The sequence below is a fragment of the Somniosus microcephalus genome, chromosome 16 (genome assembly GCF_052327205.1).
Source record: "Somniosus microcephalus isolate GS21.2 chromosome 16, FLI_Smic_1.0, whole genome shotgun sequence".
Classification (NCBI taxonomy): Eukaryota; Metazoa; Chordata; class Chondrichthyes; order Squaliformes; family Somniosidae; genus Somniosus; species Somniosus microcephalus.
Window position 1 is genome coordinate 80658698 of NC_141002.1, and position 72089 is coordinate 80730786.

The 72089-nt window shown below is 46.6% G+C and overlaps 1 long non-coding RNA gene across 1 annotated transcript; it reads right to left on the bottom strand.

The window, feature by feature from the left end:
• Positions 1–28253: 28253 nt before the first annotated feature.
• Positions 28254–39493, bottom strand: LOC147106320 (uncharacterized). The gene is made up of 3 exons (XR_015081481.1): positions 39292–39493; positions 33323–33424; positions 28254–28987 (listed from the first exon to the last, which is right to left on the bottom strand). It is a non-coding gene; the product is annotated as an uncharacterized LOC147106320 (long non-coding RNA).
• Between the last annotated feature and the right edge of the window lie 32596 nt (positions 39494–72089).

Here is a 72089-nt window from a genome sequence, read left to right on the forward strand (position 1 = left end):
CGTTCCATGCGTTCCAGCCTCCCGAAGGTTTCGCTCACCTGTCGGCGAGTTCACCGACCTCACCAGTCAAGTCCTCCTGGATCGCCCGTCGGCGTTCCTGCAGATTTTGTCGGAACAAGGACTTGTTTCAACATCAATGGAGACATCGCCCGCGTCCGCCCAACCTGCCCGTCACTCGGACAAGGCTTGCTGTTTCGCACGTCTCCACGGTCCTTCGCCTGATGGATACGTTTTATTCGCCACGACGTGCGTAAGGATCCGCTCACGAGCAGCATCTTCATACCTCGCCTACCAAGTCGAGACAGCACGACCGCCGTGACCACCAGCTCGTCAGACCATCTCATCCTTGGACTTTCGTTAAAGCGAATTCTGGGGGGGGCCTATGTGGCGGTACCACTGGTTGTCCCTTACATTGAGACACATAATTCCCTTTAACTTACCTTACTGTATGTTTAACTTACCTTTTGGGGCCGTTGCCCTTTTAACTTACCTGTTGGGGCCATTGCCCCTTTAAGACGCGCCCTAGCGCGCTGACGTCACGTCACGTACGACATGATGTGCGTGCGCCGGCACAGCCCAGCCTAGCGTCTTCGGCCTCAACGGCCAGCCGACGGGAGCGACGCGATCTTCCGCTCCTGCGGCAAGCACCGGCACAGCCCGGCCTAGCGTCTTCAGCCTCAACGGCCAGCCGACGGGAGCAACGCGATCTTCCGCTCCCGCGGCAAGCACCGGCACAGCCCGGCCTCCCGACTTCGGCCTCAACGGCCAGCGACGCAACAACGCGCATCACGTGATGCCCTAAGCGCGGGAAACGCGAACAACGTGATGACGTCACAACACAAACGCGATGACGTCATCACGCTCCCCACAGGACTGCAAACTCAGTCCTCGTGGAATCCCCGCTGGGACAAGACCTACACCACGGTGCTCCTACAGTCAGCCATCTTACCTGCTATCTTACCTGCTGTAATTAGCCTGTTCCTGTAAATAAACAACTTATTTATAGTTCGTCGAAGTCAAACTCTCTTATTTAGTGGCGATCTACACGAACCGCTACAAGGGCAATGTTCCCCTAATTCTTTTTGGATGTGCAGCCCCTTTAAGCAGCTGCGCGGCCCAAATATAGTTTCGCACATGCGCAAAATTTAACATTGAACAAGGCCGGTCCCGGATTGTGCGGGACCGGCAGAGAACTGCGTGGCCGCGCAGCTTAGAGGGAACGTTGGAGGAGGGACTTCAGTTATGTGGAGAAACTGGGGTTGTTTTCCTTAGAGCAGAAAAGGGTAAGAGGGGATTTGATAGAGGTGTTCAAAAATCATAAATGGTTTTGATAAGAGTAAATAATGGCCTGAATTTTGAGGTCGGCGGCGTAAGTACAGAGCATGCTGCCGACATCCAAAGGGAATGCGCACTTACCCGACAGGGCCCCTCCTTCGTGAACTTGCTGGCAGACGCTGCGTAGTAGATGGCAGCGTGGTGGCCCACGGATCCCAGGGGCGCACCGTGTGCGGAAACGTACCTGAGATCACGTGGGCCAGTGCTCCAATCAGCAAACAGTAGGTCTCTCGTTATTTAGAACATAGATGTTTATTATGCACATTAAATCCCGCAAGGCTCTAGTAATGAGGGTTACTTTTTTTTTCTTTCTGTACAGATTTTGTTTAAGCTTATGAACTCCACATTGATGCAAAAAAAACCCCGCAATGTAGCAACCGCTTTCCCTGAACTTTTCATGGACTATAGATACTTCTCATGGACCAAATCCTGAAATGCTTCCATTTCCGGCCTCAGATAGCGCAGGGGGTCTCCCCTTATGCTGTGCAAACAGGCCCTGCGCCTGCTTGCATCAGCCGTAACATTTTCAGGCCAATTAGCCCAACTCTGCGCCAGCGACTAGGATATTCTCGTCGGTGCGGATCATCTGCATACGGAAATCCCAAAGTTGCTGTCCATTTCAAGGAGTATGCCGTCATACCGACTGCAAATTCTGACCCAATGAGAAACTGTTTCCAGTGGCAGAAGGGTCGGTAACTAGAGGACACAGATTTAAGGTGATTGGCAAAAGAACCAGAGGCGGCATGAGAAAACACTTTATACACAGCGAGTTGTTGTGATCTGGAATGCGCTGCCTGAAAGGGTTGTGGAAGCAGATTCAATAGTAACTTTCAAAAGAGAATTAGATAAATACTTGAAGGGAAAACATTTACAGGGCTATGAGGAAAGAACAGGGGACTGGGATTAACTGGATAGCTCTACCAAAGAGCCGGCACAGGCACGATGGGCCGAATGGCCTCCTTCTGTGCTGTATCATTCTATGATTCTAAGAAACAATCAGTCCAGGTTCAACACCAACAGCTTGCATTTATCTACGAGAGGTGACCTAATAGAGGTCTTTAAAATTATGAAGGGGTTGGATATGGTAGACATAGAGAAAATGTTTTTGCTTGTGGAGGAGTCCAAAACTAGGGATCAAAAAAATAAGATAGTCACTAATATATTCAATAAGGAATTCAGGCTAAGCTTCTTTACCCAAAGAGTGGGTAGAATGTGGAACTTGCTACTAAGTGGAGTAGTTGAGATGAATAGCACAGATGCATTTAAGGAGAAGCTAGATAAGGGAGAAAGGAATAGAAGGTTATGCTGATAGGTTGGGAGGAGACTCGTGTGGAGCATAAACCCAGACATAGACGAGTTGGGCGGAAAGGCTTGTTTTGAGCAGTAAATTCGAAGTAATTCTATGTAATATAGTGCCTTAAATGTAGAAAAACATCGAGGGTGCTTCATAGAAGCACAATCAAAAAAACTGATGCCAAGACAAAGAAGGAGATTATTAGGAGGGGTGACGAAGTCTCCATGTCGGGCAGGTGCCTCAGCCTTGAATCCAGGAGATCGATTCTCCCCCCTGAAGTTTGCAGCACTGTTGTTCTCCTCAAGTGTGTGGCCTACCGTCTCCTCCTTGAGCTTGTGACAGTACCTTTCAAACTTGAGTTTTAGCACCACCTAGCTGGTATGCACGTTCGTTTGCTTTTACCTCTGTGGCCATATGGGTAATTCTAGTTCTCTGTCATTATAGGGGAGATTTTATGCTTCAGTGCATGCAGGAGCACTGAAACTGAAAGGCCCAAAATTTGCGATCGGAGGCTTCCCGCGGGCAGATGCCTGCGACCTATAAAAAATCTACGCAGTTACCTGGTGGCCCGGGAGGTATGAAGGCTTGCGACCCTGGGCCTCTCCGGGTACGTGCGGGCAGAGACCCACGTATCCCAGGGGCGCATGCAGTTCGCAAGTGCCCCTGGGATCACTTGGGCCTGCCCAACCAATAAAAGAATCCCCATTCATACTTAAGAAGATTCTTGACAGATCGCAAGTTCTGGGTTTTAGCACATGCGCAGTGCATGCCTAAACCCGGAACTTGCACGGCCCCTACGGGCACGTACACACCTCGTACGCACCAGTAGGGGTCGCAAAATACGGCCCATTATCTCCCCCTTGAGTTTTAACTCATGTGCTACTGATTTGTTTACTTTAAACTTAAACATTTTGAACGGAATGTTGGTTTGTTTGTGATTTTTTTTTAAATTCACTTTTGGGATGTGGGTGTCCCTGGTGAGGCCGCCATTTATTGCCCATCCCTACTTGACCTTGAGAAGGTGGTGGTGGTGGGCCTTCTTCTTGAACCACTGCAGTCCGTGTTGTGAAAGTATTCCCACACGGTGCTGTTAGGTATGGAATTCCAGGACTTTGACCCAGCAACAATGAAGGAATAATGATATATGTTTAAGTTAAGATGGTGTGTGACTTGGAGGTGAACTTGGACGTGATGGTGTCCCCATGCACCTGCTGCCCTTGTCCTTCTAGGTGATGAAGGTCTCAAGTTTGGGAGGTGCTGCCGAAGTAAACTTGGTGAGTTGCTGCAGTGCATCCTGTAGATAGTACACATTGCAGCCATGGTACGCCGGTGGTGGAGGGAGTAGATGGTTATGCCAGTAGATGTGGTGCCAGTCAAGTGGGCTGCTGTGTCCTCAAGAGTGTCAAGTATTGTTGGAACTATACCTATCTAGGCAAATGGAGAGTATTCCATCACACTCCTGACTTATATGCCACCTCTCATCACCGCCACTTGACTTTTGCCCCAGATATTTTTCTTGGATTTACCTTATTAGACTTCTCCCATAGAGGACCCGATGGTCTCTACAAACTGGAGTGTACCCAATATCTAGATAATTTGTAGTGTACCTGGGTGTCAAACAGAAAACCCTCGTCAATCTATCACGTGCTCTCATGTGACCTTCCTCAACTTTTGAAGGCAGTAGAACAGTCTATTAAAATGTTACTTAGCCTGCAAACTGCCAAACAGATTTACTAAACAATAAAGGGATAAGTGATTAGCAGCAATGACATACTGTAAATTTACAGTAGTTACAGTATTAACTGTGCTTCCTCAGATTTCATGGAAAAATAGCAGTGATATCTGTTGCATGAAACTACAATTTAAACTGTACTGGATACAAGAACCATTTTGGGATTTTTTAGCCATTTTTCCACAGAATGAAATTGGGGGAGAAAAGGGTTACTTTTAATGTTTGGATTTTTTAAAAGCATAGTGTATTCAGACAGGTTTTAAAAAGTCTTAATTGATAACTACATACATATTTAATGGCCCGGAATTTACGATCAACAGTGAAGTGACAGTGATCATCGCTGACCTCGAAGAAAGCTGTCCGCAAAGATCTCGCGATCTCTGTGGCAAAAACTTTAGTTTCTTAATGTTAATTTGACTAGCGCTGTCTATAGGGGATCTCCAGTGTACAGCAGCAGTGATGGCATCAAGCTGGCTAAGCAGCCAATCACATTGAAGAATTCTCACAGACAGCAAACCAAGAAATAAAAATCAGTTTTTATCATTCACTTTCTAAAAATTTTAGAGAGCAAAATAAAGATTGAGACATACACATGGGGTTAAGGTAGAAGCTGAATATCATAAATAAACTTTTTAAATATTTAAACTTTTTAAAATCTAGTCATTTTTATCATGAGAAATTTGAAATTCCGCAAATATAAAATTAGTTTTTCAGTGCCAGAACGGTTGTACAGCAGTATTTATTACTCAGAACGCTGTTAAAAAACAGTTACACCTTATTCACAAGGCTTAACTTTTAATGGGATTTTTAACAGCTATGTTAGAGCAGAAAAGGGGGAAGTTTTCATCAGTTCAAGTGATTTCAGTGATTGCTGGTCCTGGGGAGTTCCACTGTGGCGGAGCAGTGAATGACTGTCCACAACTTCAGGATTTCTGCACTTATCTACGCATGCGCCAAATCCTGAAGTTGCAGTCAGTTTCAGAGGGGTAATTTCGGCAAACGTTGACAGTTCACCATCATTACCCATCGCAAAATCTGGGCTAATGTTTAGGTTACATTTGTATTGCTTTGGCTGGATTTTTTAAATAATTTGTATCATAAGTCATGTTTTAAAGCAGATGCTTTCTTGCCTACATAACAACAGTGACTACATTTGAAAAGAAATTAATTGGCACTTTGGGGCATCCAGAGGATGTGAAGGGCAATATATAAACACAAATTCTTTCTTTCCAACAATGCAGACATTCTTACAGGCAACTTTAATTCAACGCTTGAAGCACTGATTGTAATAGATTGGCCACAAGGTGGCAGGCTAAAACAGTTTTTAGCAGTGCTTTACTTATAATGTACTAAAATCACACTGGACACAGAATAGACTGTGTTATGGTTTTTTTTTCTACCTTTCTTTACTCTAGATTCTTTGAGTCCTGTATCTTAGATCATTCTCCTCGGCAAGTCCCAACTCCCTATGCCTTCGAGAGTCTTTGCACACAATTATCTGAACCGACTCCTGAATTTTGCCGGTTAACTGACATTTCCAGTTATTTAGTGGCCGGTTAATCGAAAGTTTCCTGTATATATAAAAAGGGAGAGAGAGAGCTAGATATATATATTTTCCACTATCTCCTTGAGAGGAAAATTTACAAAAGCTCTCAAATCTCAATGCACAGCTCCCATCCTTATCTTATGTATTGTGAAAGTTAACTAAAATCTACCTGCCTTTTTATGAATATCTCCACCTGCTCGATTCAACTACCCTCAGAGAACTCTACGCAGTTTGTTCCTCTTGACAAATTGCCACGGCTCATTAGAAATTCATAATTGCCATCCTCGTTCAAAAAATAACAGGCCGTTATGTTCATAACTGGACTAATCACAAAGTCTGTATTAATTTGGAAACCGTGTGTTAGACTACCTCTTAAGCATGTTACCAGGGAGACCATAGCAACAATATTTGCAGCATTTACAACAAAATAGCTCAGAGGCTGCTTGAGGCATTTTAAAATCCCATACACTGTGCCTCATTTAAAGAATTAACTACCAGATCAAAACAAGACCGAACTGCTTCATATTTGTCACACGCAATCTGATCAAAATTTGTAAAGTCGAAAAGCCTGAATGCAAATATTATCATAAGTTAACCTGATTTCACATTGTTTTACGTGAGTTAAACAATATTGACTTGGTGCAATTATTCACTAGTTGTTGTAACAGGAAGCAAGGAGAGCAAATGATTCTAACATGTCATGTTCTTCCAAAGCAAGATGCTTACAATTATAACTTTACCAGAAACTGGACAGCAGACAATTCTTATAAATGAATAAAATCTGGCAAATAAGGTTTCTAATTTAATAGGAAAGGAACAGTATTCATTTTCTGGGTGTTAGTTGCAGAATCAATTTAGTATAAAAAAACATATTGGGCCAGTAATTCCTGTCCCAACGCATGAGTACGGTCGGGGTACTCACGCGTCTGGCCGGAGGAAATGCCGGTTTTCAGCATGCACAGCGCATGCGGGGAAAACCGGCATTTCCTGCCCTCTGAACGAAGGGGTTCAGAGGCGGAACGCGTGCGACTGCACAGGCAGCGCGTGCGCAGTAAAATTCCTTTTTTTTTTCAAAGTTGCGCGAGTGTAAAGGCCTCCGGTCTTTACGCGTGGAAAAACAAGACGTAAGTATTTAGTTTTTCAGGTAAGTGGGCTTTTAGTACAATGTAGAAATTTTTTTTCCACAGGTTTGTTATTTTTAAAGAATTTACAGGATGGTAAGTTTAGTTTTAGACCCTATTATTTAAAAATTTATTTTTTTCAAAAAATTGATTAATTGTTTAAAACATTTTTTAAAACTTATTTATAGTTATCATAATCAGTGGGATGTTTTTTAAAATTTTATTTAAAGTTAAAGTAGTGTTTTGGCAGCCCATACTTTTCATGAGTTTGACAGCTCTTACTGTCAAACTCATGAATGAGTTTCCCCTCCCCTGATTGGCTGCACAGTGCTCACCTGATCCCAGCCGGCACATCGCACTAACTACGCCGCTGGATCAGGTTAGCACAGCGCGCCGACAGCTGAACCGGGCCAGTGACAGGAAATGCAAGCAGGCCCGGGCTTCAGATGTCGGCGCGCAGGGTGAGTGCAGATCGGGGGCTTGCACGTGCGGCAAGCCCCCGATCTAATTTCAGGGCCATTAACACCTATTAAGCTACTGTCAAATTCTCGCATATTAGGAATATGTCACTTTCTGACAAGGACCCACAGCAATAATCACTATTATGGCAGATTAGCACTAGTACTACAAAATGAATACAATTTGCATACCCGATTGCTAATGGCTCAATAAAAACAAGAACAATTAGTGGGTTTAGATGTTAAAGAATTATTTGCTGATGACTTAATGATTCCATTGCAGGAGAATGTAATAGAAATTCATTACTAAAACTTGATTATATTAATAAAGAATCTTTGTGGAATATGCAAGACATTAACTTGACACGGTACAGGTAGACTATCCTTTATCCGAAAACCTTGGGACCAGCCGTGTTTCGGTTTTCGGAAAATTTCGGATTTCGGAAGGTATTTTATAAGACTAGGAAATTTGTCGGGGGTGGGTCGGCGGGGGTCCGCGGGGGGGTTGGGGGTGGGGGTCGGCGGGGGTTGGGGTCGGGGTCGGCGGGGGGGGTCGGCGGGGGTCCGCGGGGGGGTCAGCGGGAGTCGGGGTCGGCGGGGGTCGGCGGGGGGGTCGGCGGGAGTCGGGGTCGGCGGGGGTCCGTGGGGGGGTCCGCGGGGGGTCATCGGCGGGGGTCGGGGTCGTGTGCACGACTTACGCTGACCCTCTGCTCAGCGTAAGTCGTGCGCCACTCTGGTCATGTCGTGCGCACGACTTACGCTGAACGAAAAAACCTTCGGTTTTTAGAGGGTTTCGGTTTTCGGAAGTTCGGATAAAAGGTAGTCTACCTGTATTAATGAGCATTATATGGTCAACATGAGCGTCTGTGAGGCAATCCGTTTTAGTGGTTTGATTATAATATAATGAAATGCGATGTAATAGAATGACCAATAAAGTCTGCTAAAAAAAGTTTACTAGACAATAAAAGTTAACATCACTGGATAAATTCCAATGTATTTCTTGCATTTTATGAGCAGAATATAAGTACACGATGGAATTGGAATGTTGTCAACAATTCTGTGGTGAGTGACTCACCTCCTGACCCCTCAAACGCTTTCCACCAAGGCGTAAGTCAGGAGTGTGATGGAATACTCTCCACTTGCCTGGATGAGTGCAGCTCCAACAACACTCAAGAAGTTCAACACCATCTAGGAAAAAACAGTCTGCTTGATTGGCACCCCATCCATCACCTTAAACATTCACTCCCTCCACCATCAGCGTACCGTGGCTGCAGTGTGTACCATCTACAAGATGCACTGCAGCAACTCGCCAAGGCTTCTTCGACAGCACCTCCCAAACCCACGACCTCTTCCACCTAGAAGGACAAGGGCAGCAGGCGCATAGGAACACCACCACCTCCAAGTTCCCCTCCAAGTCACACACCATCCTGACTTGGAAGTATATCACCAATCCTTCATCGTCGCGGGGTTAAAATCCTGGAACTCCCTCCCTAACAGCACTGTGGGAGTACCTTCACCTCACGGACTGCAGAAGGCGGCTCACCACCCCCTTCTAAAGGGCAACTAGGGATGGGCAATAAATGCTGGCCTTGCCAGCGACGCCCACATCCCGTGAATGAATTTTTAAAACATGTTTAAAATAATAAATCAGTGATCGTGCATTTTAGGTTGGGTATCCCAATCATGGAAGGGGTTGTTTTCTGCCTTTTTAAACAGGGGTGTCAATCTCTCCCTCCTCCCTCCATTTTTATTCAAATGATAGGAATGCTAATTACTTCAATGCCCCACTGGGTGAATTTATTCCATAGGATTTTATTAGCCTTATTGGCAGAAAGTTGCCCAATCAGAATTGACCTGCAGTAATGTTTATTTTGCACCTCTCAAAGGGGGAGAAATTCGGTATAGCCCCGTTTGGGGCGCCGTTATCGGCCGTACGCAAAATTTAGCGCCTGGCGCTAATTATCGCCTCCGACGGCAAACTTGGCTTTTATCGCCCCGGAGGTGATTGGAACGCTAAATCAGGTGCAACACACCTCTCTTAAGGCGCTAAGGCCGAGGAGCGAGGCGCTACCTCAGAGCGCGGGCGCAGCGCAGGTGCTGTCAGTTACCGATTGAACACAGACACACTGGTGCCGGTCAGTTCTTAAAGGAGAGGGTCGATCTTGCTCTCCAGCCACACCCTGCTCATTGGAGCCTTGAATCTCGGCCTGGACAGATCTGTGGCTAAATCTTGCAGCCAAGGACTATGGAGAGGGCCAGGGAGCGAGCACATCGCTTCAGCGAGCAGGCCTTGGAGGCTCTGGTTGGCGCGGTGGAGCGCAGAAGATCTATACTGTACCCAGAGAGTGGCAGGAGGCCTTTGCCACGCAAGTACAGAAGAGTGTGGAGGGAGGTGGCTCAGAGCGTCTCCTCAAGGAGCATGGTGCCCAGGACCCATATCCAATGTCGAAAAATGTTCAACGACCTCACTCGGGTCGTCAGGGTGAGTGGCTTCTTTTCAATACCTCTCCATCCCTCTATCTCAACCTCACTCTATGACCAGAGGGTCTTAAAAGCCCCAATGCCCAACACTCATCCAATGGCCCTTTCATCAAACACACACACACATTCCACACTTTGCATACAGTAAGGGCTATTCAACTATGGGATGCACATCAGGCAAGACCATGGCTGCATACAGTAAGGGCTATTCAACTATGGGAGGCACATCAGGCAAGACCATGGCTGCAAACAGTAAGGGCTATTCAACTATGGGAGGCACATCAGGCAAGACCATGGCTGCATACAGTAAGGGCTATTCAATTATGGGAGGCACATCAGGCAAGACCATGGCCGTATATTTACTCAGATGCCGTCCTTTTTCTTGCAGGCCAAGCTGTCTCATAATAGGAGACAGCAGCAATGGACAGGTGGAGGGCGGCCTCAGCTGCAACCCCTCAGCGATCTTGAGGAGCGCGTCTAGAGGATTGTGGCAAGCCGGGTGATCGGTCCCGTCGCCACTGGAGATGCCGACCCCGTTCTGGACAGCAATGGTAAGGCCATCACCATTTTGGCCTCTCTCCTTCCACTTGTTCCTCACAACATCAGCCTTTGACACTTTCAATCTAACTTACTAAATCGCTGCACTCATTCCTCCCTTGCTGCCACCCTGTCCTCACGCTAAAGCCACTCTTGTATCTCCCTGCATTCAGATGGTGATTCACCAGTTGAGGAGACGGGCCCTCAAGCTGCCAGTGGGAGTGAAGCTGCAGGCGAGGAGGAAGAGGAAATCGGAGCATCAGCACCACCCTCTCCCGAGGAAGCCCATGCCCACACTGGGAGCACGCCTTTCCTGAAGGGGAGCAGGGGGGAAGGGTTTGATGAGGGTGAAGCTCCAGGACACAGCGGGCTGCAGCAACGCGATGGGGGTAGGGAAGCTCGGGGCCTTCTCCCCGGAGGGAGAGTATGCCAGCAAGTCCTACTGCACTGGACACAGAGGAGGAGCGGCTCCTCGCTGAAATGAACACCCAGGCGGTGCACAGGCACACTGAGCTCATGGGTGCAGTGAGAAGGGTGCCCGAATGCATTGAATCACTGGCAAGGAGTGTGGAGCACTTCACAGTAGCACAGGCGGATGCCACGCAAATGCTTAGTGCTGCAATTCAGTCACTGGCTGCCATGAGCCCATCTCTGACTGTTCTCATGCAGACTCAGATTGAGGCCACGCAAGCACTGACTGCTGCCATACTCGCTGGTTCGGACACATTTCCCCGGGGTGCTCACCACGCCGCAGCAGGCCAGCAATCTGTGCTCCAGCAGATTGCTCCGGATGCTGAAGTGATGCCCCGTGGGAGTGCCAGTGTGTCGGTCGAGCAGGGGGTTGCTGTCCTCTCTCAAGATGACAGCATTCCTGCTGCCACCACTGTCACTTCTCCACTGCACTTGCCACCGCTTGTAGCCCAGACTACTGCCGCCCATGCAGAGTTGGTGCAGTCTGCAGCCGGGCCCTCCAGGCCCAGAGCTGGTCGAGGCCGTCCCTCAAGGGCATCTGCAGTCTCAGTTGTGACAATCAGCAGCCTTCCACCAGCCTTGCTGCAGCCACTGGGGTCCCATTACGGAGGAGCTGTAGGGTGGGAAGGGGGGAAGTGCGCAAGGGAAGGAGATCACCCTTGAAGGGCAAGAAGTAGGAGGTGTGACAAAATGTTGTTCATTTTTTTATTAAAGGCTGAGGCTCGTGGTCAAATTTTTTGTAGTGTTTTGGACATTATCTCCAGGTTGTGAGAGCCAGTTATGTTAATGACTGTTTTTTTTGTGTTTCTTTCTATTAGTTTGTCATGTGGAAATGACACACATAGAGTTTTTAAAATAAAAAAGTTTTTGTATTCAAAATGTACATGTTTGGTCTTTGCAATCATTGTTGCCTTGGCCGGCTTAGGGGTTGCGGGTTGGTTTCATTCATGTTGTTCTCAATGGCAGAAGCCATTTCCTCAGCAGGGGCCTAGAAGCGGCTTGCTATCAGCCGTTGATGGACAGCCCTTCCAGTTTCGACATTGTGTGCCTCCCTCCCGCCTTGGTGCTGCTGATCATCATCCTCCTCATCTTCCTCCTCCTCTTCCTCCACCTCCTCTGGTGGTGCTCCAAGGCCTGGTGGCATTGGCTGGGTCCTGAGGATTGCCAGGTTACGCAGCATGCAGCACACAACAACGAAGTGGAAGACTCGCTCAGGCGAGTACTGCAGGGCTCCTCCAGAATGGTCCAGACAGCGGAACCGTTGCTTGAGCACACCGATTGTGTGCTCAACGATGTTCCTAGTAACTTGATGGCTCTCGTTGTACCACAGCTCAGCAGGGGTGTTGGGCATACTGGTTGGCAGACAGGAAGCAAAGAGTTGGAATAAACAGCTCTTTTTCTGAGTGGCAGGCAGTGACTAGTGGGGTACCGCAAGGATCGGTCCTAGGACCCCAGCGATTCACAATATATATAAATGAGCTAGACGAGGGAAATAGATGTAATATCTAGATGGTTTCCTGGACCAATATGTCGAGGAACCAACCAGAGATCAGGCCATCTTAGATTAGGTATTATGTAACGAGAAAGGATTAATTAGCAATCTTGTTGTACAAGGCCCCTTGGGTCGGAGCGATCATAATATGATCGAATTCTTCATTAAGATGGAGAATGAAGTAGTTGACACAGAGACTAGGGTCCTAAATTTAAATAAAAGAAACTACGATGGTCTGAGGCACGAGTTGGGTAGGATTGATTGGGGAATGTCACTCAAAGGGTTAACGGTGGATAGGCAATGGCAAACATTCAAAGATCGCATGGATGAACTACAAAACTTGTTCATCCCAGTTTGGCATAAAAATAAAACAAAAAGGTGACTCAACTGTGGCTAACAAGGGAAATTAGGGATAGCATAAGATCCAAGGAGACGACATATAAATTGGCCAGAAAAAGCAGTAATCCAGATGATTGGGATTAATTAAGAGATTAATTAAGAAAGGGAAAATAGAATATGAGAGTAAGCTTTCAGGGAACATAAAAACTGATTGTAAAAGCTTTTATAGATATGTGAAGAGAAAAAGATTGGTGAAGTCAAGCGTAGATCCCTTGCAGTCAGAATCAGGGGAATTTATACTGGGGAACAAAGAAATGGCGGACCAATTAAATACATATTTTGGTTCTGTCTTCACAAAGGAGGACACAAAAAACCTCCCAGAGATGTCGGGGAACATAGGGCCTGATGAAAGGGAGGAACTGAAAGAAATCAGTATTTGTAGGGAAATGGTGTTAGGGAAATTGATGGGATTGAAGGCCGATAAATCCCCAGGTCCAGATAATCTACATCCTAGGGTACTTAAGGAAGTGGCCCTCGAAATAGTACATGCATTGCTGATCATCTTCCAACATTCGATGGAATCTGGAACGGTACCCATGGATTGGAGGGTAGCTAATGTTGCCCCACTATTCAAAAAAGGTGGTAGAGAGAAAATGGGGAATTACAGACCGGTAAGCCTGACATCGGTAATGGGAAAAATGCTAGAGTCCGTTATAAAAGATGTAATAGCAGAGCACTTGGAAAACAATGACAGGATCAGACAAAGTCAACATGGATTTACAAAAGGTTGACGAATCTACTGGAATTTTTTGAGGATGTAACTGGTAAAATAGATAAGGGAGAACCAGTGGATGCGGTGTATTTGGACTTTCAGAAGGCTTTTGATAAGGTCCCACATAAGAGATTAGCATGTAAAGTTAAGGCACATGGGATTGGGGGCAAGGTTTTGACTTGGATAGAGAACTGGTTGGCAGATAGAAAGCAAAGAGTTGGAATAAACGGGTCTTTTTCCGAGTGGCAGGCAGTGACTAGTGGGGTACCGCAGGGATCGGTCCTTGGACCCCAGCTATTCACAATATATATTAATGATCTAGACAAGGGAACTAGATGTAATATCTCCAAATTTGCAGACGACACAAAGCTGGGTGGGCGTGTGTGCTGTGAGGAGGATGCTGAGAAACTCCAGTATGATTTGGACAGGTTGGGTGATTGGGCAGATGCATGGCAGATGCAGTTTAATGTGGATAAATGCGAGGTTATCCACTTTGGTGGCAAATACGGGAAGGCAGATTATTATCTGAATGGCAATAGATTGGGAGAAGGGGAAGTGCAACGAGACCTGGGTGTCCTTGTGCACCAGTCGCTGAAGGTAAGCATGCAGGTGCAGCAGGCGGTTAAGAAGGCAAATGGTATGTTGGCCTTCGTAGCGAGAGGGTGTGAGTACAAGAACAAGGATGTCTTGCTGCATTTATACAGGGCCTTGGTGAGACCACACCTTGAGTATTGTGTGCAGTTTTGGTCGCCTTATCTGAGGAAGGCTGTTCTTGCCATGGAGGGAGTGCAGTGAAGATTCACCAGACTGATACCTGGGATGGCAGGAATGACATATGAGGAGAGATTGGGTCGATTGGGTTTGTACTCGCTGGAGTTTAGAAGAATGAGAGGGGATCTCATTGAAACTTATAAAATTCTAACAGGACTGGACAGACTGGATGCAGGAAGGATGTTCCCGATGGCGGGGGAGTCCAGAACCAGGGTTCACAGTCTAAGGATAAGGGGTAAGCCATTTAGGACAGAGATGAGGAGGAATTTCTTCACCCAGAGAGTGGTGAACCTGTGGAATTCCCTACCACAGAAGGCAGTGGAGGCCAATTCATTAAATATATTCAAGAAGGAGTTGGGTATATTTCTTAAGGCTAAAGGGATCAAGGAATATGGGGAGAAGGCAGGGACAGGGTACTGAATTTGATCAGCCATGATCTCATTGAATGGCAGAGCAGGCTCGAGGGACCAAATGGCCTACTCCTGCTCCTATCTTCTATGTTTCTATGTACAGAGCGGTGTCATCAGCCAGGTGCACAGTGGATATCCCTTGTCCCCGAGAAGCTAACCACTTCTGGGTGATGCGGTGCCTGGAAAAGTTCTGCCACAGTAGTCTGGCGCAGGATGAATGCATTGTGGCTGCTGCCAGGATAGTGGGCATTGACAGCGAGTATCAGCTGTCTGTGGTCACAGACCATCTGAACATTTAAGGAATGGAAGCCCTTTCAGTTGCAGAAATCCTCGGCATTCTCATGCGGAGCACGCAAAGCCACATGCGTGCAGTCAATGGCGCCCTGCACCATGGGGAAGCCTGCTATCCTAGCAAAGCCCATTGCGCGTTCTTGCTGTTTGTCCGGGGTAATGGGGAAAGAGATGTACTCTCGTCTCCTTTTATAGAGGGCATTTGTGACCTGATGGATGCAGCAATGCACCGTGAACTGGGAGATATTGGCGATGTCCCCAGTAGCTGATTGAAATGAGCCGGTGGCATAAAAGTTCAGAGCCACTGTTATCTTCACTGCCACCGACAGAGACATCCTGCTCCTCAGTTGAGGCTGCAGATCTGGCTGCAGCAGGTGGCAGAGCTCAGTAACCACCTCCTTGCTGAAGTGCAGCCTTCACAAACACTGCTCCTCAGACATATTAATGTAGGAGAATTGCTGGCGAAACATCCTGGGAGGGTAAGGTCTCCTGTACAGAGGCCTGTTGGAAGAACAGCTCATTTCCACAGCCCCATTCCTCTACATGGCCATTTCCAGTCTTTGAAGGAGTAAGTTATAGACGCATGGATGTACAGCCAAACTATTTATATATGTAATCAGCCTCTGTGTTCTAAATTCAGAAATGAAGACTAAACTATAATTCAACTTTTAGAAATTGTGCGATCATCTCCGGTGTAGATTGTACTAAAATTATATTTACATTAAGTTCTTGGTTAGTTATATCTTTTTTTGTATTAGTAATGATTGATTTAAAAACAACAAAACTTTAAGGGGGCTAAATTCTGTTGATTTGCACCTCCCGTTAGCGTTCTGTCCGCCGGGGTCAGGGGAACCTACCTGCGGCCGGGGCAGCGCTAGTTAAAGAGGAGGTGGCGGGCGGCCATTTTTGTTGCTGGCCACCTGCCAGCACCTGCCCCCATTGCTATCCCCGGCCCCCGTGAAGCCCCCCGCGCAGGGTGCCAGCTGCTCTCCGTGAGCCCGGCACTCCTCTAGAGGGCCGGGCTTGTTTGCCGGCACTCCCAATCCCCTGGTGGCCCAGCTGGGTGCCGAGACACACTGCGCCAGACCCCTCCCCTTTAATAAGGGGAGGAAGGCCTGCAGTACCGCGGTGCTTCCAGTAGCGCCCCTTCTCCCTCTCGGGGCGCTACCTGGGAAAATCGGCCGCGGGGCGCTACCCAATTTTTACCCCTAAGATTTTCACATTTCTCATGAAGCAGTGTACGGAAATGGTTAAATCCTTTATTGCTCACCTGTTTCGAATGCCAATGGATGGAGCATTGCTCGGTTGATTGAAGGACCAACATGCAGGAGCACAGAAGCCCAATGATCGTTGGTGAGTCTCCAGTGGAGCCTGCATCCTTTTCTCCGTCAATGATAATAATGAACCAGTTAACATAACAATTGCAGCAAAATCCATATTGAACAAAAGTTAATTCAACAATGGGGTAGCTAATTTACCAACCCTGTTGCTAAATTAACTTTAGCAGATGAGGCAATTTATACAGGGTAGTTTTAATTTCCCCCAACTAGAAAGCTGCCACGTCTTTCTCTGAAAGCTCATTTAAAAGTTTCAACAAGCAACTGTTTGTTAAATGATCTTGAATAGCACTTCGGTTCTTTTTGTATGCTGCCTTTTCCCACACTAACCCACCATGGTCATCCACTGGCTCTGACCTAATTCACCTTTCCTGTGCTCTATGCTCCCCATGGCACCAGTTGGCTTCAACCGCAATCAGTCTTCATTCAGTCCCACTGCAATAGCTACCCAAATGGGATGGAAATATACGCATTCATGTGTAATGCGTATTTGGGGTGAGACGGAATAAGCCATATTCCAAGAGATACACCATAATATGAACAGATTTGACATTATTAATACATAGATTCATAGATTCATAGAAGATAGGAGCAGGAGTCGGCCATTCGGCCCTTCGAGCCTGCTCCGCCATTCAATGAGATCATGGCTAATCATCCAATTTCAGTACCCTGTCCCTGCCTTCTCCCCATATCCCTTGATCCCTTTAGCCTCAAGAAATATTTCCAACTCTTTCTTGAATATATTTAATGAACTGGCCTCCACCGCCCTCTGTGGCAGAGAATTCCACAGGTTCACCACTCTCTGGGTGAAGAAATTCCTCCTCATTTCAGTCCTAAATGGCTTACCCCTTATCCTTAGACTATGACCCCTGGTTCTGGACTCCCCGGCCATCAGAAACATCTTTCCTGCATCTAGTCTGTCCAGACCTGCCAGAATTTTATAGGTTTCGATGAGATCCCCTCTCAATCTTCTAAACTCCAGTGAGTATAAGCCCAATCGACACAATCTCTCCTCATACGTCATTCCTGCCATCCCAGGTATCAGCCTGGTGAATCTTCGCTGCACTCCCTCCATGGCAAGAACGTCCTTCTGTAGGATTCGCAAAATTGAACTTTATATTATAAAGGGTCAAATGGCAGAAGAGGCCATGATTTTTAAAGACTGTTTTAAAAGAAGCCCAGAAAAAGGGGCATGCAAAATGGCCACCATACCACGTGACCGGCTTATTGGGACATTTTAAAATGGTTCCTGCGAAACCTCAGACAGCTTTGTGGATTCAACCCACAGTAAGTTCTGGAAGCCATTTCTGAGAGAACGAAACCAGACGCCTACATATACATATGGATTAGATACAGATCCAGTCAAGATCGGCCTGGAGACAGAGGCCATCTAAATGTTGACCCAGACAAAAGGGGACAATTTCATATTCATGAGAACAGCACCAAGGACTAGATAACGAGATCAGCAGGACATTAAAAACAATGAAGGTCATTCCAGACCAGAGATGGGCCTTTACCGGCCATCTAAAATATTTTAAAATATAATAACTACCCCGCTGTGCTCCCAGCCCGCCAAAAGTTAAACAAAGACTAACCTGATTTTGGGCAGGAAGTGGAGGCTTCTGAAGGAAAAGTATAATTGGAGGAGTTGGAGTGGAACAGTTACGGAGTCACAGTTGCAGTTGTCGGACAGGCGAGTCGTTGGAGAGTTGAATTCGAGCAGTGGAATCCGGCGGTTGTTGAGCTGGGTAAAGAGGAGCTGGTTTGGGAGAAGATCAGCGAACTCCTCTCCACCATCGGAGGAAGAAGGAGAAGACTAAGCCGCCATCAAGAAGACTGTTCAAGCCGGCGTCCCGCCCCGGGGTCAAACATCGGGAGATCATCGATCAACCCCGGGCCGTTGACGAAAACGAGAGGCCCTCTCCCAACTCGGGAGAAGAGACAAAAACAAACTGAAGAAACGATGGGGGCCAGCCCAAGGCTCCTCTGACCGGGGTCGAGCCGACGATCCCCGACCCCGCCGACATCCAGAACCAGCCGGTGTCCAGCCGCCCCCGACCCCCACTTCAGGAGAGGTGTGGCGCAGCTCGCTGGGGCTCCAGGATCCACGTGGAGATGGAACGCCTGAAAGGGTCAAATGCAGGCTGGTTCAAAACCTTGCACTTCCTAGTTGGATTGGTGAGCATGTTTCTGGCCCTTCACAATCAGATCTAGATAGGTTTAAGGGGGTGGATTTAAGGGTACAATTAACATGAGTTGTTGTCCCTCGATGTTCCGTGTGTTTCCTTATTTCATGATGATTTTTGTAGAGTATAAGATGCCTGTATTTGCCTTAGTTAGTATTGTGTCATTATGATTTGTTTGTGTTTTTCCCTCCCATGTACTCTCTTATTTGCTTGCATTTGATTTATTTTTCCATATGCAATAAAATTTCATTTCGTTTCATCAAACTTGGTCTACAAGAGTTTTCTCTACATTGTAGTTCCTGCCCCAAGATCCAGAGTATAGAATCTAAGGGGCGAGTGGGTCGAACCACTCAAGGTTTTACTGTGCAAGAGAGAGAGGCCTCTAGAGAGAGAAACCTCTGTGGTCTAAAAACCCCTTACAGAAAATGGCGACTGCGGCAGGACTCTGGCAGCAGGATTGCAATGTAGTAGATCCGAGTTTGAATGGTCAAAATGCAATGGATGAGAGGATAGCGGATTATGTCTTTGGCAAGGTAAATCTCACTAAACAGTGGATTTCCGATCTCTTACTGGATGGGCGTCCGGTGGACGCAGCCATCAGGTGGACAGAGAGCAAAGAGCATAAGAAGTCAGTGGAGAAGGCAGTTTGGCTGATATGTTACAAGAAGCAGGTCCAGATCTTGGACCGAATCGTTGCAGCACAGGCAGCCAGGATCACAACCCAGGCAGCAGAGATAGAGGAAAAGGCCATGGGTGGGGAAAAACTCATCACAGTGCTTCAAGTGCTGAATCAGGAACGCCAAGTGGTAGCTAGTCAACATCAGGCTAGGATAGAGTACCTGGAGTGCCAGGTTACTGAGGTAAAGATCAATGAAACGAGGGTCCGGGAGAAAAACGCCCACCTCGCACAACAGCTAAGAGCGCAGGAGGAGAGAGTAGTGGAGGTTAAGGCAGCTTACAAGCTAGCCCTCGAGCACGGGTTTGAGAGCACAGACCACAGCCCCTGCCAAAAGACCATAGAGGACCTAAGAATGGCCCTGGTTAAGGCAAAAGGCATGGTGTGTCTCATCAGCCCAAAAGCCAGTCACATGGACTTTTTAAAGGAATCAAAACAGCCGATTCCAGCTGAGGTAGTTGTGGTACCAGCCACTGAGCCCTCAGCACTGCCGAGCTATAGTGAGACTTGGCCAGAAAAACAGGGGGTGGTAAAAGAGGAGGTAGCCGAGGTGGAATGTGAGAAAGAACAACCACTGGTAGCAAAGCCGGGACCGGCACCAATGTGTCCCACTCGGCACCAGAGGTTCGGTCCCAACGCCGCCAATGGCGATGTCGGACCCCACCAGAACCAACTCGTGGTGCCCTACGCTGCCCCGCAATTAAGGTCCATGGTGAGCCACCTCACACGACTCACAGTAAAGGGAGATCCCTCGATTCATTTCAGAGAGATAGAGGAAACAGCAGTCATTAATGACTGTGATGAACAGGAACAGGTGAAACTGTTGCTTTTCTCCCTGGATTGCACAATCCTTCAGTGCCTCTCAGATGAGAGTAAGAGGGGACGGAAAGGGTATGTGGATCTCAGGGAGGAAGTTTTAGAAGTGATGGGAATGGACGACGGTAATCCGTTCGACCGTGTAGAAGGGACCATGCAGCTATCTGGAGAACCCCCACGGGTTTTTGCAGAAAGGCTGTGGCCAGTGTATCGATGCAGCTGTCCGGGTATGCCTGAACGGGCTGCAATGAGCGACGAACAGCAGGTTCATTGGCTCCGTTGCTTGGTTACCAACAGCTTGCCAGAGATACGGGCCCTAGCCAGATCTTGCTTTGATCCCCAAGGTCCCGGTGTCACGGAGGAGACGGTACTCCGTCAGCTAAATGTTGCGTACAAGAATTGTAGAGGTCAGGAAACACCTCCCCAGAAGGGAAAGGTGCATGAGGCAAAACCCGCAGCCCCAAGCAAGAAGGAGTGGCGTCAGGAGGGGAATCGCCCTGTCCAAGCCAAGCTCAATTGCTACGGGTGTGGGAAGGATGGACATTGGTGCAAGGACTGTAGAAATCCGTGGAAGGATAATAAAGGGAAATTTCCCGCAGCCCAAGCCCAAGCCCAGACCACCGCCCCAGCACCAGCCCAAACCCAAGCCGTAACTCCTGCCCCAGCACAAGGAGCTGGTGCAGTTATGGATCCCACTGCGATTGAATCAATCATAGAGACAATGCGGTCTCTGATGATTTCACAGGGGAAAATAGCTGTCACCACCGGTCTTGTCGTGCCCAAAACCCTGACCATTGTGCCCAAATGACTAGAGCCAGCGCAGCCCGTCTACCTGTGTGCGCTGCGATATGATGTATGGAGATGACCCCTCGTGGAGATGGAAGTGGAGGAGGTAAAAGGGACCTATCTGTTGGATACGGGCGCATCGTGCACCGTAATCCACGCAGATAACCCCACCGCCTCTGTCCACCGGGGTCCCATACCTCCTGTCGGGCTTCACGGGTGAAGAACAGGCTGGCGCACATTCCCTTCCCCTCTCCATTCGTTTAGGGCCACTCCGCACCACGTGGAAGTGTACACTAATGAAGTGAGAGGTGGGAGGTGGAACGGGAGTCCTGGGGTCTGATTTCTTGGTGGCCCACGGGATCCACGTGGACCTGAGAAATCATTGTCTCTGGGGAGCGGGTACGAATGTGGAAGAGATAGAAAGTGTTAAGGAAAACCCAACGAAGGCGCGGGTTGGCCGGCGAGAAGTAAAATTCTCGGGTCTAACCCTATGCGCTGGTGAGAGAGCCGTAGACCAGGAGGATAGACCGGAATCAGTGAAAAATCCAACGGTCCACGCCAGTCGCGCAGTGGAGGTGTCCCGACGCAACAAGTGGTTTCACATAAGACGGTCCAAACTGTTTAAACCGGGTGCAAGAGCATCAGCAACCGAAGCCAGGTCTGAGGGTAAAGATCCTCAGCCTGAGGCATGCGATGAGTCACAGACCACACAAGCTGGCGTTGTAGCCTGCTTGGAAGGAGAAGCTGTCCCGCCCACCTGGGGGGAGGCTTCCCCTATGGCCTGGGACTCGGACGAGGAGGGGCCCGAACAACAAGGTCCCGCCCTCGACACGATTCTGTAGGAGGAGGTGGAGTCGGAGGACGGAGGTCCCGCCCTCGACTCGAGCGTGGGGGAGGTGGAAATTGGGGGCGGAGATCCTCCACCTGTAGGGACAGGTGAGGAGGAGTCATCTGCCACAGACCCAAATCCCAAAGGGGCGGAGCCTGAGGGGAGGGAGCCGAAGCCCACAGTCGTGGAAGAGCCATGGGCTGTGAGAGCTAAAGTCGCACCCGAAGGTCCAGTCGCCAAGGGAGCCTGCCCGAATCCCAAAGGGGCGGAGCCTGAGGGGAGGGAGCCGGAGCCCACAGTCGTGGAAGAGCCACGGGCCGTGAGAGCTAAGGTCACACCCGAAGGTCCACTCGCTAAGGGAGCCACGCCCAAAGTACCTTTTCGCAGGTCGACTCGAACGCCTCAGCCAGTAAAACCTTGGCCCGAGTCCCCCGCTCCCAGAAACGCCAACTTGAGAAATCCTTGACAAAATGCAATCCCTGATTAACAGCAAAAGGCTGCGGGGAACCCAAGCCATGGGTCACTGCAGCCCCGCCACAGGGAGCGGCGAGCTGCAGTCCAATCAGGGATTAGGCAAGCCGCCCGGGGACGGGCGGCGCTGTACATAAGTTAAGTTTAAGTTTAAGTTTAAGGTGTGTAATTATTAAGGGGATTAGAGTTTAAGTAGTTTTGAAATCTGCCCAGTATGTGTGTAGTTTTGGATTGAGGTTGAAAGACCCAATCATGCCGTCACCTAAGCCAGAATCTCTCGGGAGCCTGGCTATATTGTGTGATCTGTTACAGGAGCCAGAAAAGATGAGAGGGATCCTCGTCGCGTTCATGATGATCGGATGGAGCTGGGCCTATCGGGGCCACACCAAGGACTCCACAATTTACGGGTGCTCTGGCAATAGAGGCCCCGTCGCGACTGATGGAACTGGCCCACGGGGCGCTGAAGAGACTGCTGCCTACTTCCAAGAAGGAAGATGGCCAGGCTGGCTGGGGTCGAACTCTACTGAATACTCCAGCCAGACGGGGTTCGCATACAGAGAAACATCTCTGATGTGCCCCAGGGTGCGGATCATTGCACCCAGGATCAGCGTCACCGTGGGAAAGAAGATTTGTTTGAACTGTCTGGGACATGTACCTTTGGATCGTTGGTGGTGGCTGCGCAAGTTGAGCAGCACCATGAAGAACTCCACTGTGGAATGGGAGAGACTGGGTAACAACACCCATTGGACTATTACGGGAACTCATGGGGGGTTGAGTGTCTGTTGGGACAAATGGTGGGAACCAGATGAGGGGATCGACATCTGTATGTGGGGTTCATAACACGCTTGCCCCACAGGCGTCTCCATCTTTTTCCAAAGACAGTGGCAGGATGCTGGACAAGGAATGAGGTGGGACGTCAACACACAGGCGTGCGGAGTCCCATACTCTCAGATCCCAGTAAACGCCACTGAGCTCATCACCCGACCCCGCAAGCCCCTGCCCACAATTCCGGTAGCAAAAGCCCTCAAGGAAGGGTGCCCCACCACAACAAAGGGACCCGGGAACGGATTGGTACTGGTACCCACAGGTCAGGTACTGTACCAAGGGGTCCACTACGTGGTGGCTTCGGTGATTTTAAACCTCACCGAGGTACGATTGCCAGAGTGGTGCCCCAGGGAAATGGAGCAATTATACCAGGTCCTGTTAACAAACATGTTTAAACAGTTTTACGAATTCGACTTTGCCGATGTCGACAGAGCCGAATTGTACACCACACCACATGAGGTCTTGGACAGGATAGGGAGGCAAAGAAGGGGTGCAGTGAATGATATTTTCACAGCTTTTAATACAGGAACTTCCGTCATCAACACACTGGATGATGTGGAGCTGCAAACCCAGATCAATGGTTTGAAAACACAGTTAAGAAAGATACTGACTGACGAGAATAAGATAGTGGGTTCTGAGTTACACGAGGAGCCGGCCATGACACTACACTTAAAAGAGATAATAGCTGAGCTGGAGAAACACGCCAGAACGGTAAATGCTCTCATCAGGGAGGATCGGAATGCGTCCGAACAGGCTGCGCAGAACGAAGCTTGTGTGCTATATGGGGCGTGGTTACTGGGCGAGGGCCGCAGTAACCTGGAGGATTTGAAACAAGGTTTAGTCCCCGCCTGGATCAGCAACAAGCACCTCGCAGCCCTCCACCCTTTTGAGAATGCATTGAGTCCGTGCCAGCTCAGACTAGCTACAGAGGCCTACCCAGTCCCGGTGGACTGTGGACGGTCTAATCACACCATTATGGGTATAGTGGTAAGAATGCTGGTGATGGGAAAGACAGCCAAACCCGCCCCGGTATACAGGGTGGAGAACATTGGAGTCATTCAGGGGGGTGCGCACATTCGCTACACAGGGGTCCCACCTTACGTCATTCGATGGGAGCATGCAATGACGGGTACCGACCTCTCAGGGTGCCGGAGCTGGGGAGCACACATCATCCTGTGTCCCCAGCACTTGAATGCCCATTCAAAACCACAGTGCGGGTTCAGAACTGCTGGCGCGAAGCCTATAAATTGCACCATGGAAGCAATGGCACAAGGCCATGTACCCCCGCAGGTGGCATATATAGGAGGTGGGACATACTGTGTCACCACTGCAGCGCCCCACTACCAGCATGGACAGCACGGTTGGTGTCCGGTCAGTGACAGCAGCTTCTGTTTCAAGCCCAGGGCAGAAGTTCAAGTGGCCCAAGAGCGAATTGTCCCCACCCCTGAACCGTCCACTGTTCACATCACTGTTAAAGAGAACTTCACCGATCTGCAGCGATTCGTTGCACATTTTGGGTATATCATTCCCCCTCTCCCTGAACACCTCACCAAGATATTAAAAGCCGTTGTTGTTTCACAGAAACACTTCTACACACTGGAGCAGAAGACTATAGAGATAGGGGCAGACATATTGGACATAGTGACCCCACCATGGTGGGACCTGTTCACTAATATAGAAGTCTCTTCTTGGATTAGGATAGCCTCCCACATTCTTGTAGTGTGCCAGGTTATCATTGTAGTTTATTTACTGTTTGTATACTGTAAAAGGGTCAAACATTCACAAAAGTATGAGAATAGAGGGGAATGGAGGGAGCATTATGTGCGGGTAGAAGAGGAGACACCCGTTTAGATTTTTGCTGCTGTGTATAAAGTTAAAACTTTCCCTCCCTTCTCTGTATTATTTTTGACATGTATTCATGTGCATTTTGATTTTTCGTGCGTGTACTTTATTTTTCTTATTGCATTTGAATTAGATGTGTTGTTATTATTAAAAGATAGTGTGTATGCACTAGGTGATGTAGGGATATAAGGCCCCCCTCTACACCTAGAAGTAAGTTGTCAGATTTTAACTCCAAGGTATTGCCATCTATAGATGCATAATGTACACTAGGTTTTTCTGAAATGGGAAATGCATGTGTCGTGGGGTCATAGATAGGTAAATACTGGGGATGATTTGATTGTGGAAAGTCAGAAAATGTTGCTCATCCAGAATTATGATACTTCAAGCAAGTTACACTATCATCAGGGGGGAGTGTAGGATTCACAAAATTGAACTTTATATTATACAGGGTCAAATGGCAGAAGAGGCCATGATTTTTAAAGACTGTTTTAAAAGAAGCCCAGAAAAAGGGGCATACAAAAAGGCCGCCATACCACGAGACCAGCTTATTGGGACATTTTAAAATGGTTCCTGTGAAACCTCAGACAGCTTTGTGGATTCAACCCACAGTAAGTTCTGGAAGCCATTTCTGAGAGAACGAAACCAGACGCCTACATATACATATGGATTAGATGCAGATCCAGTCAAGATCGGCCTGGAGACAGAGGCCATCTAAATGTTGACCCAGACAAAAGGGGACAATTTCATATTCATGAGAACAGCACCAAGGACTAGATAACGAGATCAGCAGGACATTAAAAACAATGAAGGTCATTCCAGACCAGAGATGGGCCTTTACCGGCCATCTAAAATATTTTAAAATATAATAACTACCCCGCTGTGCTCCCAGCCCGCCAAAAGTTAAACAAAGACTAACCTGATTTTGGGCAGGAAGTGGAGGCTTCTGAAGGAAAAGTATAATTGGAGGAGTTGGAGTGGAACAGTTACGGAGTCACAGTTGCAGTTGTCGGACAGGCGAGTCGTTGGAGAGTTGAATTCGCGCAGTGGAATCCGGCGGCTGTTGAGCTGGGTAAAGAGGAGCTGGTTTGGGAGAAGATCAGCGAACTCCTCTCCACCATCGGAGGAAGAAGGAGAAGACTAAGCCGCCATCAAGAAGACCGCTCAAGTCGGCGTCCTGCCCCGGGGTCAAACATCGGGAGATCATCGATCAACCCCGGGCCGTTGACGAAAACGAGAGGCCCTCTCCCAACTCGGGAGAAGAGACAAAAACAAACTGAAGAAACGATGGGGGCCAGCCCAAGGCTCCTCTGACCGGGGTCGAGCCGACGATCCCCGACCCCGCCGACATCCAGAACCAGCCGGTGTCCAGCCGCCCCCGACCCCCACTTCAGGAGAGGTGTGGCGCAGCTCGCTGGGGCTCCAGGATCCACGTGGAGACGGAACGCCTGAAAGGATCAAACGCAGACTGGTTCAAAACCTTGCACTTCCTAGTTGGATTGGTGAGCATGTTTCTGGCCCTTCACAATCAGATCTAGATAGGTTTAAGGGGGTAGATTTAAGGGTACAATTAACATGAGTTGTTGTCCCCCGATGTTCCGTGTGTTTCCTTATTTCATGATGATTTTTGTAGAGTATAAGATGCCTGTATGTGCCTTAGTTAGTATTGTGTCATTATGATTTGTTTGTGTTTTTCCCTCCCATGTACTCTCTTATCTGCTTGCATTTGATTTATTTTTCCATATGCAATAAAATTTCATTTCGTTTCATCAAACTTGGTCTACAAGAGTTTTCTCTACATTGTAGTTCCTGCCCCAAAGACCAGAGGAATAGAATCTAAGGGGCGAGTGGGTTGAACCACTCAAGGTTTTACTGTGCAAGAGAGAGAGGCCTCTAGAGAGAGAAACCTCTGCGATCTAAAACCCCTTACACTTCCTCAGGTAAGGTGACCAAAACTGCACACAATACTCAAGGTGCGGTCTCACCAAGGCCCTGTACAACTGTAGCAAGACATCCTTGTTCCTGTACTCGAACCCTCTTGCTACGAAGGCCAACATACCATTTGCCTTCTTAACCGCCTGCTGCACCTGCATGCTTACCTTCAGCGACAGGTGCACAATAGCATCCAGGTCTCTTTGCACTTCCCCTTCTCTCAATCTATTGCCATTCAAATAATAATCTGCCTTCCTGTTTTTGCCACCAAAGTGGATAACCTCACATTTATCCACATTATAGTGCATTTGCCATGCTTCTGCCTAATCACCCAACCTGTCCAAATCATATTGGAGTTTCACGACATCCTCCTCACAGCTTACCCTCCCACCCAGCTTTGTGCCGTCTGCAAATTTGGAGATATTACATCCAATTCCCTCGTCAAGATCATTAATATATATTGTGAACAGCTAGGGTCCTAGGACCGATCCTTGCGGTACCCCACTAGTCACTGCCTGCCACTCGGAAAACGACCTGTTTATTCCAACTCTTTGCTTTCTGTCCGCCAACCAGTTCTCTATCCAAGTTAGTACCTTGCCCCCTATCCCATGTGCCTTAATTTTACACGCTAATCTCTTATGTGGGACCTTATCGAAAGCCTTCTGAAAGTCCAAATACACCACATCCACTGGTTCTCCCTTATCTATTTTACCAGTTACAGCCTCAAAAAATTCCAGTAGATTAGTCAAGCATGATTTACCTTTTGTAAATCCATGTTGACTTTGTCCGATCCTGTCACTGCTTTCCAAGTGCTCTGCTATTACATCTTTTATAATGGACTCTAGCATTTTCCCCACTAATGATGTCAGGCTTACCGGTCTATAATTCCCCGCTTTTTCTCTACCACCTTTTTTGAATAGTGGGGTAACATTAGCTACCCTCCAATCCATGGGTACCGTTCCAGAGTCTATCGAGTTCTGGAAGATGACCAGCAATGCATCTACTATTTCTAGGGCCACTTCCTTAAGTACCCTGGGATGTAGACCATCAGGCCCTGGGGATTTATCGGCCTTCAGTCCCATCAATTTTCCGAACACCATTTCCCTACAAATACTGATTTCTTTCAGTTCCTCCCTTTCCTCAGACCCTATGTTCCCCAGCATCTCTGGGAGGTTATTTGTGTCCTCCTTTGTGAAGACAGAACCAAAGTATGAATTTAGTTGGTATACTGGGTTTAAAAATCTAAAGCCTCGGAGACACAGGCTGCAAACAGAAATACAGGCTTCTGAGATAAAGATCAGTTGTTAACAAAGTTGTAAACACCACAAGCTTTGAAATGGGAATTGGTTAAATATACTAATACAATGGCCCTATTGAAATAGCAGTTTCGTGCTTCCAAAAGGTCTGGAGTTTGGAGGGAACACAATGGAATAACCCAAGTAAAGTGTTAAGAACTAACACGTGAACCAGAAACACAGAATATTAAAAAAACCATGTGCCTTTGAAAAGATGACATCAAGTAAAAGAAACACCTGCTGGTCAAATAGTTTTTATGTTAAACTTGGAAGACAGGAAACATAAGATTAAATATGCAACCAATTGAGATAGCTAGAAATGCATGAAACACTCAGTTAAAGTGGTTTTAATTTAACTACAGAACACTTTGAAGATATGACTTCAATAGATACACCAAGCAATTACATTGTTTTTGTATTGAATTGGAACACCACGGAGTCACAATGTCTGCTAAAACCAGTTAAGCCAATATTAAGAATTGAATGAAAGTTCTTCGATAAGAATGGCATCAAATAAAGACTACTGTCATAGTGTTTTATGATAAGTTTTTGGAACACCTAAAGGTACAGACATAATTATGCATGCAGCAGCTAAATTAACAGTAAAAATAGAAAGTCAACAGAAAGAATGACTTAGAGATAATTAGCTTACATCAGCAGAAAACTTCAAAGGATTTGCTACTGCAAAAAGGATATAAAAATAGACCTTTTCAAATGGAAGAACAGAAGTCGCTGGAAACAGGCAAGCGACTCTCGGCTTCAGAACCATTCTGTAAGCCTACAACACTGAGTCTCGAGTAATCAAGGTATTTGATTTTGGTGGATATTCTGTGTAAGGATAACCGTAGCTGTTGTAAGGACAGCGGGGGTTTGATTGACAGCTGGTTGACGGCTGATGTCATATCCGGGGGCAGGATCCGACGCCATCTTGGCCATGCTTTCAGACTGTACTGGGAGACACAGAAGCAGGGCTGAATAAAATAGTTCTCCTCAACAACTGCTTGTGAAACTCGTAATTACGTTACTAAGATAACATTACATGGTGCCAGGATTTATAGAACTCACGATAAGGACATACTACAACAATGGAAGGAATTAAACCTCCGGCTAATCTGCAACTAGAAGGAAATGTGGATGAAAATTGGCGTGGCTTCAAGCAACGCTTTCTTCTCTACCTCACAGCGATTGACGCTTCGACTAGCTCTGGAACACGTAAAGTAGCTTTGTTGCTAACAGTGGCTGGCTCGCAGGCAATCGAGCTGTTTAACACATTTACGTTTGCAGCCGAAGATGATAAAAATGATCTGGACAAGGTGATAGAATGGTTCGACGAATACTGCACTCCAAAAAAGAATGAAACATATGAGAGATTCGTGTTTCACTCCCGCATGCAAAAGCAAGGAGAATCCTTTGATTTTTTTTGATGGACTTGAAAATAAAAGCACAAACATGCAACTTTAAGGACCTGAAGGAATCGATGATACGCGATCAAGTCATTTTTGGAATACTTGACAAGAAGGTGAGGGAGAGAATGCTTAGAGATAATGACCTAAATTTGGATGCAGCAGTGAAAATGTGTCATGCTAGTGAACTCTCAGCCATGCACACGAAAACATTCGAAGGGAGCAGCATAGCAGAAGAGAGTGCCCTGGGGCTAAAAAACCTGCCAGTGGATGTGATACACAAAAGGGACACAAGAGGGCCCACGGAGTTCAAGATGAATACACCTTACGAATGCAGATGGTGCGGTTATAAACACATGGCCAGACAGTGTCCTGCTTATGGGAAAAACTGCGCAAAATGCAAAGGCAGGAATCACTTTGCCAAGATGTGTTTTTTAGACGAGAAAACTGAAGGTAAAAAGACAGTGCATGCTATTGCGACTGAAGAGACAGGAGCAGAGACTTTGTTTATTGGAATGGTGCAAAATGAGTCAAAACAGGGCAACAATGCGAATGAAGTGCACTCTGTAGGACCACAGACTGAAGTTTGGATAGCTCCCTTGCTGGTAAATGGCACCATTGTTCCCTTTAAGCTAGATACAGGTGCTAAGGCAAACCTCATAAGTTGGAGTGATGCATGGAATCTCAAAGTGTGACCTAAAATACTGAACAAGACTGTGTCTTTGAAGGCATACAATGGACAAAGCATTGAAACAAAAGGAACGTGTAGGCTGAATGTTAAGGTAAAAAATCACATTCACCCTCTGAACTTTGTTATAGTGCCTGAAGGACATGAGTCACTGTTGGGGGACAAGGCCTGTGTGGATTTGGGCTTGGTAAAACAAATCTATACTATCAATGAACAGAACTGTGTGCAGAGTGCCCCCCAAGATACTACAAATCTGACTCATGAGACTATAGCACACAAATATGCAGATGTCTTTCAGGGTTTCGGAGCACTGCCCTTTATATACTCCATCAAACTGAGAGAGGATGCACAACCTGTGATTCACGCACCCAGGAGAGTTCCAGTGGCTCTCCGTGAAAAACTGAGGAAAGAGTTAGACCGCAAGGAGGGACTAGCTGTCATAAAGAAGATTGAGGAACCGACTGACTGGGTAAATTCCATGGTCTGCGTCAATTCAAAGAAAACTGATAAATTGCGTGTCTGCATGGATCCCAAGGACCTTAACGCCAATATCAAAAGAGAGCACTACCAAATTCCAAAGAGAGAGGAAATAGTCAGCGAAATGACAGAAGCAAAAGTCTTCTCCAAAATGGACGCCTCACATGGTTTCTGGCAGTTGAAACTTGATGAAGAAAGTGCTAAGCTGTGCACTTTTAACACCCCGTTTGGTCGATACTCCTACCAACGTCTGCCCTTTGGTATTAGCTCCACCCCAGAAATCTTTCACAGAGCAATGGAGAAAATCATCGAGGGCCTGGAGGGAGTGCGGGTGTACGTGGATGATCTGGTAGTATGGGGCTCCACTCAAGGGGAGCACGACACCAGGCTGGAGAAAACACTTCAGAGAATACAGCAGTATGGACTCAAACTAAATAAAGACAAATGTCAGTTCGGTGTCAATGAAATCACATTCCTCGGAGGCAAGATCTCTGCAGAGGGGATTCAGCCAGACAAGTCAAAGGTAAAAGCTATACATGACATGGAGAAACCAAAGGACAAGAAAGAGGTTCAGCGGGCCCTTGGCATGGTTAACTACCTAGGAAAATTCATTCCAAATCTAGCAGAGAAAACTGTTCATCTGAGAAAACTGCTGCACCAAGAGACTGAGTTCCAATGGGGACATGAACATGAGAGAGAATGGAAGGGGCTGCTACACATTCTAGCAAGTGAACCCCTACTGAAGTTCTTCTGCCCTAAAAAGAGGACAAAAGTGTCCACAGATGCCTCTAAGAATGGATTAGGGGCTGTCCTTCCACAGGAAGATGAAGGAGAAAAACCAGTGGCGTATGCGTCACGCTCCATGACGGCTACAGAGTGCCGGTCTGCGCAGATCGAGAAGGAGTGCCTTGGCTTAGCATTTGGGTGTGAAAAATTTCATACCTACATCTATGGTCTTCCCAAGGTTATCCTAGAAACGGATGATAAGCCACTGCTAGGGATCGCAAAAAAGAATCTGTGTGACATGTCACCACGGATACAACGCCTGATGATGAGACTTCAACGTTACGATTTCGAGCTAACATACATGCCAGGGACACAAATGTTCATTGCAGACACACTATCCAGGGCTGCGCCATATGCCACACAAAACAGTGAAACAGAAGAGGATGTGGCTCTTCATGTGGATATGGTCTACGCAGCATTGCCCGCCACACAGTAGAAACTATCAGTGATAGTCACAGAGACATCAAAGGACCCAGTCCTGAGTAAAGTAATGAGAAATCTTCAAGAGGGCTGGAAGAAAGGGTCATGTAAACAATATTATCACATTCAGTCTGAGCTCTCTGTGGTCAATGGATTACTGCTTAAGTGTGACAGGATAGTAGTGCCCACCTCTATGCGACGAGACATGCTCAACAGGATACACAAAGGGCATCTGGGTGCAGAAAAGTCGAAAAGGAGAGCACGTGAGGCACTCTACTGGCCAAACATGCACTCTGATATTGACCAGTTGATCAGCGAGTGTGCTACATGTCAGGAGTATCACTACAAGCAAGCAAAAGAGCCCTTCATTACCACAGAGCTCCCATCACAACCTTGGGAAAAGGTCAGAACTGATATATTTCAGTATGAAGGAAAAGAATATTTGTTAGTTATTGATTATTATTCCAATTATCCGGAGATTGCTCTCTTGTCCAGTACTACATCAAGAGCTGTGATAACTCACCTGAAGTCAATCTTTGCCAGGCAGGGCATCCCTCTAACCCTGGTCTCTGATAATGGCCCTCCCTATGCCAGTCATGAGTTTCAGTTATTTGCTTCAGAGTATGAGTTTAATCATGTAACCTCCAGCCCGTTCTATCCTCAGGCTAATGGAAAGGCGGAGAAAGGGGTACAGATTGTGAAAAGACTATTAAAGAAAGCAGCACACAGCAACACTGACCCATATCTGGCCCTGATGTCATACAGGGCGGGCCCGCTAGCAAGTGGCAAGTCTCCAGCTGAGCTCTTACTGGGTCGGAAAATCCGTACACGACTTCCCAGTTATGTCACACCTGACCACAGAGATGAGGTGTGGGCAGACAAGGCTCATAAGCTACAACAGAAACAAAAAACACTTCATGACTGCACAGCCACTGTACTAGTGCCGCTACAGGAGAAGGATATAGTCCGCATTGAAGGGCCTGAGTCATGGCCTACAAGAGCCACCGTTCTACAACAGGTCACCCCCAGGTCATACAGTGTCATGACAGAGAACGGCAATGTGCTTCGCAGAAACAGGAGGCACCTACTGAAAACCACAGAGACCTTTCAGCCTCAGGAGGACGGAGAGGATGACGAGATGAGGGAAATGCCACAAAGAGACGAGATGAGGGAAATGCCACAAAGAGACGAGATGAGGGAAATGCCACAAAGAGACGAAGGACACAATAGTGATAATGTGGATACAACTGGGGTGGTTCAGCAAACACCCGTCCAGCCACGCAGGTCACAGCGCACCAGAAAGCCTGTAGCTAAACTTGACCTGTAGACAGGGATTGATAAGACTGTAAACAGTTAATGGACTCATGGATGTGGGTAAGGTTTATACCTACCTGCAATTAATTACACTGACTGGTTCTATATGATGTTAACAAGTTCTATGTGTTATGTTATGTTATGTTGTTACTGTGTTATGTCTTCATTGAAGGGGGAAGATGTAAGGATTACCGTAGCTGTTGTAAGGACAGCGGGGGTTTGATTGCTAGCTGGTTGACGGCTGATGTCATATCCGGGGGCGGGATCCGACGCCATCTTGGCTATGCTTTCAGACTGTACTGGGAGACACAGAAGCAGGACTGAATAAAATGGTTCTCCTCAACAACTGCTTGTGAGACTCGTAATTACGTTACTAAGATAACATTACATTCTGGATTAAGAATAAGTAGAAGTGTGGAAATGTAACGAAGTTAAAATTTGAGAATAAGGATCTCTGATAAGAAATGTAAGCTATTTATATTTTGAATTGTTAATTTTGCAACTGACTCAACAGCTGTTAAATGAATGTCAGCTCTTAAATAAATCTATATATTTTTAGAATTGTCTCACAGAGTATTTCTGCATCAATCTTGTGAATCCAATTTCTGTACACTCTTTTATAAGGAGTTGCAGAATTCTGGGGGGTATTCCGGACCCTCATAATATCCGGAAGGTTACAGTCTAGTTAAACTTATTAAAAGTGCTATCCAGAGGACAGTAACATCTTCACGACGTTCCTTTCCTTTAGGGAGAGAGAGTCTGAACCTTTAGACCCAATAGAATTCAGCTATCTTTAACTTTAGTTGAAGGTGAACATCTGGGGAATACGCCTGATCTGGGGTAGCCCAAAAAGGGCTAGGACTTGTAATTATCCCTTCATGGGGAGGCCTCCAACTTTATCCTCCCCATTTTCTATGCCCTTAGTGCCAATGATTTTATTGCCGCCTCTTCCAGGGAACTCAAAAGCTTCATTGATGTAAAACGCTTTGGGACATCCTGAGGTTGTGAAAGATGCTATGTAAATGCAAGTTTATCTTCTTTCGTTCTTTCTTTTTTCAAATTATAGGACCCGTCTTCTATCCATGAGTGTTCTTTCTGTTATGTGTTTCCTTGTCCTCTAAACAGAAAACCAAAGTTGAAAGGGTAGAAGTTTTAGCAGCATGTATAGTGAACCCAAATGCCCATCTTTCAGCCAGTCATGGGTGTGAGTGTAAATGCGTGCCTCATGTAGTTAGATTCCGTTGCAAAATGTTTTCTTGGGGGAAGCCCATTACGTATGTCAATGGCAAGACTTATAAGCGCGGCTGCAAAGTGTGCCTGCTGCAGAATGGGCAAACAAGGTAAACAATAGGGCTGTAAGGCAAGTTTAATAGGAAGAAATACTTTGTGGCCTACATACTCATCTGACTACTTGGTGTAAGAGAACACTGGGTGGTCTTGCATTGCCTGATCTGGTAAGGTCTTCTTAGAGTCATAGAGTTATACAGCACAGAAAGAGGCCCTTCGGCCCATTGTGTCTGCGCCGTCCATCAAGCCCTGTCCAATCTAATCCCATTTTCCAGCATTTGGTCCATAGCCTTGTATGCAATGGCATTTCAAGTGCTCATCCAAATGCTTCTTGAATGTTGTGAGGGTTCCTGCCTCTGCCACCCTTTCAGGCAGTGAGTTCCAGACTCCAACCACCCTCTGGGTGAAAAAGTTCCTCCTCAAATCCCCTCTAAACCTCCTGCCCCTTACCTTGAATCTATGCCCCCTTGTTATTGACCCCCCTACTAAGGGGAAAAGTTCCTCTTTATCTACCCTATCTATGCCCCTCATCAGTTTGTACACCTCAATCAGGTCCCCCCTCAGCCTTCTTTGCTCCAAGGAAAACAACCCCAGCCTGTTTAGTCTTTCTTCATAGTTGAGGCACTCCATCCCAGGTAACATCCTGGTGAATCTTCTCTGCACCCTCTCCAAAGCAATCACATCCTTCCTATAGTGAGGCGACCAGAACTGCACACAGTATTCCAGCTGTGGCCTTACCAGCGTTTTGTAAAGCTCCATCATAACCTCCCTGCTCTTATATTCTATGCCTCGGCTAATGAAGGCAAGTATCCCATATGCCTTTTTAACCACCTTATCTACCTGTTCCGCTGCCTTCAGGGATCTATGTACATGTACACCAAGGTCCCTCTGACCCTCTGTGCTTCCTAGGGTCCTACCGCTCATTGTGTATTCCCTTGCCTTATTTGTCCGTCCAAAATGCATCACCTCGCACTTTTCAGGGTTAAATTCCATTTGCCACTTTTCCGCCCATCTGACCAACCCGTTTATATCGTCCTGTAGCCTGAGGCTTTCCTCCTCGCAATTTACCACCCCACCAATTTTCGTGTCATCTGCGAACTTACTGATCATACCTTTTACATTCTCATCCAAATCATTTATGTAGATCACAAACAGCAAGGGACCCAGCACCGATCCCTGAGGTACCCCACTGGACACAGGCTTCTAGTCACAAAAGCAACCTTCGACCATCACCCTCTGCCTCCTGCCACTCAGCCAGTTTAGGATCCAACGTGCCAAGGCACCCTGGATCCCATGGGCTCTTACCTTCTTGACCAGTCTCCTATGCGGGACTTTGTCAAAAGCCTTACTGAAGTCCATGTATACCACATCCACAGCATTTCCCTCATCCACACACCTAGTCACCCCCTCGAAAAATTCAATCAGATTGGTCAGACATGATTTACCCTTGACAAAGCCATGCTGACTATCCCCGATTAATCCTTGCCTCTCCAAGTGGAGACTAATTTTGTCCCTCAGAATTTTTTCCAATAGTTTCCCTACCACAGGTGTTAGGCTCACTGGCCTGTAATTCCCTGGTTTATCCCTGCTACCCTTCTTGAATAATGGTACTACGTTAGCTGTTCTCCAGTCCTCTGGTACATCCCCTGTGGCCAGAGAGGTTCTGAAAATTTGTGTCAGAGCCCCTGCAATCTCCTCCTTTGCCTCGCACAGCAGCCTGGGATACATCTCATCCGGGCCTGGGGATTTATCCACTTTTTGGCCTGCTAAAACCGCTAGTACCTCCTCCCTCTCGATGCTAATATGTTCAAGTATATCACAGTCCCCTTGCCCGATTTCTATGTCTACATCGTCTTTCTCCATAGTGAACACAGATGCAAAAAATTCATTTAAAACCCCGCCTACATCATCTGGCTCTACACACAGATTGCCACTTTGGTCCCTAATGGGCCCTACCCTTTCCCTGGTTATCCTCTTGCCCTTAATATACTTATAAAACATCTTAGGATTTTCCTTTATTTTGCTCGCCAGTGTTATTTCATGGCCCCTCCTCGCTCTCCTAATTTCTTTTTTAAGTATGCCCCTGCACTTTTTATACTCCTCTAGGGCTTCCTCCGTCTTTAGTCTTTTGTAACTGCCAAAAGCCCCCCTTTTTTTCCTAATGCATTTTTGTATATCCCTTGTCATCCAAGGTTCCCTTTGCTTGTTGGTCCCACCCTTGACCTTTACGGGAACATGTTGGCGTTGTACTCTCTCTATTTCCCTTCTGAAAGTCTCCCACTGCTTTGATGTGGATTTTCCTATAAGTAGCTGCTCCCAGTCCGCTTTGGCCAGATCCTGCCTTATCATATTAAAATCGGCCTTCCTCCAATTTAGAACCCTTATTTCCAGGCCGTCTTTGTCTTTTTCCATGACCACCTTAAATCTCACCGAATTATGGTCACTGTCGCCAAAATGCTCTCCTACTGACACTTCCACCACTTGCCCGGCTACATTCCCTAGAATTAGGTCCAGTACCGCCCCCTCTCTTGTAGGACTTTCTACATGTTGGCTCAAAAAGCTCTCCTGGATGCACTTTAAGAATTCTGCACCCTCTAAGCCTTTCACACTCTGACTATCCCAATTAATATTGGGGAAGTTGAAATCCCCCACTATTATTACCCTATTATTTTCGCACTTCTCTGAGATTTGCCTACATATCTGTTCCTCTTGCCCCCTTTTTGTTTTTAAGTTCTACCCATATGGCCTCATTAGAGGAACCCGCTAATATATCATCCCTCCTTACAGCAGTAATTGACTCCTTAATTAATATTGCAACACCCCCTCCCCTTTTACACCCCCCTCTGTCTCGCCTGAAGATTCTATACCCCGGAATATTGAGCTGCCAGTCCTGACCCTCCCTCAACCATGTCTCCGTGATAGCAACAATATCGTACTCCCATGTGTTCAACAACTTCAGTTCATCCACCTTATTTGCAAGACTCCTTGCATTAAAATAAATGCCTTCCAGCTTTGCCATATTCCCTTTTGCCTTCACATATTTGCTCTGCCTTCCCAGCTGACTTGTTTTTTCCTCCGTATTTGGCTGTAAATCACCCCCTACTATAGCTCCACTCTGTATCCCATCCCCCTGCCAAGTTAGTTTAAACCCCCCCCCAACAGTGCTAGCAAACCTCCCCGCAAGGATATTGGTCCCCCTCTGGTTCAGGTGTAAACCGTCCGACTTGTACAAGTCTCACCTTTCCCAGAAGCAGACCCAGTGATCCAGGAAACTAAAGCCCTCCCTCCTGCACCATCCCTTTAGCCATGCATTCATCTGTTCTATCTTCCTATTCCTATACTCACTAGCACGTGGCACCGGGAGTAATCCAGAGATTACAACCTTTGAGGTCCTGCTCTTTAATCTTCTACCTAGCTCCCTAAATTCTTGCTGCAGGACCTCATCCCTCTTTTTACCTATGTCGTTGGTACCAATGTGGACCACGACCTCTGGCTGTTCGCCCTCCCCCTCCAGAATGCCCTGCAGCCGCTCAGTGACATCCTTGACCCTGGCACCAGGGAGGCAACAAACCATCCTGGATTCACGTCTACGGCCACAGAAACGCCTATCTGTTCCCCTTACTATAGAATCCCCTACCACTATTGCTCTCCCACTCTTTTTCCTCCCTTCCTGGGCAGCAGGAGCACCCCCAGTGCCAGGAAGTTGGCTGCTGCTGCCTTCCCCTGATAAGTCATCCCCCCCAACAGTATCCAAAGCGGTATACCTGGTTGAAAGGGGGATGGCCACAGGGGTCCCCTGCGCTACCTGCCTGCTTCTATTGTTCCACCTGGTGGTCACCCATTTCCCTTCTGCCTGTGCAGCCCTACCCTGCGGTGTGACCAACTTACTGTACGAGTAATTCGCGACCCTCTCAGCATCGTGAATGCTCCACAACCCATCCACCCGCAGCTCCAGCGCCCCAAGACTGCCCGTTAGTAGCTGCAGCTGGATGCATTTCTGGCACACGTGTTGGTCAGGGACACTGGCAGCGTCCCTGAATTCCCACATAGAGCAAGAGGAGCATATCACGGGGCTGGGCTCTCCTGGCATGACCTACCCCTTTAATCAATTTAAATTAAATTAATTCAATACCACCAGTAAAGTAAGCCTTACCTGGTCTCTGGAGCCCTTTGTAGGCCCGCTCTACCGCTGAAGCACCCGCCGAAGCTCTGAGGCCTTGCCTCAAGTAACCCCCTGACTCACCCAACTCTCAGCACTCTGTTGAAACCGCACTCAGTGCAAAATCGCACTTCAAAGCCTGTTTTTATAGGCCCTGAAACAAAGACTTGCTGAGCCCAGCTACAGGAGAACCAGGTTAACCAGATTACTCCAGTTTCCCTTGTTAACTGCCTTCAGCTGCTCTGAGTTGTAGGACTTGTTTATCCCTTTTTAACCCTGCTTAAAGCTGGGAAATTTAGATTTTAAACAGTAAACAGTACACAGTAAATGTGAAACAAACAAAAGTTTGATTTCATCTGCAGTCGCATGGTCCAACTGTTCAAAGCAACCTTTACACGGAGCGTTAAATGCTTCCATGCATTCTGAACAGTTCTCCTGTGTGGACCTGCCCTGCAGCACCAAACAAGGCCACCATCCTCCATCGCACTTCTTCCAGTAAAACCTCTACTGGGGGTCTTGCACACCTCTGATCTATTGTTCAAATGGTTTGAAAGCTGCAGCAAAAGTTTGCCTGTAAAAAAAATCCCCCTCCCCGACCTTTAAATCCCCGTCACTGCACTGGCTATCGTCTCACTTTTTCCCCAAGAAAGGAGAGCCGCTAATGATGGCTGGAGTATACACCAGGAGCTGCGGTGTATATTCAATTAGAACTCACCCCAGAGTCTCGCTACTACATTTAGTTCCTGCCCATTGCACGATGCTCCGGTGTCTTGAATTTAGCACCGCGGTTGAATAAAATAGATATTATTTGCTTTGAAGACGCAGCTACGTTCATGTCACCACAAGGTGGTGTGCTTTCACCAGTGCAAGAAACAGGTTTCTTCAACCTAGTCCGCAATTTATAGTTTATCGTCTAAATATTGCTGACTTCAGTTACTTAGTTTCAAAACCACAGCTGAGGAGGATTTCAGATACAGTGACATTTGGGGAATGATGCATTTTGTTATGGAATAATCAATTTTCTTTTTGTTCCAGTAATAGGTTTTGACATGAATGTGAACGGAAATGGATTCTGCAGTGAAGTGTCAAATATATAATTCTACTTTGGCTGTTTACAAAATTGCATTGATATTTATGTTCTTATTAAAAATTTAAAACTTCAGAATGCATCATTATTCTCCAAAATAAAATGTAAAAATTCTATCATTGCCTCTGCAGTCGGCTGACCAGATGCCTGGTAGGGTCAGAAGCTGCTGCCAACTCACGTACGTGCAGTGCGTGCACAGAATGTCAGCACCCAGCATTATGTCTCAGCTCAGTATTTGCTATCAACTGTTGAAATTACTGCCTTCAAGACCTTTATTTTATTTTGAAAATATTGAATAATGGAGCACTACGTTTCATAATAATAATGAGGAGATTTTCTGGGTAAGCTGTTGGCCAAGGTAGAGTTTGGCTCCTTGTGATTAAACCTGGGGAACACTTACCATCTACTTATAGGTGACGAAATTTAGATTAACTCTTCAGTTTAGTTCGGGTGGCGGAGAGACTGACTAGGTTTTTTAAGCATAGAATAAAATAAGGATGTAAAATGTAAAAAAAAAAGCCAAAGAGAAGCACTTAGGTAGAGACGAAGAGAAAAACAATTGCAAAAGGTGGAGATTTGAAATAAAAACAGAGAATGGTGGCTGTAAAGTTGCCACCTTTTGGTAAGTCCAAAACCAAACAGGGGCCAAGGTCAGGGATTTAAATAAGGCAGATGGTCAGTGCCGTAATGGCTCTGAAATTCCTGGGGCAGAAGATGGCAGAAAGCGTGACTTTTCCCCAATAGTGGGCCTGAATCTGGGGTGGAACCAAGTTATTGCCAGGATTCCACCCAATCACAACAACAATTTGCATTTAGACAACACCTTTAAAATAGGAAAACATCTCAAGGCATTTCACAGAAGCATAAGGCGACAAAAATTGATAACAAGCCAAGGAAGGAGACATTAGGAGGGGTGACAAAAAACTTGGTCTGAGAGGTCGATTTTATACGGGGTCTTAAAGGAAGAGAGAGAGAGAGATAATTCCATAGCTTAGAGCCTAGTGGGGCAAAGGGAGAAGGGGGGCAGGAGGCCAGAGTTGGAGCAATGCAGCATTCTCGGAGGGTTGTAGGGCTTGATGAAGTTACAGAGACAGGGAGGGGCGAGGCGATGAAGGGATTTGAACACAAGGAAGAGAATTTTAAATTGGAGGCGTTGGGGGACCAGGAGCCAGCACGGGTCAGCGAGCACAGGAACGCTGGGTGAGCAGGATTTCCCACTTTCCCCTTTATTGGGGAAAGTGAGATGATATCCAGCACTGTGACAAGGATTTAAAGGTTTGCAGCAGTAGTGTAAAGGGGAGGGAGATTTTTAGAGGCAAACTTTTGCTGCACCTTTCAAACCATTTGAACAATAAATCAGAGGTGTGCAAGACCCCCACTAGAGGTTTTGCTGGAAGAAATGCGATGGAGCGTGGTGGCCTTGTTTGGTGCTGCAGGGCAGGTCCACACAGGAGAACTGTTCAGAATGCATGGAAGCATTTAACGCTCTGGGTAAAGGTTGCTTCGAACAGTTGGACCATGTAACTGCAGATGAAGACGACCTTACCAGATCAAATAATGCAAGTGTGGGTTTGGTTACGGGCAGCAGTCTTTTAGATGAGCTGAAGTTTATGGAAACTAAAGAAAGATCTTTCCGTAAGTCTTAATAAAGAAAGAAAGAACTTGTATTTATATGAGGCCTTTCATGACCTCAGGATGTCCCAAAATCCTTTACAGTCAATTAAGTACTTTTAAAGTAATTTTTGTAATGTCGGAAATGTGGCAGCCAATTTACGCACAGCAAGGTCCCACAAACAGCAATGAAATAAATGACCAGATCGTCTGTTTTTAGGTGTTCGCTGAGGGATAAACGTTGACCAGGACACTGGGAGAACTGAATGATTTGGGACGGTGTCTCTGGCCTGGGGCTAGTGGCTTCACTCTTGCATCAGCAGAGCCGTTATTTCAATATAATATTAGCTGATCCCCTCTGACATTGCTCACAATAAGTTAGATGATACACAAGGAAAGATGCATTATGCTATGCAATGCATGTGTAATGCTAATGTATTATTCTGCTTTTAAGGTGAAACTGAGACCCTCTAAGGCCTCAAAAAATGGAGTACTGTTATGTAAAAACTGTTAGTTCATTCAGATTTGAGTTGTTATTCTGTCTGGTCAGAATCATAGGGGGGAATTTTGCCAGCCCTGGAGAGGCGGGTATGGAGGCGGGACTGCTGGGAAAATGGCAGAATTTGGGGGCGGGTACCCAACCCGCCCCCAATCCGCCTCCATGCCATCTTGCCAGGAGGTGGGTAGCTGTCCCGCGCCGGGTCCCATCTCCTTGGAGGCGGGAAGGGATTAAAGCCTATTAACTGCCTGTTAACAGGCAGAAAATAGGATTATTCCCTATTTGCCCTCACAAGTGCGGGCTTCCCAAAGGCTCCAAAACCTGCCAGCGAGGTGAGGTGAGGCGAGTACTGGGTCTGCGGGGGTCGGGGGGCTGCAAAAGTGTGGTGTGAAGGTAAGTGATGGGTGCAAGAGTGGAGAGGTGAGTATCTGAGGTAAGTGCAAAATGTTAGTAAAAGTGTACTTACCTTTGTTTCTTCCTGCAGGCTTCAGTCGGTGTGTATGCGGAGACTCTCGGACCTCCGTGATGAGAGATGGCTGTTGCATTCTCAGATGCAACAACCATCTTATTTCTGTAATGGAAAGAAGTTTGATGAGGTCTTGAATTAAAGGCCTCATCAAACTACAGAGAATGTCACTGTTTGACAGCTTCACAAACTTTTGGACAGATGAAACGTCATACATTGACCTTCTCTGCAACCGGCTTTCCCTTAATTGGCCTGCTAAGCCCGCTGGGCAGGCTTAGCAAGGTCAATCAAGGGAAAATAGCGTGGGTTGGCCACAAATCGATGGAGGCAGGACATCGACCTGCCAAGCAGAATTCCCGCCTCCAACGCACCCCCATTAACAAAATCACCTCCATAGAATCATACAGCACAGAAGGAAGCCTTTCAGCCCATCATGCCTGTGCTGGCTCTTTGAAAGAGCTGCCACTTAGTCCCACTTCCCTACTCTTTCCTCATAGCACGGCAATTTATTTCCTTTTTAAGTAGAGATCCAATTTCTTTTCGAAAGTTACTATTGAATCTGCTTCCTCCACCCTTTCAGGCAGTGCATTCCAGATCGTAACAACGCGCTGAGTAAACAAAATTCTCCTCACCTCTCTCCTGGTTTTTTTTTGCCAATTATCTTAAATTTGTGACTTTGTTTGTCTTTTTTTTTGAAGTGTGATTAATAATGTCAGTTAGGAGGCTGCAGATATTCTTATTGATATTTTCTGTTCCTGGAGAGTTTCTCTGTACTTTCCAAATAACTGCTTCTTTCTCTTTATACCGTGTGACACAGAAATTTGAATATGATGCTTGAAATATTGAGAGACAAGAAATGTGACTTAGACATAGCAGACAAAACCTATCACTTTGATAGAAAGCTGCACACACTAATCTCCCTACTCCTAAACCCACACACACTAACCTCCCTACTCCCAAACCCAAACAGAAGCAATGTTCAAAATCAGCGGGGGTGGAAAACCGGTGGTAACACATCAGCCGGCCGCTATACACCTGCCCAATCTTAATTTCCATTGAAGACAATGAAAAGGTAAATGGGGTGGGGTGTATAACGGGCAGCTGGTCTGCTCCCATCCATTTACTGTTCCTGCTGAAGTTGAAAATTACCCCCAAGAATTGTCCATTGCCAACTTCATTTGCATGATTTTGGTGGGCTACTGTCGCGATCCCAGCACATGTTGGGGGTGCCTGACTTAAGAGGAAAGTGAAATGGCTGCTGCAGGCTTTTGGTGCCTGCAGCAATGAAGTAGGATTACACAGAATTACATAGAATATACGGCACAGAAACAGGCCATTCGACCCAACCAGTCCATGCCGGCATTTATGCTCCACTCAAGCCTCCTCCCGTCTTTCCTCATCTAACTCTATCAGCATAACCCTCTATTCCCTTCTTCCTCATATGCCTTTCGAGCTTCCCCTTAAATGTACCTATACTATTCACCTCAACTACTCCCTGTGGTAGCGAGTTCCACATTCTCACCACTCTCTGGGTAAAGCAGTAAGGATAACTGTGTCTGGAAGATCAGATTTTAAAACAATTGAAAAAGCCTCTCCCGCCTGCCATAACAATGGTAGCTGCCATTTCTCACATCCAATATTGCTTTCGTGGTAATTAGAGAAAATGGTGAGGTGCGATGTTTTTCCATCATTGCTGTGCAATTTAAGTATGCCCACCTCCACTTAGGCTTCCAGCAGCCGCAATCACTTACAGTGGAAAATGTCAGGGAATGATGGCGATATTGTGGAGCCACCAAAATTGTTTTCTGGCTGATTATAGGGTAGAAAGGGAGCATGAAATCTTTTCTCCCATTTTTATACAATACTGTGTACATTTTTGGTCTCCATACCTAAGGAAGGATATACTTGCCTTGGAGGCGGTGCTATGAAGGTTCACTACATTGGTTCCTGGGATGAGAGGGTTGTCCTATGAGTAAAGATTGAGTAGATTGGGCCTATACTCTCTGGAGTTCAGAAGAATGAGAGGTGATCTCATTGAAACATATAAGATTCTGTGAAGGCTTGACAGAGTAGATGCTGAGAGGCTGTTTCCCTGGGCTGGAGAGTCTAGAATCAGGGGCCATAGTCTCAGGATAAGGGGCTGGCCAATTAGGACTGAGATGAGAATTAACACTAGCGGGGTTGGGGTTATTGTCTCTGGCCAGTCAGAAGCCTCTGAGCTGCTCTAGGGACCCCCATGCGGTTTTGAAGCGCTCCCCTATTCCTGGTTCTGACCACCGGACTTATCTGGTAGCGATGTGGACAGAAAAACGTGACTCGTGGTTTGGGTGCAAAACAGACCAGCATTTATTGAAACAAAAGGAAAGAAACAACTTAAAATAATCGACAGCACACCTGTGCCTGGTACAGCACTTTTGCTTAACGCAGTACACTTAGTGTCGACTAGAGCGCTCTTTGCTCAGTGCAAAACTCCTTTATTTAAATAAGCACTTTTAAATATAGAAACACCTTGCTCACTACAGCACCTTTGCTTAGTGGCTTTTACTTAAAAACAGCACTTTAATACAGAACACTTAGTGTCCACTGAAGCACTTCTCTGCTTAGTGCAACAGCCTTTTTAATAGCACTTTTAATATAGAAACACCTTGCTCACTACAGCACCTTTGCTTAATGGCTTTTACTTAAAAATAGCACTTTAGTACAGCTACTCTCAATGTTCACTACAGCCTTATCTGCTAGTGCAACACTGTTACAAAAATAGGGGAGGAGAGAACGGACACAATGAGGGAAAATTGACTAAAATCACAGTTCTAACAAAATTCCCACTTAATTCCCACACATGTACCTATTCTAAGTTGCCTTGTAATGGGCCAGAAAAATATATGCTCACCAATGAAGAACACCTGCTCTGTGCCCTGCGATCTTTGATCTTCGCTGCCCCGAAGTAAAAACACCCCAGTATTTTAAAAGTAAACTGCTGGTGTTCCACTCCTTTAGGCAGGCTCCCACGTTGTAGAGAGCACGGAGGTGAGGCCACAGAGAGAGAGAGGCTTCTGAGAAGCTATCTTTTATACCCCATTTGGGGCCCGCCCAAATCTGGATGTATCTGGGCTAAACAAAAGGGATCCAAACTGTCCCCATTTTCTTGTAATGGGTTTGGATGAATCACCCATTCGTTTAAACTGGGGTTTTTTCAGTTTAAATGTCTCCTCATTGTCTGTGATGGGCTTTTGAATAAAGCTGCCGTGGTTTGAAAAAAAGCATGGCTATTTCCTTGATTGCTTGAGTAGGTTAGTGTAAACAAAAGTCATTGTCCTTGTGGTCAGACTGAAACCAGTCTCAAGTGGTTCAGTTTCTGTAAACACATCGATTGTCTCTGCAGGGAGGGGAAACTCCCTGAACTGCCTTTGATTGGCAGTCTGGTCAGCCATCTTTGATCTTCACCTTTTTCACAGACACACGCACAAGCTGCCTTTTCAATGTCTTTTGTCTTCTGCCATGCGGTCTGGTGGCCATTTTGATCCCTGGATTTTTAAAGGTATATTACCCAGGTATTCTTTTAATCAAAATTAATCTTCAGAACTGTCGGAAATCTTGAAATTATTGCGAAATCCCTACAGTCCCCCATCGGATACTAAAACTTGCTTGTAGTATCCTGGCCAAAGGTGAGCAATAATTTCTAACCCCCCCCCACAAACAACCTTCCCTTATACTTATCTAAATCTATCTTTGATCCCCCGACACCTCCATCTCCCCTGCCCAGAGAGAATCGTAGTACGGTAGGCATCTAGCAACAGAAAACCAAAATTAATTAAATAATCAATACATGGAGGGGGTCCAATGCCCCTGCACCACTTATGTTCATAATAATTCAAGCATGGAGGGGGTCTGATGCCCCTGCACTGCTTGTAACATAATTTTAACATGATACAACATCTTTAATGGGATTGTCACCCAGCCAACATATCTGCTAAAAATACACATGGAAGACAACGAGCTTCCCCTTTTTTTTAATTACAATTACATTGCAATTGCCTGGCACTTTATTAAATGGCACTATTCTTCAGCCAGAAATGTATTTTAAATATTCTTGAACTGCAAGCACAACAATTCCAGGGCATATGCAATTTGTTCCCTTAACTCCAAACAAGCAGTAAAATTAATCAGTAACAGTTTAAATGTTGTGGGCATCCGCTTCCTGCAGACCCCTTTCTTCATGGGCTGGGAGTGCTCCTTCCTTGAGCACTCCTCGACACGCTGGTCCTCTGTGCCTTCCGGAACTCTGAAAAAAAAACAGGCTCGGGGGAGTGTAATCAGGTCCCGTGACCTCGATCCACAATAAAATTCTGGAATGGTACCACACTTAAAACTTATACACTAATATTAATTGCAATATAAAAACAAAATTAACACATTCTACCTTAATCCTATATACATTACTTGCCCAAAACTATATGCAGGCGCCGCCCATCTCCAGGCAGCCACAGGCTGCTCCCTGCGGCATGGCTAGACTGATTCCAGCTTCTAGTCCCTCGCAGCTTATGGCTGCCAGTTGGGGACCTCTGCCTTTTGGCCTCTCCCTGACTCGGGAGGCCACCCTACTCCACTGGAAAGTGGGTGACCATACTTTCTTGGGCTGGGGTACCCGAAGAGATCGCCTAGGGAGTGTCGCCGGTGGGGCTACCCTGGCGAGCAGACCCTTAGCTCGTGTCACACTCCTTGCTGGCTGGGGACCTCCTCCTTCGGGTTCCTCCCTTCCCAAACCTGGCCTGGGGACAGGCAATCCCTTGCCACCGGCTGCGAGCCTTCCCCTTCAGGTCTAAAACCTGGTTCAGGCTCCTCCCCGGAGTCCCACAAGAGAGGGGAAATCACTTGGGCCAAGTGCTGGGGAGCTCCTATAACCCCAGCTGCCTGTTCCCCTGCCCCCCGCTTAAACAACCCACATTATTTGATATAACTGGCTGCCTGCCAGTAATCCTGTTCAAAATCATGAAAGACTCCTCCCCTGACACATACCACAGCGCCTGCCTGTGCAGCCTGTGAACTTGTACCTGCTGTGGGTTGGGGATTTCTATTCTCAGGTTCACTCCCAGCTGCCTGTTTCCCTGTGGGTCCCATTAAGCTAGATGGGACCCCGTTAGACCGGGGTGAATTGGTCAGGTCTTCCGAGTGGACCACCATGCTGGAGGCTCCAGTGTCCACCGAATATCTCCCCTGCACCATCTCCACCCCCATCTCAACATAGGGCCTGCTCCCCTCAGCATTTACGTGGGGAGACAGGTCAACAGGCTGCACTGGCTCTAGCCATTGCTGGGAGTGGGATGGGGCAGACGGGGTCACTACGCTCCCCTGGCCAGTCAGAAGAGACTGCACTGCCTCCAATAGTGACTCGACCCAGGGGGGGGAAATTCCTGTCTCTACCACCTCATCCTCGACCCCCCTTTGCTGCCAGAGCTCCTGAAAGCTCGGACCTGCCTTCGAGCTGATCAGACATATCATCCCCTTGGCCCTCCTTAAAGCCATCTTCAGGCTTTCTATCTCTGCCCTACAGGGGCCATGATCTGCTTCCTCAAACCCTTGCTCGCAGGCCAGCTTATATGCTGCCTTTACTTCCCTAACCTTTTCCTCCTGCTCTTTTATTTCTTGTATGAGGCGAGCGTTCTCCTCCCGCACCCTCATCTCATTGTTCTTGGCCTCTGCCACTAGGCACTTCAGGTACTCTGACTCGTACCTTGCGTGGCTTTTGCCCTCACTAAACTGGAACACTAGGTGCTCTATCTTGGCCTGGTATTCTTCAACCTCCCTTTCCCTATCCCAACTCTTTGCCCTGGCTTCCCTAAGCCTGCGGGTAGCCCCCCCAAGCCTGCGGGAACCTAACCACAAACAAACCAGTGGGATAAAAAGAAACCCAATAACTGCTGCTCTCTCCAGACTCAAACCACTGTCTGCCACATCGCACACCATGGCCAACGGTCCTTCTGCGGTCGTCATTTTGTAGGAATTAACACTAGCGGGGTTGGGGTTATTGTCTCTGGCCAGTCAGAAGCCTCGGAGCTGCTCCAGGGACCCCCATGCGGTTCCGAAGAGCTCCCCTATTCCTGGTTCTGACCACTAGACTTATTTGGTAGCAATGTGGACAGAAAAACGTGACTCGTGGTTTGGGTGCAAAACAGACCAGCATTTATTGAAACAAAAGGAAAGAAACAACTTAAAATAATCGACAGCACACCTGTGCCTGGTACAGCACTTTTGCTTAACACAGTACACTTAGTGTCGACTAGAGCGCTCTTTGCTCAGTGCAACACTCCTTTATTTAAATAAAGCACTTTTAAATATAGAAACACCTTGCTCACTACAGCACCTCTGCATAGTGGCTTTTACTTAAAAAAAACAGCACTTTAATACAGAACCCTTAGTGTCCACTGAAGCACTTCCCTGCTTAGTGCAACATCCTTTTAATAGCACTTTTAATATAGAAACACCTTGCTCACTACAGCACCTTTGCTTAGTGGCTTTTACTTAAAAATAGCACTTTAGTACAGCTACTCTCAGTGTTCACTACAGCCTTATCTGCTTAGTGCAACACCCTTTTTAATGGTGTGGAGATGCCGGTGTTGGACTGGGGTGGGCAAATGTAAGAAATCACACAATACCAGGTTATAGTCCAACAGCTTTATTTGAAATCACAAGCTTTCGGAGCGCTGCTCCTTCGTCAGGTGAAATGGAGAGATGCATAAAAACACAGCTTATATAGTCAGAGAATAATGTCAGATGTTTACAGGTAATCTTTCTAACTGCCATTTATCACACCTCGGCAGAGAGATAATCATAGCAATCAAAGGTGTAAATGGTGTCTAAACAGGTCAGTCAGGAAAACATTACATCAAAGAACAATGAGGTGGGGTCACAAGGGGTCAAATGTTGCAGATGCTGGGGTCTGTATGGAAAACAAAAAAAGACAAAAAACATTTTTTTTGGCTGGAAATCACAGCAGGTCCGGCCGCATCTGTGTGGAGCGAACAAGCCAATGACGACTCGAGTCTGGATGACCCTATGTCAGGTGGGGTTACATGTAGCGTGACATGAACCCAAGATCCCGGTTGAGGCCGTCCTCATGGATGTGGAACTTGGCTATCAGTTTCTGCTCGACGATTTTCCGTTGTGTGTCTCGAAGGCCGCCTTGGAGAATGCTTACCCGAAGATCGGAGGCTGAATGTGAATCTTGAAATTATTGCGAAATCCCTACAGATGAGGAGAAATTTCTTCGCTCAGAGGGTGGTGAATCTTTGGAATTCTCTACCCCAGAGGGCTGCGGATGTTCAGTCGTTGAGTATATTCAAGGCTGAGATCGATACATTTTTGGACTCTAGGGGAATCAAGGGATGTGGGGATCGGGCAGTAAAATGGAGTTGAAGTCGACTATCAGCCATGATCTTATTGAAAGGCAGAGCAGGCTTAAGGGGCCATATAGCCTACTCCTGCTCCTGTTTCTTATGTTCTTATATGGCAGAGCAGATTGCCTGCCCGTCACGGAACCTGTTTCATTTTCATTTCATTGGCCTGGGCAGGCGATCCACTCCACCAGATTACAACCCAAACAGTGAAGACGAAAACCTATCCCCCAGATGCAATTCCACAGGAGATCATCCAGTAACATTAAGGAAACTGAAGTTTATAAAGTTCCACCGGAGATCTAACAAAATGCCTGTGCACTTTTTAAATCTAAGTTCACCACTGGGTTGCATTAGGCATCAGCTGGTGCGATGTCCAAGTACTGTGAGGTGGTCTTCTGGAGGGAGGTCTCACATTCCCTGACTTTACTGCGCCTAGGAAGCAGATCAGGACTTTCATCCCAACTTATACTGTTACTTGTGTGCCAATGGATGTCTGAAACCACTTCACTGTAACATGCAGAGTTAGGCGCTAGCAAATGAGACAACATCACTGCAATTTTGATGGTAGCGGACTTATGATGCTGTCAGGTTATTATTTTTCTTTCCTGGGGGACTTCATTTGTTTTGTTTCTGTGGTTTAGGTGTATGAAGGTTTATAAAATATTTGATTGGTATATTATTTAGATAGTGCTGAGTTGACAGCAGCACTTGTTTTTATCAGTTCCTCAAGACTAAATAATGTAGTCATAAAATGGGATGACTTTGCAAACCATTTTTTGTATTTCCACAACAAAGTAATAAAATGCAAACACAATTCTAGTGGACACAGTCACATGACTTGAAGAAACTATTTCAAATTCACTACAGTAAACGTTGGAAGATGATATGCTTGGCAATATAAAATTCCAAATTGTGGCCGCTCTGTGCTAATCTGATACCTGAGCCTATTCGGTCCACAGAACTCCAGAGCATTCTTGACCACCCACACTGGCTCACTAGTGGAACCCAGAGGGGTGGACTTGTCACTGGGGCTGGGTTTGATCCCACTTGGCTCCAGGTAACACTGCAGGTCAGAGCTTTAGTGGGTAGAGTGGTCCTAGCTGGACAAGCAGCAGAAAGCTTTCCAGTGATCTGCCTTGATAAGCTATGTGGTTTTAATTAGTTGAACTGCAGCAGAACCTCTGGGCACAATAAGCTTTCTGCACTTAGGCAAGTGGGAAGTATCCCAAAAAATAACCTTTTAGTCATACCAAGCAGTGAAGAAGAGGCTCGAATAAGGCAGGTGAAATATTACTTTTGTTGGGTCAAGAGCAGACACCCCAGGCCTCCCTTCCAGACCTAGCTTCCTGACAGCATTGTGTCACCTGGAGTTGGCTCACTAGCAGCATGGTAATTGTTGAGTCTGTGTGTTATAGTGAGAATTACTACACAGGCCACAAGAGTAAATTCAACAGGTCTTTATTGGTTGGAGGTTGGACTATACTGAATACAATATTATTACACTGTGCTTATATACCGGTGTGGTCACCACCGTAATTACGTATACAGCAGCCAAAGAAAGTAGTACCTTTCTTAAGGTGGACCAGGCTTAAGTTCTCTTAAGGTGGAACAGGTTACATACACCACAATCCTCCCTTTTTAGCTTAACAGTCCTATCCCCAAATAAACATAACATCTATACATATATAACTTCAGGTATAACAGTTCAAAGGTTCAGTCTCTCAGGAGGCTTTCTGATTCGGCTTGGATAACGCCTTTCAGTGGTCTCTGATTCTTGTTGTTGAGGTGCCTCCTCTAGTTGGTTGCCAATGTATTGGGTGTCATCATCATCAAGTACATTCTCGGCCGAGGTAGATGCTTCAGGTTCATGAACGTCTTCCACAGCTGTCTCTGTCACAACCATGGGTTCGACCCTTGCTCTCGACTCTACCAGTTGATCCGCATGACGCCTTATCGCATTATGACCAATATCTACGGTGTACATCAGAGGTCCTTGTCTGGCCCGGATTGTTCCGGACTGCCATTTTTCATTTCCATAGCCCCTTGCCATCACTGGTTGTCCTACGTCGAAAGTTCGAGTGGCCTTGCTGTTAATATGCCGAAACTGTTTGTTTTCCACTTCCCTCCGCACATTTGGTTTTAACAAGTCCAACTTGGACCGCAACCTCCTGTTATAAAACATCATAGCAGGACTTTGGTTAGTCACGGCATGATCGGCGTTTCTATATGACATCAGGAACTTATCAACCTTGTGTTGCAGCGGAATCTGATCATCATTCATGGCCTTAATAGCCTTTTTGAATGTCTGGACAAATCTTTCAGCTAACCCGTTTGTCGCCGGATGATATGGGGCAGAGGTATAATGTTTAACCCCATTCTTCTTTAAGAATTGTTGGAATTCTTCCGATACAAACTGTGGTCCGTTGTCCGAACAGATCTGTTCTGGCAATCCGTTCCTTGCGAATATTGTTCTTAACACCGCAATTGTCTTTTCTGAAGTAGTGGTATTCATCTTGATGACTTCTGGCCATTAGGAATGTGCGTCCACCGCGATTAGGAACATGGAGTCCATGAATGGACCAGCAAAGTCAATGTGTACGCGTTGCCATGGGGCTGAAGGCCATTCCCATGGGTGTAGCGGTGCTATCGGAGGTGCATTTTGCACTTTTTGACACCCAGCGCAGCTTTTCGTTAACTCCTCAATCTGTTGGTCAATACCCGGCCACCATACGTAAGCCCTAGCAAGACTTTTCATTTTAACTCCCCCCAGATGACCTTCATGTAGTTCATTTTAACTCCCCCCAGATGACCTTCATGTAGTTCTTTTAAAACTCTTTCCCTTAACTTGGGAGGAATAATCACTCTTGTCCCGTACATCAAAGTACCATGGCAGACGGACAGCTGGTCTCGCCTTGCCGAGAATGCCGGTAACAGAGGATCACCCCGTGTTGGCCATCCTTTCACTGTCACCTCGTAGACTCTGGACAGTGTTGGGTCGTTCCTGGTTTCTCTTTCAATACTTGCATTGGTGACAGGTAAACACTCGATAATGGTCGAATGAAATAACTCAACAGGGTCAACTTTCGTCGTGTCTTCATCTTCAGGTAGTGGCAGGCGCGACAGGCCATCAGCATTGCCATGCTGTTTCGTACCTTTGAATTCTATCTGATATTGATGTGCCCCTAAGAAAAGAGACCATCTCTGGAGACGCTGTGCTGTCATCACCGAAACATCCTTCTTAGGGTTAAAAATGGACACCAACGGTTGATGGTCCGTCAGAAGTGTGAATTTTTGGCCCTGTAGGCAATGATTAAACTTCTTCACTCCCCATACAAGGCTAAGGGCCTCCCTATCGATCTGCGCATAGTTGCGCTCAGCGGAGGTCAATGATCTGGATGCAAACGCGACTGGCCTTTCCGTGCCATTTGGCAATTTATGTGAGAGTACTGCCCCAATACCATATGGAGAAGCATCACAAGCCAACCGAATAGGCAGTGTCGGGTTGAAGTGAGCCAACACTTCCTCTGAGGTGATCAATTCTTTGCTTTTGCGAAATGCCTTCTTACAGTTTTCGCCCCAGTCCCATGGTACCCCTTTCTGTAAAAGAGCGTTCAACGGATGCAGTACCGTGGATAGATTTGGCAGAAATTTATGGTAATAGTTAATTAATCCTAGAAACGACCTCAACTGAGAGACATTCTCCGGAGCGGGAGCCTTTACAACTGCCTCTGCCCCCCCCCGGTCAATGACATGACCACAGTACGAGATCCGCTTCTGGAAGAACTCACATTTCTGCCGATTTACTCTAAGTCCATACTCTTTCAGTCTGTTGAGCACCAGTTCCAAGTTAGCGAGATGTTGTTCATCACCATCACCTGTGATCAGAATATCGTCCAGGTAACATTGTGTGCCTGGAATTCCCTGTAATACCTGCTCCATGGCCCTCTGCCAAATTGCTGGAGCCGATGCCACTCCAAAAACCAGCCTATTGTACCGGTACAACCCTCGATGCGTGTTGATCGTGAGGTATTGGCGTGACTCTTCTTCAACCTCCATCTGCAAGTACGCCTGCGCCAGGTCTATCTTGGTGAAGTGTTTCCCGCCAGACAGTGAAGCGAAAATATCCTCAATCCGTGGAAGCGGATACTGCACCGTGTGAAGCACCGGATTAACGGTGGTTTTGCAATCTCCACAGATGCGAACCTTCCCTGGATCTCCTGGCTTATTGTTCGCAGGACGTTTCATAACGGGAACAATGGAGTGAGTGGGCTACGCCCAATCTACTTTAGACAGTACACCTGAACGTTCTAGTGCTTCCAGCTCCGCTTCAACCGTAGGTCGTATTGCATAGGGTACCGGTCTGGCTTTAAAAAATTTTGGTTGTGCATGTTCATCAATCTTGATGTTTGCCGTAATTCCTCTAAGTGTTCCCAGTCCCGGCTGGAACACCTCTTTAGCCTCATCCAATATTCTGGACAATCGTTTAGGTTTGACAGCTGTTTCCCCGGAATCTACCGTTCGTGCTTTCAAGGAGTGCCAGTCCATATTCATTTTCCTAATCCACTCCCGTCCTAGTAGTGGTGGACCTCCTTCAGGTAGCACATATAAGTCCATTACTTGGCTTCCTTCGCCCTTGTGGACCACTTCTACCTCTATTTTTCCGATGGGGTACACTCTTTGCCCCGTGTACGTTTTCAATATAATCTCCGTATCCTGTAAGGGAATATGTTGGAATAACCTTCTGTAATCTTTCTTATTCATGACCGTCAATGCCGATCCAGTGTCCAATTCCATTTTTACTTGGACTCCTGCTATCTTAAGAGTGACCCAAATTGTCTGGAGGTCTGTATCCTTACCAACGTTGTGTATTCTTAAGCTATCCAGTTCATTACTGCTAGCGTCTGAATCTGACTTCTGTTCGGTCAAACTGTTCTTTGTCACCTTGTGTACCTTTGCATATTTTCCTTGCGGTGACTTTTTGTTGCTGGTCTTCCTTCCTGACCGGCATACTTTAGCTATGTGGCCAAGCCTGCCACACGTTCTGCATTCTTGGTTTTTAAACCAGCACTGGTTCTGATCGTGCGTTGTCTTTCCACAACGATAACATTGGACAGAACTCAAACCCAATTTGTTTGTACCGAGTTCCGGTGGCCGTAGCTGCATTACTGCCGTGCCTCTCGCTGCGGCCTCGTGTGCTGCTGCCATAGTGACCGCCTTCTTGAGAGACAGCTCATTCTCCTCGAGCAGTCGCCTTTGTGTATCCTGTTTAAATAAACCACACACAAATCTATCTCGAAGTGCCTCTGTCAGTCCCGTTCCAAACTGACAATATTTTGCTAGCTTACGTAATTCCATCAAATATTCAGCATTGCTTTCATTTTGCAGCTGTCTTCTGTCGTAAAATTTAAATCGTTCTGCTAGCATCAGCGGCGTGGGGTTAAGATGATTTTTTAGGACAGTAACAATCTGTTCGAACGTCTTATCCGCCGGTTCATCTGGTGATAACAGGTGTTTCAATTGCCCGTATGTCTTCGCACCCATTAAGTTTAGTAATGTTAGTGCTTTATCTGCATCAGGAATTTTATTTGCCTTACAATAGTTTTGTATGCGTTCTACATACATAGCCCAGTCTTCTATATCACTGTCGAAGGCATTAATGTTCCCATGTTTAGGCATCGTAGCAATTTATTGTATTTTTAATGTTATCTAAGATGGCGGCTTCCCGCCCTTGTCGTCGTCCTCCGCCCACAAAATGGCGGTTTTCCCGCGCTTGGCGGTCTTCACCCGTCCCCCGACGCTGTCTCCGCTTCACCGCGGCTCTCGGGCCTTCAGTTTCCCCAGACGCTGCGCCTTTAGCCCGAATGCGGCCCTTATCTCCGGCCGCGATCGATGTCCCGCGCTGCGCCTCTCGCTCGAAAGCGGCCCGGCCCTTATCTCCGGTCGCGATCAACCTCGCCGCCCTTATTCCTCCGTCTTCCCAGCCCCGTCTGTACAGCCAACGCGGTTGACTTTCTGTCGCGTCGCTGCCCGGCTTACCCACCACGAGGTAGTAGAAGAAGCTGACAGTCGCTGATGGAGGCTTCGAGGTCAGGATGTCTTCTGCACTCCGGTTGCTCGATGCCTGCCGCTCGACGTGTCTTCCAGTAGGTGATGAGGGTGGAAACCTCTCTTCGACGTCCTGTCTGTGGACGAAGTCGCTGTGGAAATTACTGCAGCAGGGTAAGAATCGGACTCGTCGCCACTGTTAAGTCTGTGTGTTATAGTGAGAATTACTACACAGACCACAAGAGTAAATTCAACAGGTCTTTACTGGTTGGAGGTCGGACTATACTGAATACAATATTATTACACTGTGCTTATATACCGGTGTGGTCACCACCGGTATTACGTATACAGCAGCCAAAGAAAGTAGTACCTTTCTTAAGGTGGACCAGGCTTAAGTTCTCTTAAGGTGGAACAGGTTACATACACCACAGTAATGAGGTCCGAACCTGAATTTGGTTCATGCTTCACGCTGGCATGAACGGTAGGGAGGGTGACGGGAGTGGCCACACCACTGACTCCGTGCCCAATTCAGGCGGAACTCGAATTTCCCCCCCTCGGATTCAGATTGAATGTCAGGTATAGTTCTCTCATCCAAATGGTGATAGACTTGTGGAGTAAGTTACCAGGAATGGCCATTGTATTGTACGGGATGAATAAGTTCCAGAGAGAATTACATGCATTTCCGTAGAGAGAAGGGATTAAGGAAGAGGTCAGAAGGCAAGAAGCTGGATAGATGGTGTTGACCTCTGAAGGAGGAAGGGGCTTATTGGATCCAATGACTTGTTCCTATTCTAAAAAATCTTACAGTTACTACAGATTATTTTGCAGAATCCTATTAGCCAATACCAACAAAATAGTAAACAGGGAGAACTTAGTGGCAAGTCTCACTAAAATGAATTGAAGCATATGATTATTAGTATACTGTGATTCTTTATATGACAATACAGGTATAGCATTCAGTGTGACAAAATATACAATTTGTTATTTTCTACTGTGTATATTTAGAACTGTGGATCTCATTTAGAATTTCTTGGCATGTAAAACTGTTATATTTCCATGCCAGTACTAAGCAAATGCTGGGCATAGGGAGAAAGGACTGAAATTATTAGCCTTTGCAATGCAGCATATACATTCTCTTCATTTCCTTTAGTGCAGGATGATTTATTTAGAACTTCAGGTCATTAAAATCATTTACTGTGATGTCTAATACATAATTCCAATACAATTGCAAACGGCTTCTTCAACACATTACAACACTTCACAGTTTCTAAACATGATGCCCGCTGGGTTCAACATGATGAGCATTCCTCTACAGAGGTGATCATTTATTTTGACAGAAAGCACTAGCAAGGTCTCTGCCCCCCTTTTCATGAGTGGATAGAACCATCCTGAACTGTCAAGAGTAGGATATCTCCACACTGCAGGTTTCGGCTGACCTGTCTTTTGCTGCAAAATGACAGGATCTGTGCAGCTGATTCTATACATGACTGGAATTTCAATCAACAGCTATGAGAGTACAACACTACTGCTCTTACTTAATAAAGGAAAGTAATAGTTGCAACTTATTATAATGCACCTTCCTGAAATTTGTAAATGAATTGTGGTTTGTAATTGTGCTTTTTGCTCTGTCAGGAGCACACCATGGCCTCACCCCACCCTATCTCTGTAACCTCCTCCAGCCCTACTACCCTCCAAAATCACTGCACTCCTCCAATTCTGGCCTCTTGCACATCCCCAATTTTAATTGCTCCACCATTAACAGCCGTGCCTTCAGCTGCCTCAGCCCTAAACTCGGGACTTCCCTCCCTAAAGCCCTTTGCCTCTCCACCTCTCTCTCCTCCTTTAAGACGCTCCTTAAAACCTATCTCTTTGACCAAGCTTTTTGTCACCTGTCCTAATATCGCCTTATGTGGCTCGGTGTCAAACTTTGTTTGCTATCGCTCCTGTGAAGCACCTTGGGATGTTCTATTACAATGATTAATTTTGAATTCACTGACCAAACAGATGTAACTAAAGGCTTGCAAAAATAACAGCAAAGCTTTTGGGGGTGAAATTTGTTTGCTTTGCGCCTCCCGTTAGTGCCCCTGGGCTTCCAGTAGCGCCCCGCCTCCTGCTTGGGGTGCTACCACTGAATTTACGCAGCAGAGGCACTAACTTTTTCGGGGTGCTAAAAGTAGTGATGTGGCGAAGGTAGCATCCCAAAGGGGGCGCCACCAGATTTCTCCCCCTTTGTGTTCTATCGACCATGAGAATGGGAGCAGATACCTACAACATATTCAAGTAGACCATTTTGACGTTCACAGGCTATGATGACTAGATTATATATTTGTGTCTTCACAATGAATTAAACAAGATTTTGTCACAAAAATCCTCATCATGAAGATCCATCCTGTCACATTAGTGGTGTTCATTAGTGCAGGCACAGCTGTAAGAAGTGGTTTATTGGTGGTCAGTTTGCATGCTTGTTAGCCGCAGCTCTATGCAACATGAAAAACAGCCCCAGATCCAAACTACTGACCAGGTAGTAGAGTCAACAACCCACACTTGCTCCACATTGTTCAAACATGGTCAAGAGAAAGAGACACAGGACACTAAAATGGTGGCTATAAACCCTTTATTCTCAACACCATAGAAATCCTTTTGCTTTTTATGGAAAGTAGCAACATATCCCACCTATGGGAGTAATATGGAAATCTTGGTTGGGCCAGGGGTGGGGGGCGTTAGAAAGCTAAGAGTTGTTGAAGTAAAAAAAAAAATGTGGAAAAAAAATTCTGAAATTCTTGGAGGAGGCTGTATCAAAGGATGAGAAGTGAGAGTACCACTTGAGATCAGAGGAAAGAGCTAGGCCAAAAACAGCAATAGGTAAAGGACAACAGGTAAAGTAGATAAAACCATTTTTAAAAAGCCAATAGAATGTAGGGTTTTAAAAATAGGGGCATAGAGAACAAGAACGAAGAGTTGATGATAAATTTGTCCATGGTAATGGTTAGACCACAGTTAGAATATGATGTGCAGTTTTGAGCACTCCATTATAGAAAAAACATTAAAAGCTACAGAGAGCATACAGTGCAGATTCACCAGGATGATACTAGGGTTAAAAATCTATAATTATGAGCAAAGACTTGAGATATTGAGCCTATTTCTACCAAAGTAGAGAAGGCAAAGAGGAGATTTAATACAGTTTACTCCTCTTAATAGTTATCTGATAATTTGAAGTCATTGTTGCACTAAAAAAAGTGAATGATCAGGAGAAGACTATAGAGGTTTTTGAAATCGTGAAGAGTTTTGTTAGTGACAATAGTCTTTCCCCATTCACCCGAAGAGAATGAGGAGAGGGGTCAGGAGAAATTTCCTTACACAGAGAATTGTTGGAGCATAGGATGTTCCACCACACGGAGTGGATAAGTCGGAGACCTTTGGGAAGAGCAGATAAACCTTTGAAGCAGAGAAGAAATGGGTATGAGGGGAAAATAGGTCATTGGGATTAGTTTTGGACTACTCAGATAGCACCGGTAAAATGGGCCAAATAGAGAAAGAAGGAAGAAGGAATTTGCACTTACATAGTGTCTTTCACACCCTCAGGATGTCTCAAAGGCCTAGAAATTCACTTGGGCGCGGGCAGCTCGCTCGCGCCCAAAAGTTAGCGCTGGGCGGGGAGGCATTAGCGCACGCCGTATATTTGTCTTCTGCGCCCCAATTCGGAAGCGGGCGCTATACCAGGGTGTGCCCACCTCCATTTGGGGCGCTGCAACTGAATATCGGCGCGCTAGTTGCCGCAGCGCCACCCGATGCGGTGCGGCAGGCTGCGGTACTGCAGGCCTCCTCCTTCTCTTAAGGGGGAGGTGCCTGCAACGGCCGGAGCCCAGATCGCGAGTGCCGGCAAAAGAGCCCAGCACAACGGAGAAGTGCTGGGCTCCACGGAAACCAGCCGGCAATGCCGCGGGGGGGGTGGAGGAGGCCGGGGAAGGAGGTGCGGGCAGGCGGCCGCTGAAAAAGCGGCCGGCCGCACCTTCAGCTTTAAAGCACCCCACTATGGCAGCAGGACGGCCCCGTTTTCTGTTCGCTGTTTGCGCCCGCTTCGGAGGAGGCGGGCGCAAATAAATATGCAGATCGGCGCGGTTTCGGGGCGTTACGGGCCACCGCGCACACCGATGACGTCATCGGTCCCGGCGCAGCGCTAACGGCTACCGCCACCAATACCGCTGCACTCAATTTCCGCGCTACCACCCCGCCGGCGCAAAAGACCTCTTTAGGCGCTAAGTGGGCGCAAGGCCCACTGAATTTCTAGGCCAAAGTGTTTTACAGCTAATGAGGTACTTTGGAAGTGTAGTTACTGTTGTAATGTCAGGAAACTTGGCAGTCAATCTCACACAAGGTCCCACAAACAGCCATCAAATAAATGACCAGATACTGTAATGTGTTTTAGTGATGTTGGTTAAGGCAACCATCAATTCCCAGCACTGGCTCCAATATGGGCCGGCAGCTTACCATGGATGGTTCATTAGTAATAACCCTGAAAATCTCAGGAGCTTGGCTTGGTTAGAAGTCAGCAGTAGGAATGCAGAATATATCCTCATACGCACACATACATTCATTGCATTCATACCATACACTTAAAATGCTATTTATTTTATGAAATTAAAACAAAGGATAATTCTATATATTTATCCATATTGAAAAGAATTCTATATTTAATATATATATTGTAAAATAATGAAAAATATTGAACTGGCTAGCAGGATATGCAGTAAAAAATGCAGATGTCCATTTTACCTATTAACTGTATTAGACACTCTGGGCAAAGCATTAAATGAGCCGCACATAGTGGGCAATAAAGCTTTAATGAATAACTAGGAGCAGCAGGCAAGCGTGAAGGACGTAGTGGTCATCCAAGTTCCATCAAAATAAAAGAAAATCTAAATTGTATCTGACAGTTGCTAGAAAACAAAAATAGTTGCATGGTATCACTGTTGGCTTCACCTGACACCACATGTTGCTGTGAGAAACATTGAGAGAGGAGATGATATTAACTCTCTTCAACAAAATGGCAGCATTTTCAAGGGTAACAAAGAAATGTTCCCTGAAATCTGCCTCCTCTCTTAATTAAACAACCAGGGGGCATAGATTTAAAGTAATTGGTAGAAGGATTAGAGGGGAGTTGAGGAGAATTCTTTTCACCCGGAGGGTGGTGGGGGTCTGGAACTCACTGTCTGAAAGGGTGGTAGAGGCAGAGACCCTCATCACATTTAATAAGTACTCGGATATGCACTTGAAGTGCTGTAACCTACAGGGCTACAGACCAAGAGCTGGAAAGTGGGATTAGGCTGGATAGCTCTTTTTCGGCCCACACAGACATGACGGGCCGAATGGCCTCCTTCTGTGCCAAAAATGTCTATGATTCTATTAGTCTCTGAATTTGCAGTTGTCCTACACTTTGGAATGTCTTCCTGGGTCTGCCTGCGGGAGTGTACACAAACTGACATCGCTACCTTATACAACATGGACATGATTTCAGGAGCTATGATTAAATTCAGTGTTTGTGCAGCTGTTCTCGAGCAGCAATTCATCACATTTCGAACAGCTCAGTGAACTTAATGGTTTGCTTTTAAGTTTATAGATTTCAAGTAAAATTCCCAATCCACTGCTTTTAATGGCTGCATTTTATTCTGCAACTGGAACCGAACTAAGAAATGCACCCAGATTAGTGAGACAAGCCTCTGTAACATCTTGTAACAGAATTTATAGCAACAGGATTTTTGGTTAAAGGGAAAGTCTACCTTGTGTAAAATGTGGAAAATCTGCTCAGAAGCACAATTCTGTCAAATACACTAAAATATTTATTGTCGTACTATTGAGAAACTATCGGATCCGGGCAATAACACTGCATTTATTTATGCTTGCACATGTAAGGACGGGAAACCACTAATTTAAAGAAAAGAAAGATTTGCATTTATATAGCGCCTTTCACGACCACCGGACGTCGCAAAGCACTTTACAGCCAATTAAGTACTTTTGGAGTGAAGTCACTGTTGTAATGTGGGAAACGCAGCAGCCAATTTGCGCACAGCAAGCTCCCACAAACAGCAATATGATAATAACCAGATAATCTGTTTTTGTGATGTTGATTGAGGGTTAAATATTGGCCAGGATACCAGGGATAACACCCCTGCTTTTCTTTGAAATAGTGGGATCTTTTACATCCACCTGAGAGAGCAGACGGGGCCTCGGTTTAACGTCTCATCCCTCAGCACTGCACTGGAGTGTCAGCCTAGATTTCTGTGCTCAAGTCCCTGGAGTGGAACTTGAACCCACAACCTTCTGGCTGAGAGGCGAGTGTGCTACCCACTTTTTTTTATATTATACTTTATTGAACATTAAGAACATTTACAATATTGTGATCATTACATTGAATAATACAAATCAATTCCACCGATCTGCACAGCCATTCCGCCACCACCTTTTAACATCAAAACCTGAAGTTTAATTTGTCACCTGCAACATATACTAATCGATTGTACTTTAAAAATTGGTTGTAAAATACTGTCCTTAAATTCCTTTCTGAATAAAACATCTACAGAGCCTTATAATGATCTTTTAGCTTATATTTAAAATACTCTTTTAGATTGATTCTCCTCCCCTTAAAAAAGAGCATTCCTTCTTTGCACAATCACGAATCTAGCCAAACTGAACATTAAATTAATTGCCGCTCTGCTAGAATCTGGCAGACTCTCCTGCAATCCCCATCTCAAAATTGAGTCCCACGGAATTCCCATTCTCGCTCTTCGGTCCCCACCCAGCAAAAAAGCTTCACACAACTGTCGAACATAGTACTTAAAGTCATTTAACTGTGGACACAACACCAGTAAATGGGGCAGAGTCTCATCCTGTGTCCCACACATTGGGCAAGTTGCCGCCTCCATTCGTCCAATCTTGCACAAGACCATCATGGTAAAAATCCGGTTATGAGCCAATTTGAAGTCCAGTTCAATCCATTCTGGGCATTTAAAATTCGCCCACACTCCCTTCCAAATCCTGTTGAAGTCCAGCTGTGGGTATATACTCTGCCAAAACACCTGACCAGCAGGTGTCTTGAATCTCCATTCTCTGAATACCTCATAGAAATCTCGAGTATTACAGTTGTCAAATTGGACCAACTCTCCCCCTTTCTCCAGTACAAAGCTTGGAAAAGCAGGACGCATTTTACTTCCTTTGGAGATTTCCGCATTTATTTCTTCCATCCAATCCTGTGGCAGTGCCCTCACAATCTTCTCATACATGATTCCTATTGCTTTTCCTTCTACCTCCTGATCCTCCTCCCGCACCATGTCCCTCACTATCGCTTCCGGCAACCAACCTGGAATCACCTCGTATAATACATCTTTCACAGATATAATCCCAGCTTTTATAAAAGCTTGATTAAATAAAACCTCTCCTTCGATGTTGACCCACCTGTTCAAAAATAAGCGCTGTTCTAAAAATTCCTCAGCCCCCTTGGGCATAAACTGCACACTTTTTAAAAATTCAGCCCAAGTCTCTACAACCCCTTATAAAACCTAGGGAGAAGTTTAATCGATTTCAAAAACATATTATTGTATTCCATATACAATATCCCCTGCCCTCCTATCCCACTTCGTTTTAAAAAATGCTCAAAACAACTCTTCCAAAAACTTGTATTTGACTTCTGAAGAAATCTCTTCACCCATTTGATTCTAAAGGATTTTTTCTTCAAATCAATATATGGGAAATTGAGTCCTCCCTGATTTCTCCATCCAATGATGGTATTGTAAGCCACCAAGGCTGGTTTCCCTTCCCATAAAAACCTCACACAAGCCTCTCGGATGGACTTTTCTGCCCACTCAGGAATATCCTTCCATGGTCAATAAGTACCATAGCTTAGATAGCAGGAGAGCAGACACCACTGTCGCTCTTCCTTGCACTTTCAACCACCTTCTTTCCCACCTTCCCAAAATCTTTTTAATTTTCATAACCTTCGGTTCCCAATTTAATCGATCCACTTCTTCCCTATCTTTCTTGCACCCCATATGCACCCCCAGAACTTCCAAAACCTCCACCACCTTAAAGGGACATACCCCCAACCATTCCCCCCTACCCCTCCCTGCAACCAGGCATTGGGACTTACTATAATTCACTCTGGCACCTGAAGCTCTACAATATTCCTCCACTACCTCCATAGCTTTCCTCACTGACTCCCCATTTCTCAATGTTAAGGTTGTGTCATCTGCATATTGGTGCATCACTGACACCAGCCCAGAACTGGGCACCACAATCCCAACTACACCTTGTTTCTTTCGCATCATGTAACCTAATGGTTCTGCTACCAATGTGTACAGCAATGGGGACAGGGGACAACCCTGTCTCACTGATCTCTGTATTGGAAAATACTTAGATAAAAAAACCATTACATTTAACACAGCTAAATATGTTTGAATAAAAAATCCTTATCCACTGAATGAAATTTTCCTTGAAACCAAATGCTTCCAAAACCTTCAATAAAAACTCATGAGAGACCCTATCAAAGGCTTTCTCTTGATCCATCTTTAATACATAAGCCTCCCTCCCACTCTCTTCCATGAGTCTGCGATGTCCCGGCCTATGACTCCATAGGACTGAGCGGGCCAAACTATCTCCGGTAACACCTCCTTCAAACGATTTGCCATAACCCTCGCCAAGATCATATAATCCACATTTAATAGTGTGATGGGCCTCCAATTCTTCAGATCCCGTCTATCCCCTTTATTTTTATATAAGCTAAGCTTATGATACCTCTCCTCATAGATGGGGCCAGGCTTCCCTCAATATTAATTTCCTTAAAAACTTCTAAGAGCAATGGACTTAAAATCTCGAAAAATTCCTTATAAAATTCTGCACTTAGTCCATCGGACCCTGGGCTTCCCCCCCCCCCCCCCTTCATTCCACTTATTGCTATTTTTATTTCCACTAATCCTACTTCTTTATCACACGTGCTTCTCTCATCCTCCTTTAAACCCTTTTCAATAAAAGCAGTAACCTTCTCCATCTCCAAATTGGAAATGTCTTCTTTTGTATATAGCTCTTGATAAAAGCTGCTAGCCGCCTCCAAAATCTCCTCACTTTCATGAATGATCTTCTCCCCAACCTTCAACTCTTCAATTAACGATAATCTCTGTCGCAGCTTCTCTTGCTCCAGAAAATATCTAGTGCATCTTTCGCCCTCCAATGCATCTCTAGCCTTTGCACGGAGAATGCATTTTTCAGCTTGCAATAATTCCCACTCTTCCTTTAGCACCCGGAACTTAGTCTCAGCTCCCTTATCCCCTCCGTCAACTGCTTTACAGACATCCGTAAACCTTTTGTTTATATTCTCTTCTCGATGCCGGTTAGCTGCTGCCCTCTTTTTCCCATAACGTACCGAAAAAACTTTTACCTCATATTTGAAATTGTCCCACCAAACTCTTCTTTCTTTCAAGAACAAAAGTTCCTTCCGAGCATTCTTTATTATATTTATAATCCCTTCTTTATAAGCACTTTCTTTCAGGTATTGATTGTTTAAAATCCACACCCCTGAACCGATCTTAACTCTGCTGTTCCTAATTCTAAGAACCAAAGCCGAGTGATCACTAAAAAATACTTTTTTATAATAAATCTCCATCACCTCTGAACTTAACCCTTCCCGCATTAACACAAAATCTATTCGGCTCTGTTTTAAAACATCACCCACCCAACCTGCTCTGGAAAACTCCCTTTTTATGGGGTTCCGGTCCCTCCATAAGTCTCTGAAATTTAAATTTGCCATCATTTTTACAATCATCCCTCTGGAGTTATCATCTTTAAAGGCCATCTGGGCTGAAATGTCCATCCAAGATAAATATACATTAAAATCCCCCACTATACAAGGATTTTCCACCTCTGCCACTTCAGTGAATAACCCCCGAAAAAACTCGCAACGCTTGCAATGGTCATTCGGTGCATAGATATTAAAGAGATCACAATTAAATCCCTCCAATTTTACCCTTAGCCGTAAAAATCTCCCCTCAGTGTCCTTGTCCACCAAGGCAACATTCTCTTCTATGGACGGACTCATCAAAACAGCCACCCCTCTACGGTTATTGTTTGCACAACTTGCAAACACCTCTCCCTTCCAAACCTTCTGAACTCTTTCTAGAATATCCTCATCCCAAAAGGTTTCTTGCAGACACAACAAGTCCGTGCCTTTAAAACCCTGCAACAACTGCTGCAATTTCTTCTCACCCCTCAGTCCGTTCACATTAATCGAGACCAATGTAATCATGGCTCCAAAGAAGGGAAGTGTGCCCAATAATCTCCCCATCATTTAATCTCAGGCTCTTCCCTCCTCTCATGCTCCTTCTCAACTTTTCGGGCAGCTGTTGCTTTTTCCTGCAGCCTCCGGCTCTTTTTCACCTCCTGTTTGACCCCACCCCGCTGTTTCAGCTTTTTCCTTGCCTTAAGTTTGGACCCAGGAGCTGCCCTTTCTCCCTCCTTCTGCCCCTCACTAACCTTTCCCTTTCCACATGATTCCACCCCATTCCCGACTTCCATGTCTCTGTCCCCCTCTAATTCCTCACACTCAAGCTCTTCTGCAACACCCTGTGCCTGCTCCCCGTCAGATACATAATCCTGCTCCCCGTCAGATACTTCATCTCCCATAGAGAGTCTTCCTGCTATCGCAGTTTCTCCCACTGTGCCGCCCCCTTCGGCCACGTCTCCACCTGTGACCCTTGCACCCTCACTCCATGGGACAATGGCGCACCTAAATTGTTCCCTTCTGACGGCTCTATCTCGCTGATCCCAACCTGCTGTCCCTTTAAGGCTCCTGCCTCTTGCACCCTCTCCCTGCCCTGCCCCCTCCCACTCACCAAAATATCCAACTCCCCGCCTCTCCCCGGAGCACTCACTTCCACCACACACCCCGCTCCTGCCTCCTCTCCCCCCGCAGACACCAGACTCCCCAGGGGGAGCCGAACTGCACTAAGGCTCGAGTCTGCACTCAACCCTCGCTGCCCGCTGCTGTCTTTGTTCCCCTCCACAGCCCTCGCCATGTTTTCCGCCATCTCCATCTCGATCTCCACTCCGCCATCCTCAGCCTCTTCCTGTGCTCCTTTTTCCTTCATTTTACTGGCTGTGTCCTCCGACTGCACCACACCTCCGGTTGTTCCATACTCCTCTCCTGCTCCTTCTCCCATCTCCTCATCACTCATTTTGCTCCCTTCTGCCACACACTCACAGCGGGTGCGGCCTTTACGACACACCCCACAGCTCTCTGCCTTGCAGCTCCGCGCGATACGTCCCGACTCACCGCAATTGTAACAATACAAATCAGGACAGTTTCTTACGAGATGGTCATGTCCCAGACAATAGTAACACACCTTTACTTGGTTATCGTGCAGCCCGTGAAAGTACTGCACTCCTTCCAGTCTCTCGAACTTCATACTGTACGGCAAAGACCTTACCCCCTCTGGGAACCGCACCTTTACATACCGGGTTCCGTCTGCTACCCGTGTTCCCGGATAGTAGCTCCTCTTTATTTCGGAACAGATTTTAATGTCCCACGACTCCAACTTTTTGCTCAGCACTTCGTCCTCGATGTACACAGGCAAGTTCAAAAATGAAACCACCACCTCCTCTGAATATAGCAGAGTCACCTCCAAGAATTTCTCCTCAACTTTCAGACTGAGCAGCAGTTTTTTCACCTCCTCACGGCCACTGACCGTCACCTCAAATCCCACATTTGGTTTTGGTCGACAGGCAAAACAGCTTCCCTCACCACAGTCCTCATGAACCGCCTGGATTATATCCCAGGCTCGAATCTTCTTATCTTCACATTGCACCACCACCGTATTTTCTTTACCAAACCTCCTGAGGTCCCGGCCCAAATCTTTGGGCCTTTTTTTTCCCCTTCCCACCAGTTTCTTCCCTAATAAAATTCCTCTCGGGAATATTGTCCTCTGAGGGGCCCGGCACTCCGGACCCCTCAGCAGCCATCTGGCTGTTTTTTGTGGGCCAAAAAGGCCCTAAAACCTTAAAACAACACCCCAAAACCCTCCACCAACTTTTTACAAAACTCCCTCCAACACCCAGCTGCAATTAGGCAACCAGTCACACCTGGCTCACTCCTAGCCCCTCCCACCTAGAGAGTGCTGCCCACTGAGCCACAGCTGACACTGTGACACATTTACAAACTGAAAGAGCCAGTCCGGGATTAGCGAGGTATCATGTTGCACATTAAACTAAAAGGGGGAAAATTCAGTTGTTTGCGCCCCCCGTTAGCGCCTTAAGAGGGCGCCAATTGGGGCGCAAAGCAACTAGCGCCCGGGCACGGCGATGTTTGCGCCGCTTGCAAAATTAACTAGACATTTTGCGGCGGCACTAAACACTTCCGCCACGATCTCCTGCGCCGGCAGATCGTGACGTCAGTTGAGCGCGCAACGCCCCGTTAGCGTCCCGGACTGGATATTTAGTGGCGCCCCCTCCCTTACCGCCTGCCACTAGCAACGACAGGTTCAGGGGAGCATTATGCTGTCAGAAATGGACTAGGGGAGCGCTATTTAAAGGCGACCGCTTCCTGCCTTTTTTTGTCGGTGACATTTTTGCACCATGCATTCTGAGAGAGAGAGAGAGACTTCTGGAGAGATTCAACGCTGTGTGAAGGAGTTTTGGGTACTGAGCAGCACTTTGCAGGTTTATTTTGATTTGCCCTTCCTTGCTTCGCCAGCGCTCTGAGGTAGCGCCTCGCTCCTCGGCCTTTGCGCCTTAAGACAGGTGGGAAGCGCCTGATTTAGCGCTCCAATCACCTCCAGGGGCGATAAAAGCCTTGGCCTAGAAATTGAGTGCCCTTAGCGCCGATTTTGCGGCGCTAGAGGGCCTAGCGCTGCAATTGGCGCCGGCGCCGAAATTGCCTGGGGCCCTTCCGCCGCGGTAGACCGGTAGCGCTGCGCCGGCACCGATGACGTCATCGGTGTGCGCAGCGTCCCGGTTGCCATGCCGACGGGCCCCAGCGCCGAAATTCAGTTGCGGCCGCCTCGCCCGTGGCAGCCGCAACTAAGACTCTGGCAACAGAGTCTTACAAGTCTTTGCGCCGGCGCATTAAAGGCCCCGCGGCGGCCGGCCGCTTTCCCGCCGGCCGCCTGGCCGCAGCTCCCTCCCCGGACTTCCCCCCCCCCCCCCCGGAACAGAAGCAAGCCCGGCACTTGTCCGAGGTGCCGGGCTCAGTTTTAAAAAGATTTTCGCGGGCCGCGGCCGGGTGCAGGCAGCTCCTCCTTAAGGGAAGGAGGAGGCCTGCACTTCCCGAGCCTGCCGCACCGCATCGGGTGCCGCAGCGCCGGAATTGCGGCGTGAAACGGCAGTTAGCGCCGATTTACCGCCGCAAAGACCCTTCAGTAGCGCCGGCAGCCGTTTGGGCGCGGCCCTGCTGAATTTTTGGCGCGCGCAGGGGGAATTAGCGCCGGCACTAACTTCCGGCGCTAAAGCCCTGGCTAAGCCAAAACTCAATTTCTAGGCCCAAGTTTGCTGTCGGAGACGATAATTAGCGCCAGGCACTGAACTTTGCACACGGCCGATAATGGCGCCCCAAACGGGGCGATGCTGAATTTTTTCCCCAAAGTTTATCGTTCAGTTATTACCTTGACCCTCCTCTATGGTGCTGGAACCTGACTGTACTATCAGCCTCATAGGAAAGAGCTCACAACTTTCACCTGCACTACTTCAGCTCCATCGCGCACATCAAATGGCAGCACCACGATCCTGATTGCAATGAGCTGAAGTGTGGAAGATGAAACAGAAAGGAGACGATGCTAATAAAGCAACAATTCAGCTAGGCGTGACAGGAGCGATGAGGCAGACTCACCGAGTGCGTTCTGTACTTCAACCTCAAGCATGGCAAGCTTTCACGTGACTGGCAGAGAGAGCATTTCCTGTTTATATTAAAGCGCAACCTGAACCTATATGGCATTGACACAAATGACGGGCAGATGCCTGCTGTAGACTGACCAGGAAGGCATTCAATACTACATCGCAGAGTGGAAAACCAGAAAAGGGTTGCAGAAGCAGTGTCAACAGCACCAGTAGCAACAAGTAGGAGGCCAAATCAGTGGCCTGGATATTAACAGCAGCGGGTTACCTAGGCGGGGGGGGGGGTGGCGTTTCAGATGGGAAGTCCAGGTTTCCCCGCGTGCTGGGGAGTTTTAACTCCACAGTGTGTGTCTTTTGTACTTGACAGGTCCAGAACCTCATCCAGAACAGGCCACAGGAGCAGGTACGTCCGATCCACGACCCAGGGCAGTCCGATCCATGACCTGGCCGGGGGAGGGGGCAGGGGGAATCTGATCCCGGGGGTTCCAAACCTGGGGGTCTTTGTATGGGGGGACGGGTGGGGGAGGGGGGCTCTGATGGGGTGTAGCTTGGGGGCCGGGGGAAGAACTCCTGCTCTTCCTGGTTCACAAGCAGTGAGTAAAGGCCTTCTCCCCGAAGCGGTCCTCATCTCCTTTCAGCTGTCGGGTTTCCCGAGGCCTGGGAAACCCGGCACTGTAAAACCGGCAAAGCAGGTTAAATCAGAGGCAGCCAGCCTCATTAAAATAGATAAATTGCCAACCTGCCCCTGGGAGCGTGTTGGCTGGCCACGCCTTGTCCCGCCTCCATTAAACCTGGAAGTGGGCGGGTTGGAGGCAGGTTGGGGTTGGGTTTCAGATTTTTAAAATTTTAACATCTGACCCGACCCCAACTCACCTGTTTTTGGGTGTTAAAATTCAGCCCATAATGTATTTGTATCTGCTTTGTAAGAAGCGTTCTTTGACGCTGAAGAGCCAGGGACCGTGTACTACCACTTCTTTTTTCGCAAGACATTTTAGGTTGAGGTCATTCACCTGATGCAACATAGGTGTTTTACACGGGGTCGATTTTGCGGATCTCTTCTCCCAGTGTGATTAATCATGGAGGATCAAGAGCGCCGTAAAATGGGCATGGTCATGTCCACACCCACTCCCCTAATCCACGCTAGCATTGAACAGGAATCCACACTGTGAGGAAATCCTCGCAAAGATCAGCCTTCACGTTCTACTCAATTTGGTTCAGAAATAGAAACAGAAATGAATTAGCTTTGTATGAGGTAAAATTTGACAGAATGTTATAAATTGTAGGAATAGAGTATACAAAATTACAGCTCTGAACTCATTTGAGAAACAGTTAGATTCTGTAATGGGAAGACAGCAGGATTGATAATCTGAGAGGTTGGGATCAGGAGAAGCTCAGACAACTCAGTTCTATGTGTGTTGTATTTGTGATTTAGAGGTTTATCCTATTTTAATTTTGTGAACCGAGAAGTGTGGAAAGGGCTGTTCTTAGCACCGTTGCCTAGTTATCGGTGGAAAAATCCTCAAGCACTTGTCAGTATTAGCAACTTAAGATCTATGAAAATTAATGAATATGGATTTAAACTTTATAGCTTACAGTTTCTGAGTATGAGCTGGCAGGGAGGAACCTCAGCTGCCACCAGCATCGCTTGGAAAATCGTAGGTGTATTTCTGTCGATTTTCTGATACCCACGGATTCCCTGAACCAAGGGTTCAAACTCAGTAAATCACCCCCATGCGTGGTTCCCGAGGCTCCATGGGACAGACCTAAGCAGGTCATAAAGACAATTTGGGCACTCCTGGGCTGCAGGACCTCTTCGTGATCTTGTGAAATGAGTGCACTTATTGCCAGCAGCCAGTGAGTTATCGTTCAGTCAGTGAATGGAATGGAAATGGAAAATGATTTTCTTTGTTTTCCATTGCAAAATAAAAATCATATTCACTTAGCAATATCCATTTAATTTAAGTGGAATCTACTATGATTATAACTTGTGTACCCATATATGCTCCATTTTCTGGTGATTTACTCATTGTACTGCAAAGTGTAAAGCTATTTATTAGAACAGGAGAAAATGTCATTATAATTACCCCAAGTGCCACAAAAGCTTGAAAGAAAATGTCACCCGACAAAACCACCCATCTAAAGGCTCTTAACGCAGAACTATTAATTAATATGCACTCTGAAACATTCCGAAAAGCAGCACTTACAACAGACTTGCAATGTTGTAGATGCGGGACATAATTGACTATGAGATCATTTCAATGAGCATAGGATTGTTACCCGTGCCGATTATGTTCGTATTTGTCTTTTTAGTAGGCATTCATGCAGTGCTGCAAAGCTTTAAAATATGGTACTCCCTGCAGACTGGTAGGTCAAACAAAGGAGTTACCATAGTAACCACTTGTCAGAGTATTCATGAAATTTTGTACAATATTGAAAAAAAAATCAGCAAACCAAGGCACGATGCAGCGTGCATGCTTTGATACCTAATGAGTTATGATTGTTAGAATCTAAATGTTGCAGAGACACAAAACTCCACAATATTTTG